Source organism: Lactuca serriola, chromosome 3, assembly GCF_051521515.1.
Source record: "Lactuca serriola cultivar US96UC23 chromosome 3, Lser_US96UC23_V15, whole genome shotgun sequence".
Taxonomy (NCBI): Eukaryota; Viridiplantae; Streptophyta; class Magnoliopsida; order Asterales; family Asteraceae; genus Lactuca; species Lactuca serriola.
The window spans coordinates 140,535,264-140,607,352 of record NC_136410.1 but is presented as its reverse complement, the minus strand read 5'-3'; the positions used below and the strand labels follow the sequence as shown (position 1 = coordinate 140,607,352).

Here is a 72,089-nt window from a genome sequence, read left to right as displayed (position 1 = left end):
ATATGAAGGATATCAACTCAGGAAAGGACAGAAACCCCTGAAGGCTGAATTAGAAGCTAAAACCAAGGACTTTAGGAAACTTCAGGAAGACTACAGTAACAAATGTGAAAACTATGATTATGTAGTCAAACAAAATGCTGAGCTAGTGGCTGAAGTTGAATCTTTGAAAAGAAAGTTTGAAACTGCCAAACTTGATGTTAGAAAATATGATTTCTCAAGTGAGGTGGTTGCAAATATGATAGACCAAAGCATACAGTTTAAAAGGAATCAACACAAGGGTCTAGGGTATGATAGTGTACCTCCTCCTTACAATCATAACTACACATCCATCCCTATGAAACAAGAAGAAATTGACAGGGAGGCACATCTTAAATACGGGAAACCAGCTGGATTTGTGTCAGGAGGGGTTATTAATGTTGAAAATATTGATGTTTCTGTTACATGTGCAGGTAAAGTAGCAGAGGATGAGAACAAGGAGAGTTCTTCTGAACAAACCAATAACTCCTTGAACTCTAAATCTGTTGCTTCGAACTCGGCTGCTTCTAACAAACATGCCGTTGAGAAATATAGGCCTCCAATTCCAGCGCAACAAAGTGCCTGTTGTAAGTGTACATATGGGAACAACAAGAGACAAGGCAAGGATACGCCACCAGGGGCAGGAAGAGATAACTTCACAGTGAAGAAAAAAGACTTGCTTTCACTGTGGAACACCTGGTCACATTGCCCGAAATTGTCCAAATCGCGCGTATGTTCCCTACTACGCACAAGGCTGGCAGAACACGTCAAGAGGGAGACACTCCAAAAAATACCCCTCGAGATCACGATCAGACATTGACGACTGGAATGCCAAGAAGGCCAAGAATTCAACTCCCAAGGCCAAGCATCCAACCTACAAGGCAAAGAATTTGAATCCCAAGGGCAAGAAGGGAATGCCGGCCAAGAAGCCCAGTTCAAGAGATGATCTTGTGAAGCCAAGACCGGTTAGGTCAAAGTCATCTAGGCAGACGGCTTCAAGTGCCAAATCAAGTGCCGAGGCACCCATCGGATCGAAAAAGAAATGGGTTAAACCCAACTACAAATGGGTTCCGAAGGCTCAAACTCCCAAATCTCCTAATGCTTCTAACGTTTCTACATCTTCTGTTTGTGATAAGCAGGACATGTCATGGGAGAGAGTATCGTGCAAGGATGACAAAGGTCGACCCAGTTTCAAAATAGACTGGGTTCCAAAGACCAACTGATCCCGCTTTGTGTCGGAGCAGCTATGGAGGCATATCATCAGACTTCAGTTTGTTGGTAATGGCTGCTCCTGGCATATGATTTGGGACATCTCTCAACTGTACAACATTCAGACCTTTGTTTGAGAGTATGTGTCCTTTTGCGGGAAAGGAAGAAAAGAAGGGATCACATGGGGTTAGTGCTTATCGACATGAAGAATTTTCGGATCTGTTCTGAGATTACGTGTGCTGTTCTCAGACCTTTTGGATGCAAATTCAATCGCTGACTTACGGTTTGCGTTTTCTTCTCTATACTCCTGAGTTTTTCTGAAGCTGATTCACTTTAAAGACTAATTTTTGTTTTAGGATAGTTTAAATTTGCGCATTTACTTTCGTTTCTCTCCTATGCACAAATTTAGGGGGAGAAATAAAAACAAAACAAAAATTAGAAAATTTAAAAAAAAAATCCAAAAAATCCAAAAACATTAGAAAATCAGAAAAAGAAAATGTTGGTTATGAAATCTGGTTGAGGGAGATGTTCTGGGAAGTGATATTATCAAGTGATAACAGGCAACCTGAGTCTGCGTAACGTACCCGAAGTTGAAGGGTCTATGCTCTGACTTGATGCGTCGATAGGCACGAAAAATTTTGAATGGACATGACTAGGCAGAGTTGAACTTAGGAAATTTATAGACTTGACAAATCTTGACCTAGTTAGATACGTTCAGCCTGACAATACGACGCTCGGATAGGTTGAGCAGGGAGATATATATGGGAATCTACTCGTCACATTAAATGAACCCGTACTTGGAACCGTGGTTTAACTTTTCCTTGATGTGCGGATTCTGTCCTTAATTCCGGTTGGATGGGGCGACTGGTAAATTCCGATAAATTAGGTCTGTAGAAAATTGTTTTCTTTCTTTCTGTCTGTTAGTCATATGTTGTCTCCTTTGCGTGACTTCCAATCCGACCTGGTACACAACATATGCAACTCCATTTCTCTGTAGGAAATATATATGTGCTTGAAATATATGTGTGAAATGTATGTGTGAAAAACTTCTCATCTGTTAGCCATATGCTGTCTCCTTTGCGTGACTTCTAATCCGACCTGGTACACAGCATATGCAACCTTCTTCTTCTCAACCCCTCTGAAGTAGGTAGAAATAGAATTCTGTATCCCTTCTCTCTCTGAATGGTTGTCTGCTCACCCGGTGTAAGGAGTACTCTGGAAGTTCTTGATGGCTGGGGCATATCAGGAAGCGGGAAACACGTTCCAGTACACCTAAAAATTGAACTCATACAGATTGTCTATAGATCTCGCTGCTCAATTTAGGTGGACAACAATATCCCTGGTCATCGTCAGATGAATGGACCTTAAGATATAGTATCTAAGAAATTAGGATCAGATATAATTTTTAGGGACTTAAGTTCACCTTGTCTTGTAACAAATAGTATGTCCTAAATCTGTCACAAATTTTTCGTGTTTAAGTGGACAACAATACCGACGATCGACCAGACAAAGATGTGAATATGGAAGGTACCGACAAGTGGATAAAGGCTGTCTAAAAACTTTGATCCCAAATCTCTCTTAAAGTTAGATATCATTTTTATTTTTGTTAAATTTGTCATAGTTTCTTCTAATTTAAATATTAGGGGAGAATTAAAAAATTAAAAATAATGAAAATTAAAAAAAAATTCAAAAAAATTCAAAAATCAAAGAAAAATCAGAAAAATTAAAAATCCAAAAATAGTGTTATTTCTGTTTTATTTCTTGTTCAGAAAAATAAAAAAAAATTACAAAAATATTTTTGTTTCTGTTTTAATTTGTGTGCTAAGTTTTCTTTTAGTTTTGTTTTTGTCTTGAAAAGTGATTTCAGGTATAGATAAGACTCGTGGAGTTTGTGTTGAAGATTTCTGAGCCAAAGCCTCGTCCGTGAGCATCGAAGAATTCGCATTCGAAGGAGCAAGAAATGAAGATCATTCTTTCAAATTCAATCTTTCAACCCCAGAAGCAAGGTGAAGCTGCAATTGAAGAATATGTGACGGATTGCATTGAAGCCTCCTCAATCAGTCTGCTGCTATCTATGAACCTGCTGAAGTGATCTAGAAGATTTGTTCTCTTTGATGTTCTCTCTGAAGATTCTCAAGCTGAAAGCGTTATCTTTCAAGAATCAGTACGTCAAGCCTCCTCACCCAATGTGCGTTCAATGCCAAATTCTGAAGAACACCCAACCGCTCAAGATGAAGTCAATTATTGAAGATTCATATGTTCATCTTGATGCTGTGAAGAAATCGAAGGTTAAAGCTGAAGCCAAGCTCTCATTGAAGATTGATAAGAAGAGCCAGCTACATTTTAGGGGGAGCTTGTTGGGTCAATTAAGAAAAGAAAGTTATAAACCAAGGGGGAGATTGTTGGGTCAAAATATGGTTTATACTTTACTTTTCTGGGCATTGTATTTTTGTGTAATAATTGTTGAGTTTTCGGTCTAGTTTACGGCTGAGTTTACGGCCGTAAACACCTTACGGCCGTAAACTCATTTACGGCCCATATGTTTCTGGCCCATATCCAACATGTATAAATAGAGGTGTTAGGGTGAGGAGTAAAGATTGATGATTGATGAACACTAGAGAGCTTAAGGCCAAAATTATTTGTGTGTGAATCTTGTGTAAGGAATTTCATTCATATCATTAATACAATCAAGATTCATCATATTCTTCTTCTTCTTCTCTTCTATTTTATTTTGAATCATCCATTTGATTGGGATTCCACACCATCAAACGGATTTGACTGATACACGGGCAGTTTAGGGACTTACAGAAAGCTTGATTTGGGAAGATCATTGTTGTCTAAACCAGACATCAATAATGGGAGAAATTCAAGTAAAGTTGATTTAAGTCCTTAATATAACACCAAATATGAAATATTATGGCTAGGACCCAACAAACTATTTTATAACTTGGAAGAGGGATGTCGTAATCCAAGCTGTAAAATATTTGAAGGTAGGTGAATGACAATTCTCGATTGTGGCCTTCAAGTTTTGTGACTGGGATGCCGAGGATCACAAAACAAGGTGTGAAGTAACCATGCAAATATACTTGGCACCCTTAATATTTACCCCTCAATCGATGTGCCGGTTAACCACACACGCTCCACCGATACTATGATAAATATTAAGTTACCCTTTACCTACCTTGTTAAATCCAGGTTAGTGTGCCGGTTAACCACACACGCTCCACTAACAGCTTAAGCAAAGTGCAAAGTGTAATTTCATGCATTAGCACCTTATTCACATTTTCCTAAGTAACTAAGATTGAGAATTTATAAGTGTCCAGTTACTCAGTATTTATCATTATACTTATAATGAAGGGAGAATTATAGTCCTTGTCGTACCCATTCGGCTAACGACCCTCCACCGGTCAAGGAAGCGGTGAGTGAGAGTGGACACCTATTAAACTGCCATTTTATAGGCAGTAACCTTATACCCCGCCTTCTAGACTGGCTTCGTGAATGAGGCCTACTAATGGTAGGACGAGTTTTGTTCTTATACATATATAAATATTATTAAACTTATAATATTATAAAGTATAAGGGTTGAATTTTAACTTTTAAAATTATAGGGATTGGAACTAAAGTTTTAATTATGAATTTTACATGTTCCAAAACTTGAGGCAAGTTTTGTAAACTTTCAAAACTTTTCATTTCTCAAAACTTATGAGTTAATGGCTTATTAAAATGAGTGACTTTTCATTTTATGTAACTATTGTGTTCTTTTAATGGATTTAATGACTTGTGACTTTTGGTTATCCATAACTTGAGGACAAGTTATGGACTCCATTAAAACGCATAATGATCTAGAATTAAACTACCAAGAAGGTTACAAATAATTCCTATGATCATCTAAGTTAATAAGTTCAAGAACATGCAAATCAACAATTTCAAGAATCATAAAATTAACCATATTAAACATGAAATTTTTGATAACAACTCTGAAATTGGTTTACCATAATCATTATCATATCAAAAAATAGTTTTTATAAGTCCAAAGCAGTTTAAGATAATGATTCTAGACCAATTCCATCACCAAAACTCGAAGATATGCTGTCAGGGGGTACAACTCGCCGAGTGCATGAACCAACTCGACGAATTGGTTGCATTTTGCCTTGGAATCATCGAGTCCACGAGTGAACTCGGCGAGTCCACTGTCCAAACAACAAGATAACTTCTATTTTTAAACAATTGCATCAAGTATATAAGAAAACAAGCCTAGTCTCTGATACCACTGTTGGGTTTTGAGCATTCTAACACTCCTATGGTGCACATGCAACCCTATAAACCTTGGATCTATGTTTTCTCTGTTATACATGCAAATATTAAATATTCCAAGGTTTCATCCTAACTAGCATATTATGAAGCACCCATACTACGAAGTTCTAGTTAGATGACATACCTTTTGATGTAGCTTGATGTCTTCAAACTTTAAGAGCTTAGCCCCAATAGTGTGGAAGCCTCAAGTGGAATAAAAAATCACCAAAACACCTTGGAAGAACTTGAGAGAATATGTATGCACACTAAAATTGGCCCACTCTTATGTCCTCACACACTAGTGTCATTTCTTATGCCAAAGGCCTCTTTATATAGTATGGAGGATTAGGGTTACATCCATGTAAACCCCAATACCCATGACCTTTCATTTCATAGGATTCATGGGTTAAAACTCCATGGACTATCCATGATACCTTAGCCCAACCTAAATGAACTTGGCACATTCCATATATATATATATATATATATATATATATATATATATATATATATATATATATATATATATATAAGAGTCCATATTTAATTAGTTGCTTTTGATCACTTAATTGATTCTAAATTAATTCTTGATCAATACTAATTAAATAATATGATTCTATATTAATATATTAGAACTTATAATATATTAATATAAATCATAAATATACTATTCTCAAAAGACTCCATATAAATTGTGCCGGTGAAATGAAACCCAAATGGACCATGCCGGGTTGGGTTAAGTACATACCAAATATAGTTATGGACTTAGACATTAATCCAACAGTCGGGCTTTGACTTATAGTTGACTTTTGGGCCATTGGATTGGGTATTGGGCTTGAATGAAGCTAAGATAGGGGTAAATTAGCCTTTTACCCCAAGTATCGACTTATGTATATATGTTGGAAGCCGATTATTAATTTGGTGTTATTTTGATGTTGACAGTTCGGGAATCAGTCATCTAACAGCCAGGGTTTCGTCTGCGGGACTTCAGAAGTGTGAGGTGTGTTACCTTCCAGTAGAGGTGGGTCTAAGGTACCAATGTCGGCCTACCAGTAGGTGATTATGTATGAGATGATTGTCTTTGTGATAATAGTCTAGTTTGTGTCTATCTGATATGCTCTATGCGCTAGGATGATCTGATATATATATATATATATATATATATATATATATATATATATATATATATATATATATATGTTAGTAGTAGTAGTAGGGGTGAAATAGCCCCCATATACCGGTTGAAAGATATCGAAGGGGTAGTCAATACCCATGCATGCCTAGCAGTATGTTCATCATATGATGTTATGTGATAGTGGTACATTGTAGGGGGAATAGTCCCCATATCCGGTCGATAGGGCCAAGCGGTAGGTCGGACACCCCGGTATGTCTGACAGTATGATTATGTTATGTTTCTATGTGTTCGTAGCAGGCAGTGAAATAGTCCCCGTAACCGGTTGCGATAAACCGAAGGGGTAGGTCGGACCCCCCAATATGCCCGACAGGGGTTGGTTAGGCACCCCGGTATGCCTATCAGGAGTAGGTCGAGCACCCCGGTATGCTCAGCAGGGTAGGTCGGTGACCCAAATATGCCTGCATGGGGTAGGTCTGGCACCCCGGTATGCCTGACAATATGTGATTGTATGGTATGTGGTATGATGGGGGAACTCACTAAGTTTCGTGCTTATGGTTTTCAGTTACTTCGTTTTCAAAGGAAAGGAGTCGGCTCGATCGGAGTGCATCACACTATGTTTTCCACACATGAGATCTTTGGGATTGCACTCTGATATTGTTTTATGATAACATGTTTTGATTATTGGCACTATGGTTTTGACATGAGTTGTTGTAATGGATGTTTTAATACTTATCGTTTTATAATAACTTATTTAAAAATGAAATTTTTGGCCTTGAATTTTGGGATGTTACAAGTTGGTATCAAAGCCTTGGTTTGAGGGATTCGGGCACACTTTCGGTTGTGTCGGAACTCAAACTAAGTAATTGGTACAGAAATTTTCAAAAGGAAAATCAATTTTTGTAAAATGGATTTTGAGAAAAGAAAAGAGTTTTAGATAAAGAAAAAAGAAATTTTAAAAGAGAAAAGGGTGTGATGCATGCAATCAGCTGAGCTCAAGTATGTACTCCCAAATTACCCATACAAGTTTATGTTATGATACGTTTATCACCTTTATGAGAACTGCATGCTAGATTAGGACTAAGGATCTAGGAAGGATGCCTTATGTGCCTGTTATATGTGTATCAGATTTATGAATTGCGTGCTAGTACAGATTAGTCAGTGTGATGGACTGATTAGTATATGCTTGATTACGTGTGCTCAATGCTCGAATGCTGCTTGCTTTGTGTTTTTAGGAGTTGTAGTTATCTTTTACTAACTAGCAAATGAATATGTTAAGTTACATATTGCGAGCACTAAATAATTTCAGAAGGTTAGGTTTAGCCTTATTTCACAGCTCTCGTTTGAGTCTAATCGTTGTAGGGTAGCACTTCTCATTCAAAGAATTATTTAGTCTTAGTGATATGTAATGGTATTTGTGAGCTAGTTAGCGGGATAGCAGGGACTTCTTATGCAGTTGATGGCAGAGAATGGGATGGTGATTACCCTAGGGCAAGCCAAGGATGAGAGTAATGCTGGGAGCAGTAGTAGTAGTAAGGGCCTTGGTGGACTCGAGGAAATCCTTGAGGAAAGTACGGATAGATGTGGAAGGTAGTATGGGCCCGTAGTAATGAAAGTAGAGGAATCGTACTCGAGTCAAGGTGGGCTGCAATAAATTCGGGGGACTTGTAGTGCGTATGTGATCCCTCGATAGTGATGAGTATTCTGATGGTTGTTATGTTATGATATAGTATGGTGACCCCACGAGGTAGACCGGTGTGCAATTAAGGTGTTGATGAGGGATCAGGCTCGAGCTCTGGAGTCGGGTAGCTCGAAGAGTAGATGATGGAGTTCATTTCAGTTGGGATTACCTGTAGTATTTTGGAGTAGAAGCCTGTAATCCTTGGTTCAGTCAAGGAGGTGGGTTATGCATCTTGTCTTCAGGAGAGTCTAGCACATGATTGGATCACTATGAAGGTTTTGTGTGCCCTACGAAAGGAGTTACCTAACATCATTGGGCATGTCACTGATAGAGTGGTCGCCAGACTCTAGGGACGGACCTCAGTTATTCAGGCGGTTGACAGGATGGTTGAGGTAACTCAGGAGGAGAAGATTGGTTTGGATGGACACCTGGGGAAGAAGAAGTAGGAATATGGTCTGATTCGACAAACCGAGCAGTTGGGTGCGGCTACAGTAGGAGTCAAAAACTCGAGGGGTCGTGGCGGTTCCACGAATGACGAAGGGGTACAAAAGGATGTTCGTAGCAGGTCTAAGTGTGGAAGGTGCGGGTGGAAGGGTCACAATCACCAAGAATGCACATTGGAGATAGATTTGTGCCATCGTTTTCATCAGCCTGGTCACATCAGGGAAAATTGCCCATGCATAGTGGTTGGGACTTCATAGGATTCATCGCAGTTACTTCTACAAGAAGTCAAGATCGAGCTGCAATAGATCGCCGATATGTAATTTAAATTCCCCTATTTGTAATGAAACTATGGTGTAATTACTCTTAAGAAGTTGTATCGTTTTAGAATCTCACTGATTTTTGAGTAAGTGGACCTAGGGGTTTATTTTCTTGTTTATGTTTGAATTATATTTTCAAGAGATGTCATATGCCAATTGCATACCGAGAATTGATAGCAGATAGAGAAGGATCATTTCCCTAATCGCAGGATTAGGATTTTACAACATCATCTTGGTTTACTCCAAGACCAAGGAGCACCTGAGGGAGGTGCTAGAGACTCTGAGGTGGGAGGGACGTTTTGCAAAGTTCTCCAAATTCGATTTGTTGTTTCGCGAGGTGCAATTTCTAGGACATCTTGTCAACCATAAGGGTATATTGGTCGATCCGGCCAAGATAGAGGTTGTGATGCAGTGGGAGATTCTGAGGTCTCCAACTAAAATTTAGAGTTTCCTGGGTCTAGCGGGTTAGTACCGGAGATTTATTCGAGACTTATCCAAGATTGCAGTCCCTTGGACCCAACTGACCAAGAAGTCGGTGGCCTTTCTTTTGTGGGCCTGAGCAGCAGGCAACCTTTGATACTCTCAGACAATGGTTATACGATGCATCGATTCTTACTTATCTAGAGGGTGTAGATGATTTCGTCATTTCGTGGTTTACTGTGACGCTTCGATCACGGACATGGTTGCGGTACTAATTAAGCAGGGCCACATGCACTACTAGAAAAACAGCCTTTTACGACGCTCATTGCGAGTCGTAAAAGGCTCAGACAACGCGCAAATGCGCGTCAAGGAAGTCCCTGTCATAAAGAGAGACGACACGCTTTTGCGTGTCGTCTATAGACGACGCGCATTTACGACGCTCATTTATGACGCGCAATTACGACGCACGTTTACGACACGCAATGCGTATCAAGGAAGGACCTATCATAAAGGAAGACGACACGCATTCGTGTGTCGTAACCTTACGACGCGCGTGTTAATGACACGCAATGTGTATCAAGAAAGCCCTTGTCAAGAAAGGTCATGTCATAAATAAAGATGACACACATTTTTGCGTATCATAATTTTAAATGTTTTAAAAAAAATATTATTTATAGATTTACTAATTTTCAAATTAAATAATACATTAAAAATCTCATAATACAAAATAAAATACCACAAATAACAAAGATAATTCATTTCACTAATATGTCAAATACAAATAATTATTCAAAAATTAAGTAAATGTTATGAAAAAATGAACTCATTTATATACAATTGCATCATCTAGCTTACTATGTGCCAACAACTCTCTGTGTATTTACTTTTGCTTGAGTCTCGTTTCCTCCAAAGCTTCTAGCCATGCCAAAATATGTTATCTTGAGTCTCGTTTCGAGAACCAAAATCACCTTCAATCACCCAATTAAACTCTAATGTTGGTAGACTGAGAGTTCCAGAATCAAGTTTACATCCATCACCTTCAATCACCCAATTAAACTCTAGATCTTCTGTTGTTTGAAAGAAATTGGTGTTTGTAATCTATGAACAAAAATGCAAAGAACAATGTTAACATTTGCTATATAGAAAGCACAACTGGACATATGAATATATAATACGCAACATAAACATTTTCATGAAAATGATATAGACAAATAAGTAAGAGTGATGATATTGATACCTTAATTACGCCATTGGTGAACGAAATTTTAATTGGTTGATAGCAATACTTGACCTCTGAAAACAAATAAACAAAGGATCGCATCATAATTAGCTCAATGAAGTAATTCTTATACATTGTCTCTGCCAAAAGATTCATCATGGAAACATTTTTGTTGGAAATAACTAAACGAAAACCTAAATACTAAGCAAAAAAATTATAGTTATCACCATTTAGAGTAGGATGAGGAGTCCGATCAGGCCATATGAGACCATTTAAGCAGAAATTTATGTCATTTGGTGTATCTCCAGAAGAGACTATTAACCAACATCCATTTATTTATTTAAAAAATATTAATAACTTACTTCTTTATATGCTCCAGAAGAGACTATTAACCGACATCCATCAATCTCCATTGTTATCTGGCATAGCATTGGAAGCAAGAAGCAAACTGAAGAAAAGGAGCTATAAACGAAAATTATGACATTTATTTTCTAAACTTAGTAATAAATGAGAAATAAAAAGAGACAAACCTTTGTTCATCTTCACCTTCAACTAAAACCATATAACCTAACCTAGTAATAAAGGAGAAATAAAATGGATGAATATGAAATTTTTTTGTTGGAATGTAAGGTAATATGATCATTTAGTTTCATTTTGAAGGTTTATTCAGTCCAGCAAAAAAAGGACTTTATATATGCAGCACTTTATCCAGATATGCAACATTAAGTCACTGTACACATACAGAACTTACTGGGGAAAAACTAAACAACCCTTAAGTGATTTTAATTTTTACCAAGCGGTAATTGCTCTTTCAATGTTTACATTGTGTTCTCTAAATCTAGCAACAAAAAGATGAATCTCTGGTTTCTTTTGTAAATAAATAAATAAATAAAATCAACTTTTACTAAAAGAAGTTTACTGAACACATGCCAATAGAAATTGAGATTGCATATAACTTACTTTAACAAACACATGGGTAGCACGAGCAAGGGCATTTTCGGCAACATCCATATTGTTAGGTCCAGCTTAGTGTTGCGTCTATTAGGCTCGTTAGCTAGTCCGTGTTTTGTCTCCGGTATGGGCATGTCCATCCGTGAGTTTTATGTAGGGTTTATTATAGATAGATGCTTGCATGCATCCTAGAACAAGAGGATTAGATAAGTATTTTCAAGCGTATTCATCGTTCTTGTTTTTGTAACCCTAGAATCCTCTATAGTGGAAGTTCTTAATCGAGCTCTGCTGAGGATTGAGTTAATCTAATCATTCGACTCATTCAGATCCATACTTTTGTTTTATTTCACTGTTTTTTTTACTTTCTTTATCTACCTGTTACAAAGATCTAATCGATCAAAGAGTTTTTATAACTTATCAATTGGTATCAGAGCAGGAGGCTGTGTAATCCATACACATCTTTTCTGTGAAAGAGTTTACGATTAGAGTTATTCCGCATTAACTAATATTTTTTGACCCGTCATTCCATAATTGATGTAACTCAGCATTTATTTGTTTTTCCCTAATATTACATATTACAAGTCTGATCTTTCAAACAGGTTAAACGATCAAGCATGGACGAGTCTCAATCTAATCCTATTAACATATCAAACAACATTGGATCAACGACAAAGATTCCTATTCTTTACACCCAAGATTATGAAGTATGGGCGCATCATTTTGAAGATTATGTCATCGGATCTGAAGATAATGGATATCTTATTTGGGAAGCAATCGTGTCTGGACCATTCGCTCACTCAGGAACATCAAAGATCATCAAAACTCAGAAAGAATACAATGATCTGTTAAAAGATGTAAAAGACGTTGCTCAAGATGAAAAGGAAAAGTTTCAGTGCAATATCAAAGCATTGAGACTGATCCGATTCGCTCTTCAATCTGATACATTCAGGTTGGTGAGTTCCTGCAGTACCGCTAAAGAAATTTGGGATAGGTTGCGAGAGCTTTATTCCACAGATGAAGATTTGGAGCATTCCATTCAGACGTTGCTGTTGTTTGAGTTTGGTGAATTTAAGCAGAATTCTGATGAAACTGTCACTCAGACATTCGATCGCTTCAATCATCTTCTTAGCAAGATGATCAAACATGATATAGAAAGGAAGTTGATTGAATAGAAGGTCACCTTTTTGAATGGCCTAAGACCCGAATGAAGAGCTGTTGTATCTACAGTCAAAGCTCATGAGCAGTTCAAGTCTTATTCGCTGGCAAAGCTGGTGAGAATTTTGAAATCCCAAGAAAAGATTGTCATGCAAGAGAAGAATGTGGTCTCAAGTTTGGGATCCTTGGCCCTCCTATCTAAAAGCAAAAATAGGGTAGAAGATGAAGATCTAAACCTAGAAGACTATGATCTTACCTTTGAAGATTATGCAATGATGGTGTCTAATCCAAAAAGGTTTATCAAGAAAAGGTTCCCTACCAATAAGAACCGAAATTGACAGGGAAGCTATAGTTCTGAAAAGGTTAGGGAGGAGCCAAAGACTGAGGAACCAAAGAAAGAGGCGAAGGTTGATGGAGATTCTGGTGTGAACTGCTACTACTGTGGAGGAAAGAACCATTATGCCAAAGACTGTGTTCTGAAGAAAATGGCAGAGAATGATGAGGAGAAAGACGAAGAGGCTGTATTGATGAAAAAGCTGGAAGAGTAAGAGAAAGAAGGTTGTTACTAACCCTTCTATGAATGTTCTTATTGTACAGGGTTCGGCAGAGGATGACGAGTTCGGTGGCGTGCAGGTATGGTCAACCGACTCAGAGGATGGTGAAGTGAAAAAGCCTTCACATGAAAAGGCATATGTTGCAAGAGGTGAAGAAAGCGGCGGGAAGTGTTTGATGGTGACTGATGTATCTCACATGAGGGGATACAATACTGATGGCGGAAAAGATGACACCAAGGAGCGAGAGGACCTATGCTTCACAGCAAAACCTCTTAGTGTGCAGATCAATGAGCTTGATGAATTGATCAAGAAGGTACAATCTCTTTTTGTTTCATTCAAAGTCCCACAGAAATCATATGAAAAAGAATTAAATAGCTTAAATTCAAGAATCTCAAATCTGGATAGTTGTTTAACTCAAACAAGGGTCACCAATTCTAACCTAACTGACCAAATAAGCAAGGTGTCATCCAAGAGTGAGGAGCGGAGGATGTGGATAGAGCAGAAGGAGTCAGAGCTGATTAAGTCTAAGGACGAAAACATTTATTTACAAAGAGACAATTTAAAAATTTTAAAACAGAGAAATTTTTTTTGTTTAATTGCTAAACGTCTTTATGCTAACATCACTCAACTGCATCTGAACTGTGAAATAGGGCAGAAAATTCATCGCATGATTTTGCCCTTCCTTGAGTTTAAGGAGGATGAAATCAATGCTGAGTCCTATAACTGCGAAAGTGTTGTTTCGTCTGATGATGTAAATCCCACTTACATGTATGGTCTGGACAAAATAGAATCTTTCATAAAGTCCAAAGACCATAAGGACATGCTGAAAAACCTTTTGGATGAAAATGATAAGCTGAAACTAAGAACCGAAACTATACAAAAATTTGACTCATTGAATGCCAATTTAAGTTCAGAAATTAAAATTGATGTTGAAAACGCGTCTGAACTTAATGAGGACGATGATATGAGTGTAATTTCTGTAGAGGATGAAGTCGACTGTTTTGAGTTTGTCAAGAGCGAACCCGAAAACCACAAAAATCTTATTTCTGAAAATTCTGTGGAGTTTGAATGTTTGTCCCAAAATAAGTCCCCGATTCTAGAAGAAAAGGTTGTTGTGTACCAAAAGGTGAGAACAACACCAAATCAGGTATATAAGGTCATAAGAGTAACCGAACATCAAACAGCCGAACTCACTGCCATAGTGAATGAAGATAATGCAGATGGTTGTGATGAGTTTTTCTGGTCTGCTCCTATAGATAATGCCGATGAAACTGTTGGTCTGTCAGAGCGGACGTCTTGGAAAACCAAAGGCAGATATGTACCCGAGCCACTGAACAAGCCTGACAACTTCGACGTGCCAAGCACTAGTGGTACAAAAGAAGTCCCTGTAGAAGAAGTCACTTCCACAAGCGAAACGTCATCTGTGAAAAGTGAACCGGCTGATAAGAAGCATAAGCAAAAGGCTAACATCCACAAACAGCCAAAACAAGTGAAAGATCAAAAGCAAAAGAGGAATCTGAGATACAAAAAGAACCTCTCAGAGCGAAAGCAGTTTTGGCGCTCTCAAAACAATCATTTCTCTTATCACGATAAGAATTCAAAGCAAGAGAAAAAGGATTTCAAGTCACATGAGGAACGGAACCAAAAGGACATATTCAGTTCAAACAGCAACCAAAAGGACAGGTTCGGTCTCGAAAGCAATGGCTACCGAACGTCCAGGTTCGGTCCCTCCAATGACCAAAAACAAAAGGGTCATATTGAACCGCAAGTCAGAAGAAATTCCCATTCTAATTCTTCTCATTCTCAATTCTCTTCTAAACCTAATTATGTTCCTGCTCAAAGTTCAAAATCAAAAGAGGATTTGAAAGGAAAAGCGAAGATTTCCTCTGTCAAGGATGACCGAAAGCAGTCTAAGGCCCAAACGCCAAAACCTGAAACCAAAACGACTGTAACTATTCCTAACAAAATCAAAGTATACACCATTAAGAAGAAAGATGAAACAACATTAATAAAAAGAACATATCTTGTTGATGTTTCTCTTACTATTCCTGTTCCTGTGAAAGGCTCACGTGGACCCAAGAAACTTTGGGTTCCTAAATCTGCTTAATTTTTGCAGGTTATTAGTGACGAGCAGTTCGACGAAGAATGGTACATTGACAGTGGCTGCTCACGTCACATGACAGGGAGGAAGGAGGAGCTAAGGGAGTTTCGATCTCTTCAGAATGGTGGGAATGTCAAGTTCGGGAACAACTCATATGGAACGATAAAGGGTTATGGTATGATAACCAATGGTGACTTCACCATAAGAAAGGTGGCGTACGTTGAAGGGCTACAGCATAATCTCATCAGTGTATCTCAACTGGTAGGAGGTACCGGTCTCAAAGTTTCATTTGACGATGAGGGTTCAGAAATCGTAGAAAAGTGAACAAAAAGAGTGATTCTCAAATCAGAACGCAAAGGCGAAATGTTTCCTCTCAATCTCAAACCTATCAAAGGAAACCCAACTATATGTCTTTTATCCAAAGCACATTCTGATGAAAGTTGGTTGTGGCACCGAAGGCTCTCACACCTTAACTTCAAAGACATCAACAAGCTTGTCACAAGAGGTCATGTTAGGGGTCTCCCATTGCTCAAGTTTGATCAAGAACATTTGTGTGCTGCGTGTGAAACGGGGAAGCAGAGACGTCAAAGTCACCCATCCATTATAAACACTAAAGTTGTTGAACCACTTGAGTTACTTCACATTGACTTATGTGGTCCATCATCTATCGAAAGCATTAGCGGTAGCAAGTATATTCTTGTTATTGTTGATGACTTTTCAAGTTTTACATGGGCGTTCTTTCTGAAGCACAAATTTGAGGCCACTCTCAAGCTAAAGATGTTTATTAAGCAGGTTGAAGTGCAACTGAGAAAAGTTGTTCGCAACATCAGGAGCGACAATGGACTGGAGTTCAAAAACAAAGAATTTGAAGACTTTTTGGCAAAAAAAGGAACCAGTCACAACTTCTCAGCCCCCTACACCCCTCAACAGAACGGTATTTTCGAACGACAAAACCGCTCCTTGTGTGAGGCGGCCCGAACAATGCTAAGTGTCGCTTCTCTACCTTTATATTTCTGGGCTGATGCTATTGTTGCAGCATGTTTTACGCAGAACAGGTCCTATCTCAACAAGTGTTTTTCTCTTACTCCTTATGAGATCATCAACAACAGGAAGCCGAACGTAAAATTCTTCCATGTATTTGGCTCACGATGCTTCAATTTCAACTCCAAAGAACATCGTAACAAGTTTGACATTAAAGCTGATGAAGGAATTTTTCTGGGATACTCACTCAGTTCAAAAGCGTACCGGGTCTTAAATAAGCGTTCGAGGAAGATTGAAGAGACGTATTATGTGACTTTCGATGACAGCTACGTCAAGAAGCTAAAGGCCACTGAAGAAGCAATTGGAGAGATTTTCACTCAAACAGGTCAAGTCACGGCCTCAATTGCTAATTTGTTTGAGCAGTTTGTAGAACTATTCGATGAACCGGAGAAAGCTACTCTCTCGGAAGCCAAGGCAGCAGACAACAGAGTCGACCATCTAAAGCAAATTGTCGAAGATGCCGCCAAACGAATGGGTAAAGGAGAACATGTTCCAAATGAACCTCCAAAGCATGGTGCTTCAGTTGAGGGGGAGAATCCACCTTCTTTAAAACAACCGAGCTCACAAATTGAGGGGGAGAATTCCATTCCACTTCCACCCGAAAGCTCAGTTCCACCCGAAAGCTCAACTGCACCCGAAAGCTCAACACCACCCGAAAGTCTTGTAGCACCAAAAAGTCCAGCTACACTGGAAAGCTCATAACTTGAGGGGGAGAATGCCGACATGTTTTACGACGATGATAGTCAATCCGAAATAGAAGAAATGGTAAATGCCGAATTGGATCCATCCTATGATCGAAATTACCCTCCTCTTGTTAAGTGGACCAGAGATCATCCTGTATCTCAGGTAGTGGGTAATGTCTTTGAAAAGGTTCTGACTCGATCTCAACTGAAGGCAAAGCAAACTTCTCTATTCTCCAAAGTAGTGTTCTGTATGTACAATTCTTTCGTCTCAAAAGTTGAACCAAAGACAGTTAATACTGCTCTTGATCACTTTGACTGGGTTCAAGCTATGCAAGACGAACTCAACGAGTTTGAAAGAAATAAGGTTTGGCGCCTCATTCCAACTCCTAAAGACGCCTCAGTTGTTGGTTTCAAATGGGTATTCAAAAATAAAATGGACAAGGAAGGAAATGTGATTCAAAACAAAGCTCGTCTCGTGGTGAAAGGATATTGCCAGGAGGAAGGAATTGACTATGAGGAAACTTTTGCTCCGGTAGCGAGGCTGGAATCTGTTCGAATATTTCTGGCCTATGCTGCACACAAGAACTTCGAGGTCTACCAAATGGACGTGAAATGTGCCTTTCTTAATGGAGAACTTGAAGAAACAGTTTACGTGGAGCAACCTCCTGGATTTGTTAATGAAAAGTTCCCCAATCACTGTTATATTCTGGACAAGGCGGTTTACTGTCTGAAACAAGCACCTAGGGCATGGTATGAAACGCTAACTAAGTTTTTAAAGATGTCAAAATTCAAACAAGGTTTGGTTGACCCAACCTTCTTTCGTAAGAAGGAAGGTAACCACCTTATGACTATTCAAATCTATGTCGATGATATCATCTTTGGCTCAACGAATCCTAGCTTAACAGTTGAATTCAGAAAGCTGATGGAGACTAAATTTGAAATGAGCTCAATGGGTCCGATTAACTTTTTCCTTGGTTTAAATATTAGATAGGGACCCGAAGGCATCTTTATCAACCATGAAGCTTACACCAAGACTCTTCTTGCTAAATTTGGCATGATGGGAGACTCAAAGGTTAAAGTTCCAATGGCATTCGACACCAAGCTCACGCCATCCTTGGAAAAACCAGCAGTCGATATTACGTTATATCACCAGATGATTGGTTCTCTAATGTACCTTACTGCAAGCAGGCCTGATATAATGTTTTATGTTTGTTACTGTGCTAGATTTCAGGCGAATCCTCGTGAACCCCATATGCTTGCTGTGAAAAACATACTCCGGTATCTGAAACGAACCACCTCTCTCGGTTTATGGTATCCATCAAACTCAGGTTTCTTCGTTCAAGCCTACTCAGATGCAGACCTTGGAGGTTGTGGTTTAGACAGGAAAAGCACAACTGGAGGCTGTCAATTCCTAGACGGGAAGTTGGTTAGCTGGCAATCAAAGAAACAAACCTGTGTATCACTGTCTACAGCCGAAGCATAATACATCGCAGCTGCCTCCTGTACATCTCAAGTGATTTGGATCCAAAGCCATCTCCGGGACTATAGACTCAATATGAAAAAGATCCCACTATATTGGGACTCAGAAAGTGCAATTAGGATCTGTCATAACCCAGTGCAACATTCCAAGACCAAGCATATAGCATTGAGGTATCACTTCATTAAAGATCATGTGGAAGATGGGAACGTCGAAATTCACTTTGTTCGAACCACTGATCAACTGGCTGACATCTTCACCAAAGCTCTTCCTGAAAACATCTTGCAACAAAATTCTACAAGGGCTAGGAATGATGGAATCGGAGTCAGTACCAAAGACTACTTCTCAAAATTAAAAGTTGGAAGCGAAATACACCGAACCCTCGGGTTCGGATCTTGTTTTGGTATACCGAAATGAACCAAACGCTCGGGTTCGGTCGTATCATCTGATCGTCGCTTATCACTCAAAGGTAGTTTCTTTGGTTGTAAACCTTTTGAATTACTCTCTTAACTTCATTTCTCTTATTTTCAAACTTTTGTTCTTTTTCAAACTTATTTTTTTATCAACCGAAAAAGCCCGAACGCTCGGGTTCGGTTCCAAAATTTTTTTTTTTAAACCAAAATAGACCGAACGCTCGGGTTCGGTTCCAAATTTTTTTTAGCTGAAATAGACCGAACGCTCGGGTTCGGTTCCAAATATGTTTGTGTTTATTTTTTTATTTTACTTATTTGTTTTTTTTATATCAAAAATTCCAAAAATATTTTTCTTGTTTTGTTTTCGTTACTTCAAAAAACTACAAAAATATTTTTTATTATTTTTTTTATATTTTTTATGTCTTATCTTTTTGTGTGTCTATTTGTGGGGAAATCATTTCACTAGTTAAGTGTCCCTAGAAGCATGCTGCTATATGTGTCCAAAGTCTCACCTGATTCTAAATAATAGCCTTACTGACTTGGTACAAACAAACCTTGTCTTCACAATTAGGCTTTCATATTTATTCTAATCATAAGCTACCTAACTCTCTTCTCATATGAGATAAGAGTTTTCTGCTTAGTCCCTATTTTAACAGCAGAGGTACTTTGATTTCTTTACACCATCTACACTACTTCTCCATCTCATTCGCTTCATAAACGTAACACTTGAGACTCTCAGAAATTACCACTGAGGTTCATGGTTACCCAATTTATGTGTTTATGATCTTAGCTTCGTGCCACTACGTGCTAAGTGAAACCCACAATTCCATACCTACTATGCATTGACGGTGAACAATAAATTTGCTCTAGCTTTCACTAATGAATTGACGGACTTATCCATGGGGATACAAAGTAAAATCTCTAATTTCCTTTTGAGTGATTTCTATGAAATTGTTAAAACCAATAACATTTCTTCCCTTGGAATCCAGTTTTTTTTTTTTTTTTTTTTTTGAGATTTTACATAAACTACTTTATCTAGCCACTTAAATTGTTTCAAGCCTACTTGTTCAATAGACTACATAGGTCTCACAAGTACTTCATTCGTTTTCTGTCTTATATCAAGATTAGGAATTCTGAATTGAAGCTAAAGCCACCCAAATTAGCCTAATTAAAAGAAGCCTTTCAACACTTCTCAATAAGTGTCTGATCGTTATTTAACAGGAAACCACACAAACACTTTAAAGTCTCTCTTGACTTTGAAGGAAGAGATTCGTGCCCGGGATCCTTTGTTTCGTGTCTTTAATGACATCACAAAATCCCTCATATGTGTTGCTTTATTTCCTTTACTTTTACACACTCAGCACAAAAATCATTTTGATTTTTCAAAATTCTGGTTTCATCAGTTACAAGGTTTTTTTTTGGAGATGTGAAATTATAAAAAAGGGTTGTGGTTAATATTGATCCACACGGGCATCTTTGCTTTACGACGACGTTAAATGGATAAGATGATAATTCGCTGACTCAGGCGGGAGTCCAATCGATTTGATTTTCAAACGACGCTTGATAGCCAGGCGTGTGAAGAGGAACCGTTTCATTTCTAAACGGCGCCTGATGAGAAGGCGTGTTAATCGGGACTGACACTCTCTCTCATGCGTGATCATCGGTGCTCATCACTGTCACACATCCATCACTTCCGAAAAACCCTTCGCATTTCCCTCGAAGATTTGGGACAAATTCTTCTCTCTCCTCTACTTACAGTATAAAAGATAACGTAAACCATTGTTTACCCCTTTACTGCCCCCATGTTTCAGAGAGCAAGAAACCCTCAAGCATTCTACTGTTCATCATCTCTCCCATCTTCTTCACAACAATGGCGGATTCTTCATCAGTTCATGCAACCTCTCACATCTTGCCGATTCGTCCCCAGCAGAGTTTGATCATCGATCTTACTCCTCAGGTGTACGACGCTTTCATGTTCCCGATAATCGAGTGTCTCAAGTACTCGCCGATTGCTGCTGCTCTTATCAAGGTTGAAACAGTTCCTATGGAGTTCTTATCTCAGATCTTCGCCACTGCTCATTACGACAAGGCAGTCGACAAGATCTTCTTTGACGTGCTCGATCACAAGGCGTCAATTTCCAAGCAGAGGTTTTGCTCAATTCTAGGGTTTGAACCTGATTCAACTAGGGTTAACCCAGAATCGATTTCGGTGGGTCACCTGTTTTCAATGTTCTACAACATGGGGTACACTGAGGTGCTGACTACGATCATGAAATTCAAGAAATCGTGCCTGCCTCCTCAGTGGAATGGGTTGTTCACAGTACTATTCAAAGGTCTGTCTGAACGAAGTGTTGGATCACACGGAGCAAGCCGTCTGTTCATCTCGATACTCTACGGGATCTACAATGGTATCAACTTGGACTACGGGTCGGTCCTATGGCAACAACTCATTCAGAGTCTGTCTTCTACTTCTCGGCATTCCGAGATTTCCTATGCTCGATTTTGGACTCTCATTACAAAATGGGTGATGGACAAGTATCAAGTCGCCATTGTTGCTGGTGCTCCAATGTCTTCGATTGGTACTTTCCATACCACGAAGATCATTGTCTCTAATGCCTCAAAATTTCAATTTATTGGCTCAATCCCAGAGACGATGTATGGAGATGTTCCTGCCGACAGCAGGATTATTCTCACTTACAAGGAGTTTCGACGCTCTGGTCCGAGAGAGCTTACTCCTGAAATGCTCAAGTCCATCCATGACGCTGACAAGCCTGCGCCAAGGGGAAATAAAACTGACAAAGGCAAAGACAAGCAAGTTGGTAAGGGAGCAAAAGGCCCTTCTCCCAAGAAGCGTAAAACTACACAGACTGTTCAGTCTCCTCCGCCGAAGAAGAGAAAAACTCAACCAAGGTGAAAGCTGATAATCGCCTCCTCCTAAAGCGAATCTGAGGGAGAGAGTTCGGATTCTGATGGATCTCCTCGTGGTAACACTCCACCACGATCGCCTACTCCAGAAGCTCACTTTTCAACTTCTCCAATCTCTTCTCCACCAGTTACAATTCCTATTTCCATCCCCCCCATCACATCCACCACTCAAATACCATCCACCTCCATCCCAGTACCCCCACCCATCTTTACCGAAGCAACCACCACCACTGCAGACGTAAGAACCAACGTATCGGATATGGGGGCTCATACTGACGCACCCAAAGCCACTTCAGCCCCCAAACCCTCACCGACTACAAAACATAACACTCAACCCGAACCTACTACAAATACTGAGCCTCCACCCTCACCATCACCATCATCTCCTGCTCAGGTAGCAGAGGACGAAGAACCATTCCTCGGCGGGGAGGATATGACTTTTGATTCGGTCTATTACAGTCCGTTTCAAGTACAAAGTGACGACGATGATGATGCTCCTGTTACCAAGAGGCATCTCAAGGAGCTTCACGACAAGATCGATTCGCTCATCGCCTCCTCTTCTTCATCCCAGTCTACCATCTCTGAAGCTGCCATTCAGAAGATTGTTGATGCTTTTTCCAAAGCTCATCAACTCTCTCTTGACTCCGCTACTGCATCCATTGATGCCTCAACCAAAGCCTGTGAGGCAGTGCCCGAAAAAGTCGATAAACTATTCACTGATGCGTCTTCTTTATTACAATCATTACAGGAAAATGCTGAAGCCACCAAGACAAAGCTGGAACCCATTGTCAATCAGCTGGCTTCATCATTTGCATCAGAGCTGAAGTCGTTTGCTTCTCTTCGTCAAACTCTCTCAAACGACAACTCAGCTTTCAAGACAACCATTGAGGAGCGCCTCGCCAAGCTTCAAGACGATCTAGCTGCTAAGAACTCCCTCATGGATGCTCTTGCTTGGAAGACCACCGCTCTTAAGGTCAAGAGTATTCACCTCTCCAACTCACAAAAGGAGATTGAGTCTCTTCGATCTGAAAGAGAGATAATTTCTTCGTGTGTTTTGGATGTCCACTCAGCCATATCCAACATCCTGGAAGCACATGACCTGATACTCAACTATTCTGTCAGGCGAACTCTTGCAGAAAAGCTTGCTCGTGCCCTCTCTCTACTGAGCAGGATTGAAGGGCTCCTTGATTTCGTGTCCATTCCGAAACAAGGGGGAGAAAAAGAGAATGTATCTCAACCGTCTCCTTCTTCAACAGCAACACAAACAACCGAACCTCCACCTACAGGCCAAGCCTCAGGTTCTGGTGTTAAAGACAAGGGCAAGAAAATTGCTGAGGAGAGCAATGATGAAGATAAGGAGACCATTGCCGACCTTCTAAAGAAGCATGGTCGAGATAAAGATGTTGATCTCAGTGCTCGTGTAGCTAGAGAGGCTGAAGAAGCCAAAAGAAGACAAATTGAAGCACACGACCTTCTCGAGAGCAGGAAAACTCTTTTTCCTCCTTGGACTCTTGAGAAGCTGCTGAAAGAAGCCATCGAAACACCCAGCATCTTGTGGCTAGAACCGGTGATCTCTTTAGATCGTTCTAATACTATCGATTCTCAGTTCGATATGCCACTGACCCGAAAGGTGTTCGTATTTCATGCCTTTGACAACGTTGCTGAGTTCCCTCATCCTCATCCAAAGGTTGACAGGGACTTAGTCGATTTCTATCTGAGGGCCGCTCAACCACAGTACCAAACATGGAGCGCTCAGAAGATTATCAATGTTCGTGTTCTAAAGCCGTACAAGGAAGGAAACTTCACTAACGTTCGGTTTAAGGTGCTGAGAGGATCTGCCAAGACCGAACATGCCATCTCGCTTTCTGATCTTCCCAACTTGAATCCACACGACTAGATCATCTTGCACAACATCCTTCTTACTAATGAAGCAGAATATGGTCCGATCATAGACCACATCAAGAGGATGCTTGTTTGTTACATTATGGAAGTCGCTAAGATGGATCAAGAGATAACGACTGTATTCAAGAAAAAGCCTACCATATCTCCTGTTGGCTCAGCAAGTGACCTAAACATGATGCAGATGGGGAAGATAGATCCAAAGAGAAACTCCGTTATGTTTACCAGAAACGAAGGCTAGAAATGTTTTTTCGCTTTGGCAGACAAACATCTCTATACCACTGCATGTTTGGAACATGTCTTAGGGATCATCCATCTGTGCAAGCAAAATTCAGCGGATGACAAGAAGTACTTTGATGATATGATTCAATGGTACATTCGCTTCAGACAGACTATTCTCGCCCTGATCTCGCGTCTGTTTGATACAACCAAGAAAGTTCCAGCAGCTGGTCCAAGCAAGAAGAAATAATTGTCTCGCTCCAAATTGATGCAAAGGGGGAGATTGTTAGGTCCAGCTTAGTGTTGTGTCTATTGGGCTCGTTAACTAGTCCGTGTTTTGTCTCCGGTATGGGCCTGTCCATCCGTGAGTTTTATGTAGGGTTTATTATAAATAGATGCTTGCATGCATCCTAGAACAAGAGGATTAGATAAGTATTTTCAAGCATATTCATCGTTCTTGTTTTTGTAACCCTAGAATCCTCTACAGTGGAAGTTGTTAATCGAGCTCTGCTGAGGATTGAGTTAATCTAATCATTCGACTCATTCAGATCCATACTTGTGTTTTATTTCACTGTTTTTTTACGTTCTTTATTTACCTGTTACAAAGATCTAATCGATCAAAGAGTTTTTATAACTTATCACATATTTTTTCTACCTTCCGTGCACAAAACATAACATATCTAATACTCGTGATAATTTGCACAAGTAATTAGACATCTTTCATATAGTTTGATTACTTTGTTCAAGTCATCACATCCTTCAATGAAATCAAGGTAGTTATGCTAGTTTTCAAGCTCTGTAACATTAAGTGGCCTAAAATGATAATAATGTCTCCTGATGACTGTTTCAAAATCTATGATTTTAGAATCGAAATCCTTAGTTTTTTTATAAAGTTCTTCTCTAAGGGAAATATAGGTCTCCAACTCTTTAGCTTCTGCTAATCCATCATTCGGATGGATCTCACCCTCACTTTCTTGATTCTTGAATTCCCCTTTTGCCCTTGCTGCAGCTTCAAGTTCTTCAGCTGTTCTCAGTTCTGGTAAAGGGCGACTAGCAGCTAATTCCCTAAAGCTATCAAACGTAAAAAAAAAGTAGAATGAAAAGATGTGGCTTAAGTAATTAAAGAAAGATTGTGTTGAAAAAACATATATCAATCATCACCTGTTGAAATACCGATCCAACTGCTGATTAGGAATCTCCAATATACGTGTGTAAATCATGGCAAGATTCGACCATTTCTGTAGTTGATACTCATATTCAATGTATTTATCCCACAAAGAAAATGAAAAATAATCAGTTCCAACATAGGCTAGACCCCGTTCAAGTAGCCTTAAAAAAACATCATAAATAAAATATTTAGTAATATTAACCATAGATTATGGACTGCAATAATAGCTATAATGTCCCTGTATGCAAAATAGCTCCATTAAATGAGCATGACATTTTCCAAATGTACACACAAAACATTGAATTTACCTTCCCCCTAATAAAAATCATATAATGTCTGAGAAAGGTACTAAAAACAGTCTAAAAATAATCATTTGTTCCAACAAAACAATACTTAAAAAAAACATGAAAATAAGAGTGTAATAATAATATACATCTTCTTCATAAAAAAAATCCAAGTTGTTGTGTAAGCATGGTATTTGAGGTATATAGTTTACCATTTTTACCTTTTACCTTTTCCATATTTCATATTTCATCAAAATATTAAATTCAATGTAGTGATTTAAGATGGAAAATTTGACACGTTGACTGGTATGCCTTCTTGGCTGCAGCCAATTCGAATTTTTTAGTAGCAACTTCATTTTCTTCTAATTTGTTTGAACAAAAAACCGAATCCACCACGAAGAGCTTCACAATTTTGCCTATTATAAATATATATAAATTCATTTTTTATTATTCAATGTTTCTTTAAATTTTAAATTTGAAGTAATTGGGATCAAGTAATATAAGAGAGGACTTACAGGGCGACCAAATTTGGACATTTCAGCCACTTTGACTTTACGTTGACCAGGATACCCTTTATCAAAATAAAATCAACATTATTTTTATAAAATATAAGTGAATAATTGCTAAAAAAAAAGAAAAAAAACTCACCAGAGAGAATAACAAATCCATCTGAAGATACTCTTGATAATTATGGAAGAGTTTTGTTGAGGTACCTTGGTGACAAATAGTCAAGAGCATCTGAAACAATAACAAGAGAAAATGATTATGATTTATAAGGAAGAGGATACTTAATATCAGTAACACAAACAATCCATTTTCTTGTAAGGCTTTTGCAGTTTGCATCACTTTCATCTAAATCATAAGGTTCAAGACCCCATGCTTCTGTATCTTCATCTTTCAATAATTTGGACATCACTGAACATGAATCGGGACCCATGTGTAGAACTTTATGCATGCTTTCACCATATGCTTTTTTTAGATATGGTAATGCTTGATTAATCTCTGCTGAACATGAAACACCACCTGCATATTCAACATATCAGAAAATTTATAATCATTCAGTAGATAACTGATTGTTAGTATTATCTTAAATGGTTTACCTTCAAGCCTACTTAGAGCCACTTTATCAATATTTCTTCCACCTGTTGTTACAAAGATAACTTTGATATAAGTTGAGATAGGAGAATATAGAATTTTTTTAGCCAAAAGAAATTCATATGTACTAACCTGAACCACTATAAACATAGCCAATTATGAGAAAAGCTCCCTGAAAGTTTTGAGAGAAGGGAAAGTCTCACTCAGAATTTTTTTAAGAAGAGAAAAAGAGTATCAAAGGTATAAATTGTAACGCCTGTGTTTCCGGGCTTTCCATATTTAGCAATATAATAGTCTAGGTTAACCTTTGTAACCCGTTTTGAAATAATAAGAATGTATTATTTGAGTATTATGTGTTTTGTGCTTAATTGCTTAATTATGTGGTCTGATTAATTAAGAATAAAAATAAGCGTCAAAATTTAAGTGTAAAATAAACTTAATATCTTTGGTTAATGTTGTAGTAGTCGAAACGAGGTTTCCGAATATATATAGAACGCCCAAATCTGACTTCGTATGAGGAAGTTATGATTTATCGAAGTTCCGGCTTAGCGGTATACAACCTGAAATACTCGAATTGAGATCGATCGGTTGTTAGCCGAAGCAATCTAAATGAGAATCGAAGATCTCATTGTTGGTATCGAAGCGATAAAAAGTTAGGCGAGAACGGACGTCAAACGAAGAAGTTATGAATTTATAACGAAAGTTTCTGTCGCGGCCTATTAAAAATAATTAATAAAAATAAAGTCAAAATTAGCCGACGGAGTCTAAACGAAAGTCGTAGAGCGTGGATATAAAGAACGTCGAAAACGGAGTTCGTATGAAGAAGTTATGGATTTCCGAAGTTATTAATCATTTTATATTTTTATTTAATTCAAAATCGGAGGCATTATCCGAAGCCGTGTCACCGGTGTAATCCGGAGTACGCCCCGCGTACGAGGTTACGCTATCGCGTAACTCCGATAGTGTCGACACTTCGGATGACGCATGCAATGACGATTTCGGACGCGTACGCGCTGCGTACGCCTGTACGCCCCGCGTACTCCGAGGTTCCAGCCTCTATATAAAGGATCCGAAGACAGCCTCATTTCTTGTTCATTTTCTTCTCTTCTCTCTAGTCTTTTGCATCGTTTTTCGTGCCGAAGCTACCCCGAAGCCCCGGTATCATACTCTAGCCCCGAGGCAAGTCCCGAGACCCCGAAGATCCCGAGAAGCGCAGTTCCCGAGTCGAAGCTCTGCCTGCGAGAAGTTCGATTTTCGAGGAGATCTTCCAGATCTGCTGTGGATTAGTACTTCTATAAGCCGTAGTGCTGTCGGATCGTCTTCTGATCAAGTGAGTGTGTAGTTATTTCTTCCAAATACAATAATACGAAGTATTATATATAAAATACGTGCTATGTGTATATAATTGGTTGTGTTATGTGTGAATGAGTATTCACTCTCTTCTATCTTATAGATCTGCTTATTTCTTTATGAGACATGTGTTATGTGTGTGTGTGCCTCGTCTGTTATGTGATATATGTGTTGATTCAAGCATGCTATACAGGTTTTCTTTAAACTATGTATACAAATGTATATTTTTATCTACTAATATGTTGGGTAGAACATGGGTAGATAGTTGGTGTGTAATAAACAGATGAGAGGCCTCGATGTTGTTGTTGTTGTTGATCTAGTTATTTAGCGGAGTATGGATAACGACCACGGACTCTTTCTAGACAGTCCAGTGGAACGCTAGCAGGTTCATAACCTGTAGGTGTTGTGAACGATGTGTTCACCGGTGTACTCTATCCCCCTCATGGTTGCCTTTAGGATATCTATTGTTGAGGAAACCCCTTCGCAGTAATGTCCGTCCCGATGAAAATCCTAGATTAGGTCCCTTGAGATAGTTCTTTTAGGGACGTAAAGTGAGGATAACGGGAATGGGTAATCGGGATAGTGATTGGTTGGTGAAATTAAATATAACTTATTTACTGTGGGTTGAAAACCCTATATGCTCACCAGGCTCCCAAGCCTGACCCACTCAGTTTTATTTGTATTACAGGAAGTGGCACAAGGGCGTAAGATGGATGGATCATCTTGTTGTGTTGTTTACAAGTCTGTATATGTATATATTTGTTGAATGACTTGTAATGTTTATCGTTTATGCTTTATGGTCTGTATCGGAACATGACATCCCGAGTTTTGATTATATAATGAAATGCATCTCTTGATGAAATGCTTTGATAAATATCATTTTATCATGTTTTGTTTTGGGAACAAATTCCGCAACTCTTTCAAATCAAAAGGATTTACTCTGAAATTATTTAAAAGCATAAATGAAAATCGGTCTTTTCTGGCCGAGAATTTGGGGATGTCACATAAATCATGAGTAACAGATGTTACAGTAGATGCAAAAGCTTTAAGAGGTGTGATTACCACAAGAACAAGGTCAATGGATAAGAAAGGGGAAGGGCGTGATTTTGGATTCAAGGATCCCCTAAAGGGAATGCCAGTTCCATCACCCAAACGCCTTGATAAACTAGCTGGCCTCCTTGACATCTCTATATGTTGTGATTCACCTGCAGAAAAATGTTTAACTCGTTTTATTATGAATTGAATTGAGTTATCTGAACTGAAACAATGGTAACTTTAAAAGATCAATGGATCCAATATCAGTGACAAATGGGGTGTTCCGCAATTTTAATTCAATAGCTGAGATTTTAGTATCCTAAATGGCTAAATCAATCCGTTAATTTTAATTGTTCTGAAGCTGATGAACATTTCACTAATTTAAACTAACACAGTCATTTCCAAAACATGTTGATGGATAATTTTAATCGGGATAATTATCGAGTTAAAATAAGCGAGACTCAAAATCCTCTTTGAAAAAAATGAGAGAACGTAAGTGTCCCAAACTAATACATTAAGCGACTTGACCACTTGGTATGAATGTATGACGAAAACCTAACACGGAATTCTTCAAATCATTTTTAGCCCAGCAAAACAAGCAATCAACCAATTTTCGTTACCACTCAATACACATAACAAAAAATTCACTAGAATCGATCAATTCAAAAGCATTAATCAACTGTTTTTTTGACATAATTCATTGTTCATGCTGCTATATTCCTCGAATTTAACAAGCAAATAATCAACAATTGATTAAACAGTTTATCGTAATACGAGAAACAAAAAAAACCACAGTGCGCGAGTGATGATTAGATAGAGAAAGAGAAAGTGTGTGTGTGTAACCTTTTTGCTGAGAAGTTGATGGTTTTTGGTGTATCTATGAGGTGCGACGATCTCCATCCGGTGGTGGCTTCACAGGGAGGCGATGGCTAATGGCGGTGAGCATGGAGGACTCGTTACTTGAGGAACTAAAGATTGAGAGAAGTAGATGGAGGGTTTATGAACCGAAACCCTAGTTCCAACAATAGTCGTGGTTCCAAGAACTGTACCCATTTGATTTCAATTTCATGGCCCGGTGACCAAAAAACCTTCGATTTCACTAAGAACCAGAACCCTAGTTCCAACAATAGTCGGTTTTGTGGCCCTATATAGAATTTTAGGCATGAGACTCCTTGATTTCTGCCGACTGGGATGGGAGAAAGGAGAAGCACATCGTGGTTCGTTTTTTGGATATTTGACTGAGCAAATTAGAGCGGGGGAAGAGAATAGGTGGAGACATTGGTTGGAGATCAGAGATTTGGTGATGTTGTGATGATGTTGTGGGAGAAAAGAGCAGTGACGGTGAGAGAGACATCGTGGCTCTCCGATTGAAGTTTTTTTGGTATTTGATTGAGAGAGAGAGAAGAACGATTGAAAGAAGGTAGAGGAGAACATGGCGGCTTTTCAAACTTTTGGAATTTCATTTCCCCCGCGAGCTTCTAAAACGCGTGTTTATGAAAAAAAATATATAAAGCGACGTGCGCACACGACACACATTTTATCATATGCGCCCACCATGTGTTTTTTGGACACTAATTTTAGGGTATGCACAAATGCGTGCCCTCTATTCTTCAAATTTTATAAGAGATGACATTATTTTTTGGACGCCCACTTTTGTGTATCGTAAATCACTGCGTGTCATTGTTTGCGCGTCATTAAAGGCTGTTTTTCTAGTAGTGATGATAGCAGGCCTTAGGGAATCAGGTTGGGAATTCCAGTCAGGACATGAATTCAGTTTGGGATGATAGGTCGTGTGTATGTTGGATGTTGGATGTGTTCGGCTTAGTAATCAGCGACCGAGATAGTGCGAGAAAGTGTTGTAATTCTGAAGATGTAGTCGTAGTATTCACTAGTAGCTAGATAGTGTTAGAGTGTTGTAAGTCTACGAGTGTAGCTGTAGCATTCACTAGCAGCTAGATAGTGTTAGAGTGTTGTAATTCTGTGGGTGTAGCCGTAGCATTCACTAGCAGTCAGATAGTGTAAAAAGTATTGTAAGTCCGCGGGTGCAGCCGTAGCATTCACTAGCAGCCAGATAGTGTGAGAAGGTGTTGTAAGTCTGCGAGGGTAGTCGTAGCATTCAATAGCAGCAAGATAGTGTTAGAAGTGATGTAAGTCTGCGGGTGTAGCCATAGCAATCACAAGGTTGGAAGATAGTGCTAGAGTGTAGTAAGTTTGTGGGTGTAGTCGTAGCATTCACTAGGTTTGTAGATAGCATGAGCGTGTTGTTAGAACGTGAAAGGAACAGTGGTACCCACCAGTTCGGGTGCAGCCGTGAGGGCGTGACAAATCCACAGGTTGGTTTATGGTTTTCCTAGATGAATTAGACCTGTTTGAGCTAGTGATAAGACCGTAGGAACATCATTGTAGTCAAGGGATCAAGGAAGCGATGGACCGTTTAAGGTCGTTTGTGGTATAAGGCTACCCTTGGTCATGTAGCACTCACTTTTAGCAATGGGTTTGGGTGATGTCAGGATCTGACGTATGGACCCGATTAGTTAGATCATAAAATTGTTAGAGCCGCAGTGGCAAGATAACTAGTGGTAATTATTAAGAAAAAAGGATTGTATTTGAAAGTCGCATGGGGACGAATGTGTGGTAGTTCTCGTAGCTCATCAGTCGGGCCATAATCCGGTATTTCAGATGACTGCAAAATGGATTGAGACCAGGAAGGTCTCGGTAGATTTTGGAAAGCAGCCATGTAGCAGCATGTTGTTTCAGGCAGTTCAGTGTTTCGGGTAGATTGGTGCTTCAGACAGTTTTGAGTCTCAAGCAGTAATGGTATTTTAGGATTTCATGTATGGTAAGCTTAACATATAGTTGAGTAATGCTAAGTCACCCACAATAGGATCTAGCTATAATGATTATATATGGGCGGTTTGTCAGGGAGTCAGACCATATCGAGACTTTGAATTTCAGATTGAGTGGTGTGATCCTGTTGCAAGGAATTCGTTCATCTTTGGGTTTTAGGACCCTGCGAGGGATAGTTTTGGTTGCCTTGGGAAGGTTGGGGTTATGTTCGATGTTGTGGCCGAGTTGATCAAGTTGTATGGCGTATCAAGAATAGTAAGGAAGGATTTCAAGTACGAAATCTAACTTAAGTGGGGGAGAGTTGTAACACCCTGTTTATTAAATAAATAAACAATATTAAATAAACTAAATAAATAAATGAACCTCGGGATGAGAAATATATTTTTATATTATTTTGTACGAGCCCTAAATCCATAATAATTAAGGGATGTTAGCTGTGGGAGTTAATTGTCATAATTTTTGGAATTGTGGCGGTTAGCCACTTTGTAAAGATTTCCGAGGGCAAGGGCTAAAGTGTAAGTTTCAGAGTTAAATTGAAAACAAAATTGTGAGGAGGGGCGGAAGTTGGATATTTGGATCGAAGTTTGGAGGAACACAGGATATACCCGGTAATCTCTTTACCCTATTGTTACATTGCCAAACCCTAGCACATCCTTTCCTAGCCGCCACCATCTTCTTCTCCACCCTCCCATCCGCCATCTCCTCACCACCACCGAAGAATCACCGGAGCAGCCATTAACTTGGTTTTGTCGCCGGCGAAGAGGAAGACTCACAAAGTGATCGTAAATCACAGTTCGTGGGTGTTGTTGTTGTTCGCGGTTGGGTTGCACACATCCTCTTCTCATTTCTTTTGTTGCTCCGCTTCATCCGAAGTCCGCCACCGTCACGCTGTTGTTGCCTCCGACCATCTCCTGTCGCCGAGAAGGTGGTTGCGGTTGGGTTTTCTTTATTTTTGTGTGAGCTATTGTTTCAGAATTGTTCATGTCGTGGGTTGTGGGTGTCATTCTGTGTGTATTGTACGTGTGTCCGGTTAGGGTGACGAGTGAGTATGCGTTCATCCATTTGATGCATGAGGATGGCCGGAAATCAAGAAAAGACCACCATGGCTACCAACCATGGTGGTTGCCACCAATATTTATTTTCCGCCACCAACAACCACCATCGGTGGGCGGCTGTGTGTGAGTATTAGGGTGTCATTGAGTGCATTTTGGGTCGTGATGTTGTTGAGATGTAATCTTGGCCAAAAAACTAAGAAGATAACCACCATGGTCGCCAGCCATGGTGGCTACCACCATCTACCACCGTCGGCCACCATAAGGGTGGTTGTTTATGTGTTTATCTATTAGTGTGTGTGTGTGTGTTTATTTTTGTGTTAAAGCATTGTAAATTGTAATTAGAGATTAGAATAATGAAAAGAAACTCATGACCACCAGCGTAAGGTGGTGGCTGCCGCCACCAGTCGTCGTGTTGGGTGGCGGTGTGCTTGTTTGTGTTTGGATTTCATTTGGGATGCTTGGACAAATGGACTAGAACCATAACCACCACTGTGGGGTGGCCGCCGCCGCCGTGAGCTACTGTTGACCACCACTACCCGAGGTGGTAGTGGGTGGTACCCGACTTAGGAGAACCCTAATTTTCCTAATGAAACCCTAATTGGTATAAGGACTTAGCTTTTGGGCCTAATTGGGTTGTTATTGGGTTGGAAACCCTAATTAGGGTTTAAAAAACCCTAATTTTGGTATTATTGGCTTGGACTTATCAAGAACCATATTTGGACAATGGGAACGGAATTGTAAATTACACCCAATCACACCATACGATTTATCTAGTAGAGTGATGTACTTAATGGATTAAGTCCTTAATGGGTTAAGTAAGAAACACTTAACCCTAATCGTCATTTTATGTGAAAATCCTGATTTCACTTGGGCCTTGAGTTGGGCCTTTCCATTGGGCTTTGGTGATTGGGTTATTAATGGGCCATCCAAAATCAAGCATATAGACTAGAACAATTTAATGGACTTTAAGGTAAGGCCCATGTAAGGGGTTTGGGCCCAATTTGGAAAATTGGGCCATACATGGGCCATAATTGGGCCTTTATGATTATGAGATATTGGGCCATTTGAAATGCCAAATGTCGTACTGGACTAAATGGTTGGGCGTTAGAATAAGACCATGTAAAGGTTTGAGCCCAATTTGGAAAGTTAGGCCATATGTTGGGCTTTGACTCATAGTTGACTTTTGGGCCTTTGGATTGGGCCTTGGGCTTGAATCAAGCTAAGATAGGGGTAAAGTAGCGTTTTAACCCAAGTACATACTTATGGTTATGTGTTGGAAGCCGATTATTAATTGGGTGTTATTTTGATGTTGACAGTTTAGGAATCCGTCATCCAGCAGCTAGGGTTTCGTCTGCAGGACTTCAGCAGTGTGAGGTGAGTTACCTTCTAGTAGAGGTGGGTCTAAGGCACCAATGTCAGCCCACCAGTAGGTGTTATGTATGTGATTATTGTCTTTGTGATAACTGTCTGGTTTGTGCCTATCTGATATGCTCTATGTGCTAGGATGCTCTTGCATATATGTGCTAGTAGTAGTTGGGGTGAAATAGTCCTTAGATACCGCTTGAAAGATACTCATGGGGTAGTCAGTACCCATGCATGCCTAGCAGTATTTTCATGATATGATGTTATGTGATAGTGGTAGTAGGAGGAATAGTCCCCACATCCGGTCAATAGGGCCAAAGGGTAGGTCGGACACCCCGATATGTCTGACAGTATGATTATGTTATGTTTCTATATGGTGGTAGTAGGGGTGAAATAGTCCCCGTAACCGGTTGAGATAAACCGGAGTGGTAGGTCGGACACCCCGACATGTCTGACAGGGTAGGTTAGGCATCCCGGTATGCGTAGCAAGGGTAGGTTGAGCACCCCCGTATGCTCAGCAGGGTAGGTCGGGCAACCCAATATTCCTGACAGTATGTGGTTGTATGGTATGTCGTATGATGGGGGAAATCACTAAGGTTCATGCTTACGGTTTTCAGCTTTGGTTTCAGGTACTTCGTTTTCAAAGGAAAGGAGTCGGCTCGATCGCAGCGCATCACACTATGTTTTCTACACATGAGATCTTTGGGAATGCTCTCTGATATTGTTTTATGATAACATGTTTTGATTATTGACACTTTGGTTTTGACATGAGATGTTATTATGGATGTTTTTATACTTATGGTTTTATAATAACTTATTTAAAAATGAAATTTTTGGCCTTGAATTTTGGGATGTTACAAAATTGCTCCATCATCATTCTCAAAACTGTAAAGATAACCATTTCTAAATAAAGCGTGAAAATAACTGATGTTTCTAGTCATTTCTAACAAATAACAACAATTGGTTAAATAAACCATATCACTATCATCAAACATAAGCTCATAAACTCCAATCCCGGTAATAGCTAACTTTCGCCTATTCCCCATGGTCAGGTTGAGCTTCCCATGCTCGACCTCTTTGCTTTTCCTTAATCCCTGCATGTCAAAACAAATGTGGAAACCACATCTAATATAGAGGATCCAAGTGTTTCATATATATATATATATATATATATATATATATATATATATATGTGTGTGTGTGTGTGTGTGTGTGTGTCTATATATATATATATATATATATATATATATATAAGTCTTATTGATTTCGATAGAGTGCATACTAGATGTAGAGAAATACAACTTTCCCTTTGCTTCTCTCACTTCTTGTAAGTACTTAGCGCTGCTTCCCTTCCAATGTCCCTTTTGGCCATAATGAAAGCACATGGCTTCCTTTGGACCACCGAAAGGAAGAGCATCAAAGTTGACTTTTTCCTTTGACCCACTAGACTCTCTAATGTGGACTTTCATTTTCCACATGGGTTTTTAATAGTTCTTTCTCTTCTTCCCCTTGTCATGTCGAATAGCCATGAATGGAGCACTTGCAAAACTATTTGAGTGAGACTTCTTCACTCTAGCTTTAGTAATTTGCAATAGATTATGAATCTCGATCAATGGGGTTTTAGTATTTTTCAAATGACAAGTTAGGATAATGTGATCATAACTACATGGCAAGGATTTGAGCATGATGTCAAGGGAAAGCTCCATGTCAAAATTGAAATTGAGCTTCTCCAACCTCTATACGTGTCTCTACATTTTTGGCACATGAGCACACATAGAAACCTTAGTGACGTCATGAATGTGTTTTGTTGTAATCAGCAAATTCCTCAGTAGTGGCAGTTGCTTTATCATTTTCAGGAACAATATTCCTAAAAACATACTCTTTATTATCATATCGAAATGTCAACTTCGAATTTCGCATCCAGTCCATATAGTATGGACCAATAAGCTTCTATTTTAACAAATTGACGATGGAGTGAAGTTGTGAGTTGGTGGACGAGGATGAGGATGAAGATTACAATTTTCAAACATCTAAAATAAGAGATAAGATTTTAGTCAGTTGCTTCAATGCTTGATATTTTAACCCAAATTAATATATATATATATATATATATATATATATATATATATATATATATATATATATATATATATATATAAGGCTAGGATCCATAAATACAATTCGAAATTAAGAAGAGGGGTGTTGTAATCTAATTGTGAATTTATTTTAAGTAGGTAAAGCACTTTACCAAATTCAAACTAATATGAAAATTCCCAGATCTTGTGAGGTTCATTGAACTTTTCAATGGTATGTTTAATCTCAGATTATGTTCTTCGATTTGTCACTAGCATGTTAAGAATCAAAACCAATATGTGAATAACCATGACAATGTATGTGACGTCCTCAAGGTTATTTATGATCTCACATTAAGGTGTCGGTTAACCACATACGCTCCATTAACAACCATAAACTTTAGAGTTTGTACTACCATTTCATCTTTGTAGTCACACATTAGTATGTTGGTTAACCATGAAGGATCCACTTATACATTATACTTTTAGTGTGATTAGTCTCCTATCAAATTCATTTGACTAACAACCCTCCACCACACAATGAAGGGTGGGTGACAAATACATCAATTCAACGATTATTTATAGGTTGTTTCCTTATACCTCTTATATAATGTGACTTCATGAATGAGGGCTACTCTTGATTAGACTGAATTTATATTATACATATAGTATTTTATATATATATATATATATATATATATATATATATATGGTGTAATTTAAAACCTTTTAAAAATACAAGGTATAAATTTAAGATTACCCTTGTATCATTTGTGGTAATTCCCAAATTGTTCATAACTCTCAACATAATGCTCAAGTTGAGGGGGAGTATTAACTAGAACAACCTACATACCCAACCTTCAACAACAAATTGTTACATCCCTAAAGACGCTTAGTGGTTTATCTAATATTTGTTTTAGAATTTGGGAGGAGTTAAAACTAATTTTGATAAAATTTAGATTGATATCACTGCTATGAAGAATTCCTTAATTCTTTCAGTGTCTATCCACGATCCTTCTCTGCCACCTCTTTAGCCTTCCAACAATGAAGGTCCTTCCATGCCTCCTTTATCACATGATGATCACCACTCATCATGAACTGCTCTTGCTGCTACTTCTACTCCCATTGATCCCTCCTATTCTACTACTCCTCTGGTGGATGATGATGTAAAAAAGGAGAAGAATTCACCTATTAATTTGCTTGATGAAGAATAGAATTTAGATGAATTTTATGAACAAGAGGAAGCTAAAGGTTTCTTGGAGCTTGATTTTCTGGGTCACTCTATTCAGGCTCATGATCTCAGACAGAGCAACATGTCAATATGACATTGAATCCAATGATCACCAGCCCCTATCAGAGAAACGAAAATCATCCGTATCTGGATTTGTCCTTGTTTCTCTAAAGAATAAGAATGTTCCCATAGTAAGAAAGATATTTTATGTTATCGTTGAATACATACATTCTGTTGGAGAAGCCAAAGCCTTTGTTATAGAGAATAATGCAACCACTCTCAGCAACATCAACTTCAGGAGAGATTTTTCTAAAATTATTCCAAAAATGACATTTGTTTAAGGTAACATGATTGAACATAGAGCTACTATTAAACATTTTAATGTTGAGATTGACAAGAAAAAGAAAGTTGATGAAATACTTAAAAAGAACAATCGACTCAATTATATTGATGTTTTCAAAGAAGATTTTCCCCTTATCAATTTGTGAAAGTTAGGTGCACCAAACCTAAAGGAGAGGATATTCTTACTATACACTTAACTAGAAAATATTATAAAGGTTAATATCCTGAGAAGATTCACGTATTTGATCATATCAAATACGGATATAGTAAGTGGTTAGAAATTTAAGGTATTATTAAAAACCACAAGGGTGATCATGCTTAGGAGGTAAAGCTTGCAATTATTCTGATTATTAACAAACCAAGAAATCTCAATCTATTTCCACATCTATGAGATGCTCATTTATCATTTTCTCCAGAATATTCAAGAGTTAGAAGAAAGTCCAAGCATGATAAGTTCCTTCTACCTTATGGAACTGTTTATATCAAAAACACTCTACCTATGGTAGTTGTTTTTCTTCAACATATTTTCATCCGAGAACTTGAGCATGGAATTTTCCATGTTGATAATAATGATCATAAGTTCTTTGAACGGTCTATTCATCTCCATAAAGCTCCCACTAAAAACTTATTTCAACTAAGGCTAGAGTGCAAAGGAAAACCAAAGATGACAGTTATCATTGTATAATTTCTTATGAGTTGGATAAAAGAAGAGATGAACTTGACTGTGATGACTATCAATGGGTCAATCTAGAGATTATTACTGAAGTTGATAAAGTTTGTATTGAAGACCTACAACTTGAATAGGTTTTAACATCATCATATTTGGGGAGATTGCAAGGTCAAACCTTATACTCTGATGACTCAAACCTATATCAAACTAGATCATCTAAAACCTGAGGAATTCTCATTGACAATTCTTTCTTGATGGTTTTTGGAAAATCCATCAACTACCAAATTATGACGTCATAATATACAATCCATGTATAATAATCAAGTATAGGTTTTATTAATCTTCTTCCCTGTAGCAAGACTAAGATGAGTAAGTGATTCCTTCAGAAAAATACAAACATGGAGAACTGTAAAAGGATTTGCTCATAATCATCTCATTAACTATTACAAAATGGTTTCTCAAGTAGATATGATTAGATGATAAAGGATATTATGTACCATAAACACATATGGTGATTATGAGATATGGAAAATAAATTTAAATAAAAATGCTTTCCTTAATAGAAACCTACTTGAAGATGTTTATATAATTTAGCCTGGAGGTTTTCTTAATCCAATATTGTAACATCCTGTTTCGAGAATTTTCTTATTCTGGGATTTTGGACAATAAATGGATTAAGTAAAGGTCTTGGGCTTCAAGGGAATATGATTTAAACTTTATTGGATGATGACAATGTTGGATAAGTGATTAAAGCCTTAGTTTGTGCTTGGAGTCAAAGGGTAAAATCTTTTAAAAAAGAAAATGATTTCCTAAAAAGGTTTTCTAAGAAAAAAGGGTGCGATGTGTGCAATTAGCCGAGCTTAAGTATGTTTTCCCAAAATACTCATACATGTGATATATTTTTTGTTTTGGTATGAGTATGTAAGAATTGCATGCTATATTATGGCTAAGGATTTGATCAGGATTTGCATGATGGAATGCTAGGAGATTCCTTTATATGCATGTAGATTGAACTTTTGGAATTACATGCTAGTATGTATTTTAGATTGTTTGATAGAATGGCCTGATTTAAGTGAGGCACTGATTTAGATTACTTAATGCTCGAATGATGCTTTCCTTGTGCTTTTAGGGACCTCCAATAATGTCAGCTAACTATTAAGCTAATACGTTTGGTTACATGTTGTGAGGATTAGATAATTTTAGAAGGTTAGGTTTAACTTTATTGCACAACTCTTGTTTTAATCCAACTGTTGTAGTATGAGAGCTTGTAGTCGAAGAATTGTCTAGTTACTTTGGAATTTAGATGTATTCATATGGTAGTTAGAAGGTATTAGAGGGAGTCTCTTCTAAAGTTGATGGTTGAGAGTGGTGTGAAAGGAACCCTAAGAAAGCCTAGGAATAGTGTTAGAATGTAGTTGTGTGAGTATTTTTGAAAGAGAGATTCTATAAGTAGAATCTAGGAAGATTAGCAATGTTGGTAGAAGTTCCTAGCAATATTGAAGCAAGTGAGTTGGAGGATACCTTTTTATGTTTTGTGGCCTATAGAATGTTACTGCCCGAATATTAATCGCTTTGTACTTTGTGGGACCTATATTGATTTGGGCTAACTATTAAATGAATATGTTAAGCTACATGCGGTAATGGTTAAATAATTCTAGAATAATTGATTTTGTCCTATTGCGCAACTCTCGTTTGAGTCTAGCCTATGCAAGGTTGGATATTTTATTTGAAAGATTAATTAAGTTTTGTTTCATGTAATTGTATTCATGAAGTAGTCAAATGATATTAGTAGGGGTTCTTCAATAGCTGATGACAGAGTGAGGTGGGAATCCTAAGAGAGCCTAGGAAGAACCTTAGAGGAATTGGTGTGTTGTTTAGCGGTGTATATTCGTTTAAGATCGAGTATATGTGATTGGATCAGACGATATTGGACATGAGTAGTTACTTAGAGGATGCGGAATGATTCATCATGAAAGTACGGATTGGTGTGGAAGGTAGTTTTGGGCCCATACTACTGAAATCATAGGATCCGAATTTGAGTCGAGGAAACTTTTGCGGATTCTAAGGAGCTTATTTTGGGTAGATTGTTTGGTTTCCCACCATGATTCATTGCAATGTGTTTCCATATTTTTCAATTTATCAGTTATGATTGTTCATGTTGAGGATGGGTTTTGTGATTATTTGGGCCTTGGTGTCAATATCAGTTTAGTACTGAATGGTGCAAACCCAGGTGAGTTAGTCGATTTGAGGTCTCAAAGGCCTTACTCGAGGTAGTTTTATTTGATTTGTGGGACTTAAGAACGATGTGAATATGATGAACGGTTCGAGGATTGCAGCTAGAGGCTGAGTGATTGCCAGATAGATTGGGATGTCACTATCTTTTATAGGGATTATGTCCTTGCAGCTTTTTGTGTTTGGGGGGAAGAGAGAGAGAGCAGACATGAGATTCTCAAAGTTGGGATGTAGGCTCAACATGGAGCTAGATAGTTGCGATTTTTTTGCGGCAAGTATGGAAGTGTGGGAATACACGAGAAGATTCTTGTGGTATGATTTCCTTGAGATGAGTTCAAGGGTTTGTTTCCTTTGAGTTTAGTTAAGTTAGGTGCAAGTTGATTATTTTAGGTGATCAAAGGAGGTGAATTGGCAAGGACGACTTTTATTGTCCATGAGAATGATGCCTCTTGTAATTATAAATGATTCTCGCCGTGAGATGTTTGCTGGAGATTTATAGACGAGGTGTGTGGTAGACCATTTTTTGTAGATAAAGAATCGGTGTTATGAATAGACCGACAGAATTACTGCTTGTGCATCTTCAATGGATTATTGGTGTTAGGGGAGGTTATGCTTGGGGACTTTTCGGGGTCTCCATCAGAGATTCGGAATTTCTTTGAGGTTCATTGGTCCTTATCTAGAGGATCATATTACATTGTGATTTACATGTCGAGAATCAGGAATGGTATGCATCTGGTTAAGCTGGTTTGAGTTTTGGCATGTGTGCAATGTCAATTAGTGGTAGTTTCACCCCTCAGTGGAGGAGAACTAGATATTCTTCTTGGAGGATCATTGATATGTTAGAGTTTACGTTTTCAAAAGAATGGGTCACATGTATATGTTGGTCGGGGATGCAAGACTTTCGTTCAAGATTTGGTGAAAATAGGGTGCAGGCAAGTTGCCATCGGATATATATTCTCAAGAATGTAAGATTTGTCTTCTCTACATGAAGCTATTGAAAAGGGAACGCTTTGTAGCTAGTGGTTCCTTCAAAGAATTTCGATGAATAGAGAAAAAGGAATTTGGGTTGCTCTTGTTGAGAAACGTTTGTTAAGGGATTTGTCAACTTGTTGTATAGATTGTTATCTATAGTCTAGACTGGGCAATTGTTGATCAGAATATCAGCTTCAAAGTTTGGCATGTTTAGTTCCACATGAGATTTTTTCAATAGTATATTGGATCATTGGATTAGTTTTCAATGCATTCTTGATCGTTGATCATTTTTTTCATCGTTAATAGCTGATGTTCTTCGGAAGTTTCAAGTTGCATCATTGGAAGTCTATGGATTTGTCAAACTGTCGTCAAAATTTATACATTATACCTTTTGATTTCTGGTTATGGGTACCCTCAAATGTTGGTTTTGTAAGTATTATTCATAGCAAACTCGGGTTTGGAAGTTGTCCTTGGTTATAGGGAGTTCAGATGACGTGGTTGTGTCATTAGTTTTTTAGGTGTAACTGTAGATCAACGTTTAATCCAACTTTGGGGCATGTCAGGGTTGATATTTGGATTGAACGTACCTGGGTTTTGACAAACAATCTGGATAATTATGGAAGTTTTATCGAGCTAGATGTGTATTAGTGGGACCTGTTAATTTTCAATCGAGGTGTGGGATATGGTATCGGTCATTCTTAAGGATGTTTCTGCTAACGATTGAGGTGCATCATTTCGTTAGATCTGTTGGTACCCCACCCTTTGGGTAAGTTTGTGAAGAATAAGGAATGCAGTAGATCGAAGGTTTGTTATGTGTCTCCCCTTAGGGGGTGTACATTGTGGTAGTGCCTTGATTATGGTCACGAGCTTGTGTATATGGACTAAGTGTGATGACATGAGAGCACTTGATTCAGATTATTGAAATGGTTCTTATTTGGTTTATAGCTTTTGAATTAGAATAAGAGTGAGATCACCTATCTTATTCTCTGGTTGTGTGTGACCATGTCTTCGTCTGATTTTGCATTGGTAACAACATTTTTCTTCGTCTGACTTAGTGACCATCCGGTTTGGATCTTGTGGACAGTAAAAGTTTATTGGGAGTATTAATTGTGTATAATAAGTCTCTTGATGAATGTTTACATTATGAACCCCTATTTGCTGAGAAACTAATTATTAGGAGTTTGGTTACGAATGTTGGATACCAGATCGGAAATCTCGAGTCATGTAGTTCGTTGTAAATGTCTTGGGTGATTTCTCAGGTGGATGTACACCTGAATTGATGAGCGATATGGATGCAACATGAAAATCTTAGATGAATGATCATTATGCTCACGGGAGGAATGGATTGGTGATGACTTTCCAGGAAGTTAAGTGTATATTTAAGATCTTTCTGGATTTGAGGATTTGTTGGAAATTCACGATCGGTGACTTTTAAGTATTTTTTCTACATGATTTGGTGGTTTTGCTAGTCAGAGAGGACGGGTAGGTATGACGTATGGATGATCTTCAGTCTTAGGGTATGTTTTTGAAGTTTATACTGATGGGTTCCCAGTTTCGGGAAGTGTGTTGATGGAATTGGTTTGTGGTATTGATTTTGAGAGTTTCTGGTTTGAGTGGTTCTCAGTGGAACTTGGGTCTTTAGTTAGGGAGAGAAATATAGTTGTTGCGGTTGAGTATTTTCAATATTTTTGAGTTGTTTGTTTGCAGTTATGGGTTTCCGAGTGGTCTCTCGAGTTTTATTTATAAGATACATTGACTTCGAAGTGGTTAGAGAAAGCTTATGGAGTGTGTTACCGTTGTTTCTAGATATCCTAACCAAAATGAATTTCAGTGACGAAATCCAGTTTAAGTGGAAGGGAGTTGTAACATCCTGTTTCGAAAAGTTTCTTATTCTGGGATTGTGGACAATAAATGGATTAAGTAAAGGTCTTGGGCTACAAGGGAATGTGGTTTAGCCCTTTTTGGATGATGGCAATGTTGGATAAGTGATTAAAGCCTTGGTTTGTGTCTTGGAGTCAAAGGGTAAAATAGCAAAAGTGATGTTTTAGAAGTTTTTTGTGAAATATGGTTTTTAGTTCGACATGTGTTAAGCCAAAATTAACTAGATAGAAGTATGGGGCTTGTCAATACCGTTCCATGGATATAAATATCGCCGAAAACAAAGTTGGAACGAATAAGTTATGATTGTTTGAAGTTGGAGTGAAATTGAGAGAAAACCTGTTCTCACGAGGTGAGAAGTAATTCTTACGACATGAAAAGTACTCATGAGGTGAGAAATTATCTCACGACATGAGAACTGTGCAGACCAAAAGCCCACAAAATTTTTAGGGTTTTCAAGGTATTTAAAGGTAAGGATTCATCTTTTAGGGTATTTTCTTGAGACTTGGCAATTGAAGATCTCAACTTTCATCTACCTTCTAGACCTTTGTAATTTATAAAGTAGCTTTATTGCATTCCATCTTTGGATCTTACTATACTTTGTATGCATTAGATCTGGACTCCAACACCTTTTGATCAAGTTTAGAATGTTTTCTTGCATCTCATTGACTAATAAAGTTTTGATCTTTTGTCTTCCCTTTCAGCCATGCAAGTTATTTTGGTCATTTAGGCCATTTTGGTGTATTAAACTTTAGATCTTGGAAGCTTGAGACATTAGTATGGATAAAGTTGGAAACTTTATCCATCTAAACATTCTGTTGATTCAGATCTGAAGGTTGGAGACTTGGACTTAATGGATTTAGCTGAGAAAGATGCAATTATTGGTCCCTTTGAGACATAAAGACTAGATCTTGGTTGTTTGGTCCATCCTAATTGATAAAATTGGAAACTTTATCCATTGTGAAGCTATATATGAACTAGATTTGAGGGTATTGATCTTGGGCTGAAGAGATTAAGCACTTAATGAAGATTTTGGTCTTCTGACCAGAAGTTATGACGTGACATAGGATGTGTCACAAGGTAATGGTGTCAAGAATTGTGATTGTTTGTCATTGCGTTCTCACGATGTGATGTTGACTTTGACTAATCAGACCGTTAACCTTGTTGACTTTGACCGTTGACTTTTTGAACAGTTTGACTTTTGGTCAAACTTGGGTAGAACGGAGTATTTGACTAAGGATTGGTCTCGATTTGGTTTTAGGAAGTTTGGGTTGGCTGTTTGGATGTTGAGGTAGCTGTTGGGCTTCTGTTGAGTAGTTCAGGTGAGTCTCTTCACTATACTCGTGGATCGAAGGCACCAATGTCGGCCCACTAAATTACGATAGTTTTCGTTGTGATACTTGTTGATATACATGTATGTGCTTGTTGTCTTTGTGACACTTGCTGATATGCATGTATGTCCTTGTTGTCTGGTGACTTCTGCTAATATTACTACATGTTTAGTTTTAGGGGTGAAATAGACCTAGTACCGGTTGAAAGATACCGAAAGGGGCGAAATAGACCCAGTACCGGTTGAAAGATACTGAGGGGGTGAAGCAGACTCGGTTTAGTTTTAATTTGTTATGTATGTTTACTATGGGGTATTTTGGGGAACTCGGTTTTAAGTTGTTATGTATGTTTAGTATGGGGTATTTTGGGTGAAATAGACCTGGCTGAAAGATACTTCTATTTTTAAGCGAAGGGCCCGTCTTGATCACACTATGTCCCCTGGAGATTTATTCCTCATTGACTACTTAGGATCTTACATTGATGTTTTGAGAATACTTTTATTCTCACCGAAATTTGGGATAATGAATGAATGGTTTCGACTTATTAAAATTTAAAATTTTTACATGGTATTTTTTAGGCCGCTACAGATATATCCAAACTTAATGTGTAAGCTTTTGAGATCTATTTATGGATGCGAAGAAAACATCTCAAGGTTGAAATCATCATTTTAATAAGTAAAACATACAATATGTTTTAATATCAACATGATGATAACATTTATGTTAACTAAAAACTAGTGGGAGCATAGTGATATTTCTAATCTTGTATGAATGAGACATACTTAATCATGGGATATTACATTCCAACTCTACAACGCTTTTTCACCTTGACTCGGAAAGTATTTCTAAAGTGAAAGCCTTAGTAAAGACAAAATATATTATTGGAATGTAAAATATATGGGCATAGATAAAGATGAATGTTAAACTTTTAAATCTTTATCTATATGTTGACAAATCTTGAAGAAGATCAAGATGCATGACTCATATGAAGGATTCATGTTGGTGTCACATGGCACCATTTTGAGATTTCCTCAAAAGGACTTACCACAAAGGTTTGAGCTATATATAATGATTTATGTTCCGATTAATTTGACAAATGAACCCATCCTTGATACCTAAGATACATATTGGGACTTGAGTTTTGGAAATACTATACTTCGATGTAGTTAAATGTTGTTCTTTGACCAGGCACTTGTAGAGGCCACTATAATGTTTCTTATGAACTATACAAAAATGATATGTAGTCAAGATTCAATTTATTCCTCTTATGTGTTGAGATTTAGGTATTTGACGAACATTAGAATAAAGTTTAATGACATTGATTCTGATCTAAATCTCATGTTCAATAAGATGTCTGTAGAAAAGAGATAACTGATAAACATACCTAATATATCAATTGAAGCTTCGAGTTGTAACATTCATAAAATTCTCAAAAAATTTAAACATTTTAAACAACCCAAGAACCAAAAATGTTTACATATGGTTTTCAAAATACGTTTCATATTAGAGAAATCTGAAGATATTAAAATCAAAACAATTAGGAGGTGCACGATCACACCTTCGCCTTCCCGCGATCCACTGACGTACCTGAAACACAATCCAAAATTGTAAGCCCAAAGCTTAGTTAGTTTCCCCCAAAATATCAATACTTAACAAATACCTCAAAATATAAAAACCACATGCAATGGATCCATAGCTTTACAGACTGGATTACCCCTGAGCCCACATCATAAGTCAGGCTTGCCTCACAGGCCAACAACTTATGTCTGGCTTACTCCCCGGCTGGTCAATCAATAGACTGAGTACCACGAAGCCCTAGGTATGAGCCTGGCATGCTCTGCCAGTACCTCATCTCGTATCTGTAATGCTCATGATTCCTCAGTATGACTCTGGCATGCCGTCCTAGGCCCTCAGCTAATATCTTGCTTACTCCAGGGTTTGTTGGCTACAACACAAAGCAGTACAACGTCAACCTAACCCACACAATATGTCGACATACAACAGATAATATCATAAACAAATAAGATGCAATTCATAGGTAGTCCTACAGATCTACCAGACTAACATCACAAGACTAGCAGGCATAACTACATCATACTCAACATATTGGCAATATCAAGTGATCAAACCAATGGGTCGGCCTTGGTGCCTTTGACCCGAAAGTATAATGAGGAAAACTCACCTCACAAGCAGCTAAACCGATAAGGTCTAACTCTGAATCTCAGCTCCCGACTCAAGCCTACAACGATCATGACCAACCCATCAAAACCTCAAAATACCCAAAGTACCCTCAAAAGTCCAACTTGGTCAACCATGGTCAAATTCAAAGTCAACGGTCAAGGTCAACAGTCCATGTTGACCCAACTCGTCGAGTGCACTTACCGACTCGTCGAGCTCCTATAGAATTCAAAAATTCGGGAAAAACCCTAGCCAACTTGCCGAGTTGGCTAGAAAACTCGTCGAGCTTTACCCTCCTACACATTCAGTCCTTTTTCATCAAGCCCGACGTTACAAGATGTAGATCTACCACCCAAGAGCTGGAAAGTCACGTAAAGTTCCCAACTTTACGTTCATGCATCCCCCAAAAAGGTTCTAACTCTCAAGGAAAGCTTAATAAGGGATTCTAAGCATGAAAGAGGCCTACAACTCAATAAAGTTTGCAACTTTAAGCTAAAAGAGGCCATCAAACGTCCAGATCTAAAGTAATTACTCCATGAAATGCTCAACCCCGTGAACAATCCGAAAATGAGTAAAAAAATGACAATAAACTACCAACGAAGAGATCTAGAAAATATATGAGCAATTTTTTGACTTTTTACCTCAAAAGAGTAGCTAAACTCAAGGAGATTCCGGATCTATAGCTTTCCCTTCAAGCTTTACACCACCAAATTCAAGCTCTTTCAAAATGATACCAAAAGAAGCAACTTATACTCTCACACACTCAATCTCAGGACAAGATGCACGAATTCTAGGGTTTCTAGAGAGAGGAAGCGGTTAAGGAGGCAATTAATGGGACTTAAGGCCTTTAAATAGGATGCAACACCCAAAAAATTAGAGTTTCATATTCAGCCACTAACTCGTCGAGTTCGTTCAAAAATATCTGTGGCCCAAAAACTTTCAACACATCTAGTTGAGGCCATCAACTCGACGAGTTCCAAGGAAAATTTGTCTTTTTAACTAAAAATTGTCATACATGGGAATCGGGATGTTACAACTCTCCCCTGGTTTAACTAGGCTTCGTCCTCGAAGCCTGCTGCGGTGAACAAATCTGGATAATGCTCTCGCATCTCGGCCTCTGGCTCCCAAGTCCACTCCAATCCACTACAATGTTACCACTAGACCTTTACCAAAGGTACCTCCTTGTTACGTAGAACCTTTACCTTCCTTTCTAGAACAACCACCGGCCTCTCAACATAGTTCAGGCGCTCATCAACCTGAATGTCATCCAATGATACCACTGCATCCTCGTCCAGAACACACTTTCGCAACTGCGAATCGTGGAAAGTGGTATGAATCTGACTGAGGTCCTCCGGAAGATCCAATCTATACGCAACATTGCTAACCATGGCAACAATCCGGAACGGTCTAATATATCGAGGGCCCAACTTTCCCCTCTTCCTGAAGCGAATCACACCCTTTCTGGGTGAGACCTTCAGCAACACCATGTCACCGACCTGAAACTCCAACTCAGATCGGCATAACTCTTCTAATGATTCTGAGCAATCTGCAATCCCTACCTGATCTGCTGAATCATCTTTGTAATCTGTAGAACCACCTCATTCTGACCCATAACCCTGTGACCAACCTCCCCCCAATAGTTTGGAGTATGACATCTCCGCCCATACAAAAGCTCAAAAGGTTGAGCACCAATACTGGAGTGGAAACTGTTGTTGTAGGATAAATCTACAAGAGGTAGGTAAGAGTCTCAGCTTCCACCAAAATCAATGATGCAGGATCGCATCATATCCTCGAGATTCTAAATGGTCCGCTCACTCTGGTCGTCGGACTGCGGATGATAAGTTGTGCTGAAATGCAGCCTCGTGCCCAATTCCTCATAGAAGTTCTTCCAGAAACAAGAGGTGAACCAAACATCACGGTCTGAAACAATAGAGACCAGAACCCCATGGAGAGCAATGATCTCACGAATATACACATCGGCCTACCTCTTAGCCGATAAGCTCTCCAGAATTGCCATGGGCACTCTTGGTTAATCGATCAACAATGATCCAAATAACATCAACAACCCTTTCCCTCTTCGGAAACTTGGTGATAAAGTCCATCGAAATCTATTCCCATTTCCACATGGGAACCTCCAGAAGTTACAGCTTGTCATGCGGCCTCTGATGCTCGGCATTGACCATCCTACAGGTCAAGTACCTCTCGACAAACCAGACAATCTCCCTCTTCATGCACGTCTACCAATAACTCAACCTAAGATTCTGATACATCTTGGTGGCCCCTGGATGGATAGAGAAGAGAGACTTATAAGCCTCCTCCAGCACAATCTATCTGACCCCACCAGACATAGGAACCACAACGGGTCAATAAACCACGACTGTTCGGAACAAATCTTGTAATCTCACCTCTGATCCTCTCAATCTTCCAATTCTCTTCTCAAATACCCTTAGTATGCGCCTCCCTAATCAAACCCACAAGTGAAGAATCCATAGATATCCTCATACATATCATCGGAACAGAAGATCTAGTCGACTTGCAGCTCGGGGCATCCTCCACCACATTCTCTTTACCAAGATGGTAAAGGATCTCGAAGTCATAACCCTTGAGTACGTCGAGCCATATGCGCTACCTCATGTTCAGGTTCGGCTGATCCATAATATGCCTCAATCTCTTGTGATCCGTGTAGATGGTAAAACGGACCCCATAAAGGTAATGCCTCCAAATCTTGAGAGCGAAAACCACTACCCCCAACTCAAGATCATGTGTGGGATACCTCGTCTCATACGGCTTCAGCGGCTGTGAAGCGTAAGCTATCACTCGTCCTCTCTGCATGAGGACTGCTCCTAACCCAGTGATACATGCATCACAAAAAACCACAAAATCCTCGACTCCCTCAGAGAGGCTCAAAACTTGGGCCTCACAAAGTCGCTGCCAAAGGGTCTCAAATGAGTACTGCTGCTCAGGGCCCCACCGGAAATCAGCCCCCTTCATCGTCAGACGAATGAGGGGTACCACAATCTTGGAGAAATCCTGAATAAATATCTGGTAGTACCCTACCAAACCCAAAAAAACTCTTCATATCTGAGGGAGAATTTGGAACCTCCCACTGCATCACCACTTTGATCTTGGTCGGATCGACCAAAATCCCATGCTGGTTAACGAGGTGTCCAAGGAAATGAACCTCTCGTAACCAAAACTCGCACTTCGAGAACTTAGCATAAAGTTGTTCTCACCTCAAAGCCCCCAGAAGCTCGCGAAGATGCTCCTCATGCTACTCTCAGGTTTTGGAATACACCAAGATATCATCAATAAACACGATAACCGAACAATCAAGCATCGACCTGCATTCCCAATTCATCAAATCCATAAATATTACAGGTGCATTGGTGAGCCCGAGTGGCATCACAACGAAGTCATAATGCCCATAACGAGTCTGAAACGTAGTCTTCTCCATGTCCTCCTCCCTCACCCTGACCTGATGGTACCCCAACCTCAAATAAATCTTGGAGAACCAAGATGCTCCCTGCAACTGATCAAAGAGATCATCAATCCGCAGAAGGGGATAACGGTTCTTCACCGTTAACTTGTTCAGCTCCCTATAATCGATGCACATCTGGTATGAACAGTCCTTCTTCCTGAAAAATAGAATCGGCGATCCCCACGGAGAACTTCTCGGATGGATGAAATGCTTGCCTAGCAGCTCTTGCAGCTAAGATGATAGCTCCTGCATCTCAGGCGGTGCCAATCGGCACAGTGCCTTGGCAAAAGGGGCTGCACTTGGCATATGGTCGATCCTGAACTCAACCTGCGTCTTAGGAGGCACATCGGGTAACTCCTTCGGGAATACATCAGCGAACTCTCTGACAAATAGAACATCATAAACCGATACCTGATCCCCAACCCGTGTATCCACTACATATGCCAAATAAGCCGTGCATCCATGCTGAATATACTGTCGAGCCTTGGCTGCCGAATAAAAACCTCAACCCAACCCGGTGCCCTCCCCATAAATAACCAGTTCTCCCCCACTTTGGGTTCGAACTACCACACGCTGACCCTTGCAATTGATCATGGCACCGAAACGCCTCAACCAGTCCATACTCACTATCACACATACATCCCCTATGCGAATAGGAATCAAATCATTCGAAAGGATACCCCGAAAGTCTCAAGAACGCAACCTTGATAAACCGAAGAAGCAGAAATCCCGTTTTATTGGCGATATAAACTCGCAACGGACACTCCAACTCTCCTATGGGTAAAGAAAACTCCCTAGAAAAAGATGGAGACACAAAGGACCGACTCACACCCGAGTCAAACAATACAATAGTAGGAAAGGAGTTCACCAAGAACGTACCTATCACAGGCACAAACATATGAGAATAAAACAAACATAATCAATAAGATAAGGGATACAATCATACCAGTCACAACATCTGGTGTTGCCCTGGCCTCCCCGGCAGTAAGTTGGAAAGTGAGACCTCGAGCCCTTAGGGGCTTCGGCCTACCCTTACTCCTTTCAGTCATCCTCAATGTAGTTGGTGTTGGAGCCCGCGCCGGCCTGACAGCGAGCGATGGAAAGTTGGCCTTCACATGGCCAAGTTGTTTGCAATGATAGCAAATCCTGGAATTGAGTGTTGGAGCCTGCTAGCGGCAATCCCTCTCCATGTGACCCTGTCGGCCACAATTGTGGCATCCAGAAGATGACTGATAAGCACCCTCATGCGTCATGCCGTACTTGCCACAAGTGCGGCCCTTCCAGCCCCCAGATCTGACATCAACGGTCTTAAACCGCTTTAGCGCGGGCTGTGACTATGCCGCGCCCGGCCTCTGCTCTGTCGTCTGAAGATCGGTCTTAATCTCACACTACCAGGTGGCCTCCTGCATCTCCAACAATTAACTGTAGCGTTAAGTAGAAAAAATTGTTTGATCTCCGTCTTGAGCATGCTCAAGTAACGGGTCAGTTGAGCCTGCTCAGATGTAGCAAACTCAGGCCAGAACAGAGCCCTCTCTGTTAGCATCTTGGTGATCTCTGTCACTGTCTCAGAACCCTGTCTCTAATCTTGATACTCCTGCACTAACCTCTCCCGCTCCATCAGTGGAACATATCGTGAGCATAACCTCTCAAGAAACTTCTCCCATCTCACAGTAGCCCTCTACTCATAGAATAAGAACTAGTAGAGAGCCTCCACATCAGAGGTCCAGAGTCCTTCCACATCAGATAGCCACCTCATAGCTATAATCGGGTTCTAAACTCCATCTAAATCCAGGGGCTTCTTATTATCGAAGTCCCGATATTGAAAGACCCACCCTATCCTGACACCTATAGTTGCTACGGCTGTGGAGACTGCAACCACAGCCATCTCAGAAATGGCTGCATAGTGATCATCAAAGAACACCATCATCGCGGACTTGATAGACCCGAACATCTCCAAAATCTGAATCCAGACAATAGCAACCACCTCCCCATGAATGATCTCCCTGACGCGGTCCTTTGACAATATTAGCTCACCTTGTCTGCCAGGACCTGTTCCCGGCCCAGATCTGATCTCAACTCGCCTCGTAGTCACCATACTGAAAATACACCAGGAAGATATCAGATAATCAATATATCATAACAGGGAACCAACTCCCACGAAGACCTAGGGGATGTGACTTCTTTGCTACACATACGGGTCCTGTGATTTCAGTAGTACAGGCCCAAACTACTTTCCAAACCTACCCGTATTTGTATCAAGGATCATCACAACGCCCCAAAAATACTCATAGGCATAGACGAACACTCATCCCTCACTCCCTAGAAGAAAGGCTAAACATCTCACAATTGGTCGGCTGACCCCACACGACTCATCCATGAAACTTCCACCAACCCTACAGCACTCGTGTATGCTAGCCATACATAACACTAGACCCTAAAGACTTTCGAATATCTAATCCTACCCTATGCCCTTCATCAAACAAGAACATGAAATAAAGCCAAATCAAACATTCTCGGGCTATAAGATCTTAATTATATATAACCATGATGCATACACTAAGCAACTATAGTAATGATGATAATTCCATAAAATAAAAGGATCCTAGGCTATCAAACATCATATAATCAGGCAATTCTATCATGCAATTCCTGAAGATCCCTAGCCTATCACTAGCATGTTGTTCTAACATATCACAATATTAAATAACAGTTATGGTATTTTGGGTTCTACCTATTGGCTCCGACTAATCGTACACGTCGCATCCTTCTTAAGTATTTTAAAAAACCCTTTGAAAATCATTTTTGAAAATCTTTTCCGTAGTTTGAGACTGGATTCACACGACTGTTCCTCCAATTCACTCAATCCAATGATCTGAAACCAACTTGTAACATTCAAAAATTCTCAAAAACTTTAAACTTGTAAAACAACCCAAGATCCAAAAGTGTTTACAAATTGCTTTCAAAATACGTTTCATATCAAAGAAATCCCAATATAGTAAAATCAAAACATGAGGAGGCGCATGATCACACCTTCGCCTTCCTGCGATCTGCTGAGGTACCTGAAACACAATCCAAAAATTTAAGCCCAAAGCATAGTGAGTTTCCCCCAAAATACCAATACATAAAAAATAGCTCAAAATATAATAACACCATGCGATGGGTCCACAACTTTACAGACTGGATTACCCCTGAGCCCACAGCATAAGTTTGGCTTGCTTCAGAGGCCCACAACTTATGTCTGGCTTGCTCCTGGGGTGGTCAATCAACAGACTAAGTACCGCTAAGCCCTCAATATGAGTCTGGCATGCTCTGCCCAGCCCTCAGCTCATATCTGGAATGCTCATGAGTCCTCAATATGAGTCTTGCATGGCCTCCCTGGCCCTCAGCTAATATCTTGCATACTCCAGGGTTTGTTGGCTACAACATAAAGCAGTACAACGTCAACCTAACCCACACAATATGTCGACATATAACAGATAATATCATAAACATATAACATGAAATTCATAGGTAGTCCTACAGATCTACCAGACTAACATCACAAGACTAGCATGCATAACTACATCATACTCTGCATATCGACAATATAAAGTTATCAAACCAATGGGTCGGCCTTAGTGCCTTTGACCCGAAAGTAGTGAGGAAAACTCACCTCACTAGCAGCTGGGCCGATAAGGTCTAACTCCAAATCTCAGCTCCCGACTCAAAGCCTACAACCATCATGACCAACCCATCAAAACCTCAAAATACCCAAAATGCCCTCAAAAGTCCAACTTGGTCAACCATGGTCAAAGTCAAAGTCAACGGTCAAGGTCAACATTCCATGTTGACCCAACTCGTCGAGCTCCTATAGAATTCAAAAAGTCAGGAAAAACCACAACCAACTTGTCGAGTTAGCTGGAAAACACGCCGAGTTTTACCCTCTTACACATTCAGTCCTTTTTCATCAAGCCCAACATTCCAAGATATAGATCTAGCACCCAAGTGCTGGAAAGTCACGTAAAGTTCCTAACTTTACGTTTGTGCATGCCCCCAAAGAGATTTTAACTCTCGAGGAAAGCTTAATAAGGGATTCTAAGCATGAAAGAGGCATAGAAATCAATAAAGTTTGCAACTTTAAGCAAAAAGAGGCCATCAAATGTCCAGATCTGAAGTGATTACTCCATGAAATGCTCAACCCCATGAACAATCTGAAAATTTTTAAAAAATGACAATAAACTTCCAAGGAAGAGATCTAGAAACTAGATGAGCAAGTTTTTGACTTTTTACCTCAAAAGAGTAGCTAAACTCAAGGAGATTTTGGATCTATAGCTTCCCTTTCAAGCTTGGCACCATCAAATTCAAGTTCTTTCAAAATGAGACCAATAGAAGCAACTTATAAGCTCACACACTCAATCTTATCACAAGATGCACGAGTTCTAGGGTTTCTGGAGAGAGGAAGCGATTAGGGAGGCCATCAATGGAACTTAAGGCATTTAAATAGGGTGCAACACCCTAAAAATTAGGTTTTCATATTCAACCACCAACTCGTCCAGTTTTCCTCACCAACTCGTCAATTTGGTCCGAAAATATCTGCGGCGCAAAAGCTTTCAACATGTCGACTTGAGGCCATCAACTCGACGTATTCGAAGGAAAATTTTCCTTTTTAACTAAAAATTCTCATACCTAGGAATTTGTATGTTAAATGCGCTTTAGGATATTTGATGTTGATTGAATGTCACTAGGTCATATGTTATAGGGGTGAAATGTTACTTGACATTCGTCATTGTCTATAACAATCTTGAATGGGTCTTGTGCAAGTGGGAGATTAAACAATGTTTATCCTCAAGAATCATTTTAGAATGGTTATTGACAGTAGTATATGATCCTAAAGGGGGTCACACAAACAAAAACTTGATGAAAATATATTATTTATAAGAATTTTATTTTAGATATGTATTTATAGTTCTTGTAATTAGTTAGAAATTATTTGTTTTATTAAGATATTAATTTGAATATTAAGTATTGAAATATATCATAAGGTGTGATTTATTATTTCATGTGCATCCTTTTAGACCAAAAGGGTTTTTTTGTCTTGTATATATATATATATATATATATATATATATATATATATATATATATTTATATATGTGTGTGTGTGTATGTGTACTTATAAGTTAAAAAAAATTGGAAGATTTTTTCTATAAAGTTCCTATTTCTTCTTATACTTAAAACTATAGGTAAGGAAAGGGGATAAGAAAACTAAGAGAAAACATGACTACAGTTGTATAATCATAAGATTGTTCTTGTTACTAGCATCCATATCAAGTTGGCTAATTATTGTTGGATGTCTAAGGTTGATTTCTACTCTACATTCTTCATCAACATCCAATTTCCTAAGAGGAATATGTTGGAAATAGGTGTCTAATGTCATAGCTAAATTGGTATAACATTAGGAATAACAACAAAGTCTTTTTTGGGTTGCCCTAGAGAGCTAAAATGGCTAGAAAGAATTTAAGAGATTGAGGAATATAGTTTATTAATTTGTTACAAATTAATAAATTAATTAAAAACTACTTAAGATTAATTTAGAATTAATTTGGAGTTAATTAGAATTAATCATGAATTTATTTTCAGGTGAAAGGATTGAATGTTAATTGTTCAAATATTGATCAAGATGAGCATTATTGAAACACTAAACTGTGTGGACGGTTTTAAGGGGTATTGGAGGCTTCCAAGATCAATCCTAGTAACAGATATGGAAAGGATTTGAATATGCATTAAATCTAATTATTTAATTGATTCTAGTATGCATTGACTACAAGCTACCTCAGCTATAAATAGACTGTTAGTGTAAGAACCTAAAATTTAGAGAAAGTTGACATTTAGTCAAATACTACCTTTGTACCATATTTATTTTCCACTTTTGACAGTCTTTATTCGTCAACTTTGACCTTAAATATTCTTGTTTTTAATATATAATACTTGATTCAAAATATATGAATGGATTGTGTTTTAAAAATATTTTCATTTTTATAAGTTTCATCAAGTAATTTATAACACAGATAAAAAAAATTAAGGTCAGAGTTGAAGAATACAGACTTTAAAAGTCAAAAGTAGACAATAAATATGGGATGGAGTATTGAACAAAAGGGGAAACAGGGTGAATAGTGAGAATTAGATGAGATTATGAATTTGTGACTTCATGAAAATAGCCAAGATAAGTTTAAGCCACATAAAATAGGTTAGATAAGCAAGTTCAAGAGAAAGGATGCATTAGAAGATGCATTTTGGCCAAAAGGGTAAAATAGGAAATTTTATGTTTTTGGGGCAAGTTTTTTACTTAATAGATTCAGACCTATAGTAAGTTAGTGAGATATGACTTAACATATGAGTAGAATATGCTCCACCTTTGCATGCATATAAAGAGCATTGAAAAAGAAACTAAGAATTTGTGAATGTTAGAAGTTGGGACAAAAATGTCCCAAAACTAGATTGGAATAAGCCAAGGGGCTGCTGTCAAGAAGGCAACACAAGTGGTAGGTAGAGTACCACGGCGTGGAGGAAGTCAGTGGGTAGAGTACCTTGGTTGTTTTCAAGTAGGAATTACGGATTGTAGGTAGAGTCCCACAACGTGGAAGGAGTCAGTCATAAGAAGAAATAGTGATGAACTTTTCCACGGCACTGCAATATGTTCACCATGGTGTGGTGGCGCAAAGTAGGTTGCCATTGACCACCATTTAAGTGGTCACCGCAGCACGGTAACAAAACTAATATGGTGCAGTTATGCATAAGAATAAAGGTTTTTAATCCCTTCATTCTCTTCATTTAACACCCTCAAACCCTCTAGAGCTAAGCTCGGGCGATTTGGATAAAGAATAAAGAATAAAGTGGTTAATGGCTTGGATTGAAGGTAGAATGCTCCAGAGGTAATCATCTTCTCCATTTTTAAGATACTAGGGCTTGATTGGTGTTTTTGATGAATTGAGCTAATATAGTTACATTATTTTAAGAAAGCTTGTTATTAGTTCTCCATGAAAAGCATAACTTTCCTTGTCCCTCCCTTATCCTCTCTCTTACATGGTGTAGTGTAATATTGGGTGGTTGATGTGCTTCTCCATTAAGAATTATTTGGCAAGTTCTTAATGGATTAAGAAGTACATAATACAAGTGAATACTAGCATTTTAACGTGATTTACTCTTGTTTGGTGGATAGATGTAGAGAAGCTCTACTTTGACTTCATCAACTTTCGATCTCACTTGAGAATCAAAGACTTAAAAGTTTGAAATGTTTTCTTTTCTGTTATTTATTTAATCTTTCCATAATTTTAAAATGATAATTGGTGGGTATAAAATGTTTTTTTAGTTATTCATGTTTTATTACTTTCGTTGTCGTTAGTAGCATATTTTGGAAAATGATTTTGAATAAAACTCAACAATTGGTATAATTGTACCAACTTTTCTTATCTACATAAACAACTTAACAAACAATGATAAAAATATTGGACTTTCCCCTATTCTAGAGACTCAACGTCTTTTCTTATTGACCTCGTGCTTTATCGTCCATCATACAACTACAATGATGAAAAGGTTCTTGATGAACCAAAATGATTATAATGTTTTAATTGTTTAACCTTTATTTACCAATTCATCTTGTAGAAAGTTTCTATAAAATTGACAATGTTGTAAAGGAGAAAAATCTACTTCCATCAAATAAAGAAACACAAGGTTTTGAAAAAAGTGAGAAATATACAATTCCTCCAAAAGAAAGATGAGGATTTTAATGATCAATAATGATGGAAAATTATAGAACTCTTCCAAAATAAAGATAAGGATTTCGATGATGAATAATGATGAAAAATATATCCCTATGGTATGATGAACCAAAAATGAGAAATCATTCTTTAACGTGGGATAAAACAAAAAATACACTACTAGAAAACAGAGCCATAGCGATAGGATTTTAGTTACGGAAAAATCAGTCGGAAATAACGACGGTTTACCGATGTATTTCTAACAAATTGAGAAGGCTTTATACATGAATTTTAGTGACTATTTTCTAAAGGTTTCGCAACACAAAAAAATTAAGATATAAAAAAAATATTGACGGATTACCCACCAAAATTGATTTTTCTACATGTACCCAACTGTCACACCCCAAAACCACGAACGACGGAAACGTTCAGGGGTGGAGAACGTCATGTACAGTATCACAACAGTGTAATATAATAAACAAGCAACAACATCATCCATTGCGTTACAAGTAGAGTTTTAATATATGTGTGTTCTTTCATTGTAGTAAGACACCAAAAATATACAATCATAATAAAAGACGAGTCTTGTCTGCTCCGTCTTCTCAAAACCTGGCCATCGTACCTGTCTACTGTTGACCTGAGAATACAAGTTATTTTGAAAGAGAGTATCAAATTTAAAGCTGGTGAATTCATAAGTAATTAAGTGTCATTGTCTTGCTTATGAAAATCTATTATGAAGGCCATGTAAACCTTTAAATGAAAATGTTGATGTAAGTATGAAAAACCCTAGAAAATCCCTTATTTTCTATAAGTATGAAGTGTAGTCTTCTACCAAGACCCGGATGTTTTGTTATGACTATGTAGTCTTCTACCAAGACCTGAATGTTTTGTTATGACTATGTAGTCTTCTACCAAGACCCGAATGTTTTGTTATGACTATGTAGTCTTCTACCAAGACCCGAATGTTTTGTTATGACTATGTAGTCTTCTACCAAGACCCGAATGTTTTGTAAGTAATATGATAGCTTTTCCTTTCTATTGACTAGTACTAGAGTACTTAGTCTAACTCCTCGTATATGTGAAAGTATCACAAAATAAAGTAAACAGGAAAAATATAATCATGTAAGTGTTATTATCTTGGGTTACCAGGACAAACACGACATCGCCGAAGCGAAAGATAGACCCTATGGACATCCGAAGAGTGTCCCTTCATCCTCTGTAGCGGCAGCAGGGTGGAGGGAGGGTTAGTCTCGATATCGATCTCCTAATATCAATCGTTAACCTAATGATCCTCCGAAGATTCACATCTCATCCACTGTTGCAACAGTTGGAAAGAGGGATGGTTAGTCCCGTCACTGACTACTAAGTAAGTAACAACCTTAGACATCCGTAGACGTTCATCGACCACTGGTGCTAATCAGTGGGGTTCGGAATGGTAAGTCCCGCCGAATTATCCCATTGAACTGGGATAGGAAAGATAATTTACATAGTAAATACAAATAAATCATCCTCATAGTTCTAAGTACAAGTATCCAGGTAAGTAAATACAGGATAATGCACCTAAGTAGCAGTGTTCTTGTATGGTATTCATGTAAGTGTGTTCATGTAACAGGTAAGTATATGTAAACATATTCATGTATCATGTAATCCTAAGTACGTGTACTCATGTATCATGTAAGGTATTGGTATCGACTCATGAATGAACTGACTCTTGTGTGGTTCCTTGTAGTAGTAATAATGTTTGATATCTTCTAACTATCCCTATGATAGTTAACTGAAAGGTAATTGGTTGTTTATGTAGGTTTATGCACTCTTGCTACCCAAGAGTATTGGAAACTAAATGAAGGGTGAAAACTATAATCTCTAACATATAAATGAACATATGTGCATAAGTATAGTTTGATTCAAGAAGGTAAAATAATGGTTTTGCATGATATCTAGGAGTTTTGAACAATAATTAAGAATGACTTGATGTCATTTTAATAAACATTTCAAAACTAATACTTTTGTTATCAAGGTATTTTAAGATAGAAAACCATTTCATGTGACACCTTTTGAAATATGTGAAATCTACTGAGTAAAAACACAGTTATAAAATACATAAGATTGATTTAATAACATACTGTTTTCTACTTGTATCCCCCCCATTAAAATGTTTAAAATCATTTAAAACATTGATCAAGGGGTATGAACTCACCTGTAGTTAGTGGTTCGGATGAACTGGACGGTGTAGGATTGCTAGATGTCAAGTGAGGACTTGTACACACACTACGATCCTAATGAACATATAATCACACATATATGCACTCAATTAGTCTCAAATTACTAATTGATAAAGTTAAGACATCCTAGACATAATAAACACTTTATATAAGTGTTTTAAGTCCTAAGGATTGCATCTAAGCTATTGTGGGACAAGGCACTTGTGTTTAGGGTTCCAAAGGACCCCATATATGAGTTTACTCCTCATAAACCAACACACAGGGAGTTTACGGTTGTAAACTCTTGAGTTTATGGCCGTAAACTCCCAACCATGGGTGTATTGTGTGTTTTGAAGTTCCAAATGATTCCTAAAATTATTCCAACTTGGTGGTTAAATTCTTGGAAGGGTTTAAGGCCTAGAAACACTCCCTATAGGAGTTTACGGCCCCAAGGCCATTTCCTTTTGATTTTACGGCCGTAAACTCCCTTGGAATGGTGTTTTTGTTGTTTTCAAGTCTCTTGCATATGAAGGATAGGTTCTAAACATTTTTTTAAAGCTAATGAGGACCCTAGGCACACTTTGGTGCCCTTGTTTGGTGTTTACGGCCTAGGAGCATTATCAGGTCCGTAAACTCACTTCAAGAGGTGATTTTGATGTGTTTTTTTTTCCTTCAATTAAGTGGGAACAATTCCTAGTAAATGTCCAATGCTTTAGGTGCCTTAAAAGCACCATTTGGAGCTTGAATTTGGAGTTTACGGCCTAAGAAACTCTTGGGCCGTGATCTCCCAAACTTGGGTGGATTTTGCTTGATTTCATTTCCCTAACATACTTATAAATGAGTCTAAGGAAGTAGCATAACACAAGGGTCGGTCTCCGCTTTGTTTCGGGAGTTTACCGCCCAAGAACACCTTTGGGAGTAAACTCCTAAATCTAGTGATTTAGCCTTCTAAATCATGTTATAACTATATATAAAGCTTTCTAACACTAATAAAAAGAGTTACTCACGATTTGGTATAAAACCCCGAAGATCCGTGAGAGAGAAAATGGCTTTTCTCTAGTTGGAAATGCGAATAATGAATGAATTTGGTTCAAAATTCTATTTATAATCCTGAGATAATTTTGGCAGAAAATATTTTTATTCCCGAAATGATCTGTAATATAATAGAGTGTTGGAATAACAGTGTTGCACAAAACCCTAGTGCACCCACTCTCCTGATATTTCCTGAAGTGTAAACCCTGAATTACTCAAACTTACGCGAAAAGTCTAAAAGTTAACTGTGACTGCTATAACTTCTATTGAAGTGATATAGTTTGTACAGAATGGAAATTTCGGGTTGTCACATCATCCCCCTGTTAGAAGGAATTTCGTCCTAAAATTAGAATTTAAGCAATTAAGAAGTTACAAATAATTAAGCAAAAAGGTGAGGGTATTTTAGTTTCATCTGATCCTCACGTTCCCAAGTGAATTCTAGTCCACGCTTCGCGTTCCAGCGCACCTTCACTATCGGGATACGGCTCTGCTTTGTTTGCTTGACCTCTCGGTCCATGATCTCTACTGGTTCCTCCACAAAGTTGAGGCTGTCGTTGATCTCGATTTCGTCGAGTGGAATAACAAGAGTCTCATCGGATAGGCACTTTTTCAAGTTTGACACGTGGAAGGTGGGATGTACGTTACTGAGTTCTTGCGGTAGATTGAGCTTGTAAGCTATAGGGCCGATTCTCGCGAGAATCTCGAAAGGCCCTATGTATCTTGGATTGAGCTTCCCACGCTTCCCAAAGCGTATCAAGCCCTTCCAGGGTGAGACCTTCAGTAGGACTCGGTCGCCCACCTGGAACTCCATTGGTTTCCTACGCTTGTCAGCGTAGCTTTTCTGTCGGTCTCTAGAGGCTTTCAATCGTTCACGAATTTGAACGATTTTCTCTGTCGTTTCCCGAATGATCTCCGGACCCGTGAGAGTGCTTTTGGGAACTCGTCCCTTAGCTAACTGGGTATCACCCACTTCAGCCCAACACAGAGGGGATCAGCACTTTCGGCCATAGAGGGCCTCGAATGGAGCTGCCTTTATGCTCGTATGATAACTGCTGTTGTTGGAAAATTGAACAAGGGGTAAATGGGTATCCCAAGCTTTTCCAAAGTCAATCACACAGGCACGCAACATATCTTCTAAGGTTTGGATAGTCCTCTCACTTTTCCCGTCGGTCTGTGGATGGTAGGTTGTACTCATGTCCAGCCTAGTTCCCAGGGAACTTTGTAATGACTGCCAGAACCTCGAACTGAATCTACTATCTCAGTCTGAGATGATAGATAAAGGAACACCGTGCAGCCTTACAATCTCCCTAATGTAAGTTATGGTAAGTTTCTCCATCTTGTCTGTTTCTTTGATCGGTAGGAAGTGTCCAGACTTGGTCAGTCTATCGACGATGACCCATATGGAATCAAGTCCACCCATCGTCTTGGGCAACTTGGTTATGAAGTCCATAGTGATCCGCTCCCACTTCCATTCTGGTATCTCCAGTTGCTGCAGGAGGCCGGAGGGTTTCTGGTATTCGACCTTGACCTTTGCGCAAGTAAGGCATTTACTCACGAAGGTAGCAATATCTGCTTTCATGTTAGGCCACCAGTATAACTTTTTAAGATCCAGATACATCTTATCTGAACCTGGGTGGACGGAATAACGAGTGTTGTGAGCTTCAGTCATGACCAAGTCTCTGAAGCCACCGTGTTTCGGTGTCCAGATCCGATCCATGAGGTACAAGGCTCCGCCACCCTTGATTTCCAAGTTCTTATCCATCCCTCTAAGGGATTCACCAGCCATGTTTTCAGGTTTTAAAGCATCGAGCTGAGCCTCCTTTATTTGCGTGGACAAGAGTGAATGGATGGTTAGAGTCAAAGACTTGACCCTACGACCAGAATATTCTTTCCGACTTAGGGCGTCGGCTACTACATTGGCTTTACCCGGATGATAACGAATATCGCACTCGTAATCACTGAGTAGCTCGACCCACCGTCGTTGTCTCATGTTGAGCTCCTTCTGGTCGAAAATGTGTTGCAGACTCTTATGGTCTGTAAAGATCGTGCTTTTTGTACCGTACAGGTAATGTTGCCAGATCTTCAGAGCAAACACAACTACTCCTAGTTCAAGATCGTGGGTTGTGTAGTTAACCTCATGTGTCTTCAGCTATCTCGAGGCATAAGCGATGACTTTACCTCGCTGCATCAGAACACATCCGAGTCCTTGATTGGATGCATCGCAATAGACAATGAAGTCTTCTATCCCTTCGGGGAGGGATAGTATCAGGGCGGTGCACAAGGCTCGTTTGAGCGTTTGGAACGCTCTTTCCTGTTTCTCTTCCCAGTCAAAGGCCATGCCTTTCTGGGTCAGGGTTGTAAGAGGTTTTGCTATGCGGGAGAAGTTCTGAATGAACCTGTGGTAGTAGCCATCTAGACCTAGAAATTGACGAATTTCAGTAGGTGTCTTTGGTGCTGACCAGTTCTCGATGGCCTTAATTTTGGAAGGGTCCACGTGTATACCTTCTTCGCTAACAACATGGCCCAAAAATTCGACTCGCCGAATCCAAAATTCGCACTTGGAGAACTTCGCGTAGAGCTTCTCCGATCGCAATGTTTCTAAGATTTTTCGGAGATGTTGGCTATGTTCCTCCTTACTTCGAGAGTAGATGAGTATGTCATCAATGAAGACGATGACGAACTGATCCAAGTAAGGATGACACACCCTATTCATCAGATCCATGAATACTGCGGGCGCGTTAGTTAATCCGAACGGCATCACTACAAACTCGTAGTGCCCATAACGAGTTCGGAAGGCTGTCTTGGGAACATCCTCCTCTAACACTCGTAGTTGGTGATATCCGGATCGTAGATCTATTTTCGAGAAGTAGTTGTCTCCTTGAAGTTGATCAAATAAATCGTCAATGCGGGGTAAAGGATAACGATTTTTTAATGGTAAGTTTGTTGAGTTCTCTATAGTCGATGCACATGCGAAACGATCCATCCTTCTTCTTGACGAACAAGACCGGTGCTCCCCATGGTGAGAAGCTTGGTCGAATGAATCCCTTCTTGAGAAGTTCGTTAAGTTGACTGGAAAGTTCCTGCATTTCGGCTGGTGCCAGACGATAAGGAGATTTGGCGATTGGGGTAGCTCCTGGCACTAAGTCGATTCTGAACTCAAATTGGCGTTGCGGCGGTAAACCGGGAAGTTCTTCTGGGAATATGTCAGGGAAGTCGCGCACTTTGGGGATGTTCTGAATGTTTTTCGTTTCTTGACATGTATCAACGACGTGTGCAAGGAATGCATGGTACTCCTTTCGCAAGCACTTCTGAGCTTGAATGCACGAAATGATGCGAAGGATCGTACTAGGTTTGTCGCCATAGATAACTAAAGTTTCATTGTTAGGGAGGTTAAGACAAACTGCTTTTTCGAAGCACATAATGTCGGCACAAAGAAGACTCAACCAATCCATACCGATGATAACGTCGAAACATTTAATTGGGACTTGCATGCGATCTATCTTGAAAGTATGGCCATCTAAAGTTAAGGTACAACCTACGTATATGCAGTTAGTACTCTCTGTTTTCCCATTAGCCGTTTCTACCGTGAATGAACTATCTAATGCACATGGTTTTTGTTTAAGTAGGTGTGCAAATTTGTGACTTACAAAACTTTTCTCTGCTCCACTATCGAAAAGTATGCAAGCATATGAGTTATCGAGGAGGAACGTACCAGTAACTATCGTGGGATCAGCTATTGCTTCCTCGTGGCCTAGGGCCATAACTCTTCCTACTCCGCCAGCCATTCCTGCTTTAGGGCAATTCCTCTTGTAGTGGCCCACTTCTCCACAACCGTAGCAAGCTTGGCCCATACCGGCGTTAGGAACCTGGGCGGCTTGAGCTGTTGGAGTCTTGCAGAAACGGACTGTGTGTCCCTTCCTATTGCAGTTAGAGCACTGCATCTCCTTGCAAGGTCCGTGGTGGTGGAAGTTGCACTTGGTGCACTTCGAGAGAGTTCCAGCATATGCTTTTGCTGGTAAGGGGTTCGCAGGGACAATGGGAGTAACTGTGGCAGCATTGATCGCCACAAGTTGTTGTTTCTTGGAGGATCCTTGCGAAGCCCCTCTTTTCCTCTTATTCCACCCCTTCCTGTTGTGGTCGGGGTTGGACTTTTGCGGTACTGGTATAGGGATTGATGGGTTTTGAGGTTTCCTGTGGTCTATGAGAGATTGTGCTAGCTCTTTGGCACTATCGAAAGTAATAGGCCTGGAAGCTATCACACTTGACTGGATCTGGGGCGACAGTCCCCAGATATATCTCTCTATCTTTTTGCTCTGGAGAGCAACCATGTCAGGGCATAAGTTTGCCAGATCACAAAACCTATTTATGTAGGTCGTGATGTCGGATCCAACCATTTGTAGACCCCAGAATTCCTTCTCGAGTTTTTGTACTTCGCCTCGAGGACAGTACTCTTTCATCAGCATGTCCTTTAACTTTTCCCAGCTGATGGAATACGCCACCACCAAAGTCAGATAGTTAACATGGCTGTTCCACCACGTTAGTGCTCTGTCAGAGAAGGTACAAGCTGCAAACTTGACCTTGTTGCCCTCCTGGCAAGCACAGATTTCAAAGACGGATTCCATATTTTCAATCCATTGTCTCAACACCATAACACCCCCAGTTCCATTAAAGCTGCGGGGTTTGGCGTTCGTGAAGTCCTTGTAGGTGCATTCCCGAGGGTGTCCATGGCTTTCGCCATGGTTCGAGGGTGGTGCACCTGTTCCTGACCCACTAGGGGCGGGAGCGTTGATTGCTGACACAGCAGCTGCAACTGCTGCTGTGAAAGCTGCCTGGAACATGTTGGCATCAAAAGGATTTGGTGGTTGAAGAGGTTCAGGTGGTGGTGGAGGTGGTGGTATCGGTGTTTCGTTGTTTGGGTTACGCCTTGGATTCCTACATGGCAGCATCTTTAACTGAACATTTAAAAGATGACGACATGGATAAGAATAAATGATAAATGAATGTGTCTCATGGACTAACTCCCCATAGCCCAACAACAGAAGGAATAGTATGACTAAATGAAGATGGCAGCATTTAGATAATGATTTCCATAAGATTAGATATCTGTCAATAATACTGGGATTACAGATGTAACAAGTTCGGGAAAATGGCCTAGAAGTAGGCCTTACATCAACCAAGATGGAAATTTTTGACAGAACTAATATTAGATCAAGACCTAACAGGTCTACGACTTATAAAGACAGGAAATTAGACCAAAGTTTTACATAAACTAGGTTATATCCAAAAGATGAGTTGACGAGATTCTATCGGCGACGAGAACTACTTGCATGGGTTCTCGATCCCGACAGTAGACGTTCAATGTCCCTCATACGCCTGTCAGCTCTCACTTGCTGAGCTCGAAGTTCCCTAACTTCAGCTTGAGTTTCAGCAAGTTCCCTCTGCAGATTTGCATTGCGGACCAGAGTCCTTTCATGAGCAGACTCTAGTTGGCGAATGTGGATAGTGTTAACACCAGAGTTGGCGTCAACTTCCAAGACTTGATTGATAGTCGCCTGAGCCATTATCGTGTTCCGAGAAATCCTACACACCATGATTGGTAGGACTCTATCAGCAGAACCTCCTTTAGTGAGGTTGTAGAAACTTCGGTCTCCATTGTAGGGAATGGGCTGACCCTGTTCATGGCTCCATGTATTCAAGTTAGTGGCCCACGGGGGTGTGGGTCCTTGAAACACAGGGTGGGGGTTCAGGTTTGGGTTTTGAGCACCTGGGGGTAGGTTGTTGACTTCAGGCTCTAAGTCAGAACTATCGGAAAAACCCTCAGCATGGTGATCATCCAAAGGGATTGGGTGATCATCTTCTGGTTCTGCCTCTAGCCAACCAGCATTGCCTTGGTTTGGGAAGTACGGATCGCCGTGGTGAAATCCAACCATTTTAATCTACGCAAGAAAAGGGATATAAGAAATAGTTAAAATAGACGAACTGACTAAGGTAATTACAGTAAGACCAAATACCCCCATGGTATTTCTTTATGGTTGTGTTGGTAAGTTTTTAGACTTGTTGCCATATCACTACCATTCTTGGGCATATGCTAATCACTCCTCGGACCAGCATAGTTGATCAGGCTATGCCATTCCCAAGACTGACCATATATCCCCAGGCTTACTTGTGATATTCAACAATCGTAATACTTTTGTTCTTGTCATTGTGACACTGATTTTAGTATGAATGCAGGCACATATACTTTGTTAAATATTTTATTATTTAAAAGTATAACTCTTAGACAGAGTGTTTTAATCCCGATGTATTTATAGTAAGTATATCTTTTATGGGTTGATATACTTTATTCACTATAAACAATGCTCTGATACCAATCTGTCACACTCCAAAACCACGAACGGCGGAAACGTTTAGGGGTGGAGGACGTCATGTACAGTATCACAACAGTGTAATATAATAAACAAGCAACAACATCATCCATTGCATTAAAAGTAGAGTTTTAATACATGTGTGTTCTTTCATTGTAGTAAGACACCAAAAATATACAATCAAAATAAAAGACGAGTCTTGTCTGCTCCGTCTTTTCAAAACCTGGCCATCGTACCTGTCTACTGTTGACCTGAGAATACAAGTTATTTTGAAAAAGAGTATCAGCTTTAAAGCTGGTGAATTCATAAGTAATTAAGTGTCATTGTCTTGCTTATGAAAATCTATTATGAAGGCCATGTAAACCTTTAAATGAAAATGTTGATGTAAGTATGAAAAACCCTAGAAAATCCCTTATTTTCTATAAGTATGAAGTGTAGTCTTCTACCAAGACCCGAATGTTTTGTTATGACTATGTAGTCTTCTACCAAGACCCGAATGTTTTGTTATGACTATGTAGTCTTCTACCAAGACCCGAATGTTTTGTTATGACTAGGTAGTCTTCTACCAAGACCCGAATGTTTTGTATGTAATATGATAGCTTTTCCTTTCTATTGACTAGTACTAGAGTACTTAGTCTAACTCCTTGTTTATGTGAAAGTATCACAAAATAAAGTAAACAGGAAAAATATAATCATGTAAGTGTTATTATCTTGGGTTACCAGGACAAACACGACATCGCCGAAGCGAAAGATAGACCCTATGGACATCCGAAGAGTGTCCCCTCATCCTCTGTAGCGGCAGCAGGGTGGAGGGAAGGTTAGTCCCGACATCGATCTCCTAATATCGATCGTTAACCTAATGATCTTCTGAAGATTCACATCTCATCCACTGTTGCAACAGTTGGAAAGAGGGATGGTTAGTCCCGTCACTGACTACTAAGTAAGTAACAACCTTAGACATCCGTAGACGTTCATCGACCACTGGTGCTAATCAGTGGGGTTCGGAATGGTAAGTCCCGCCGAATTATCCCATTGAACTGGGATAGGAAAGATAATTTACATAGTAAATACAAATAAATCATCCTCATAGTTCTAAGTACAAGTATCCAGGTAAGTAAATACAGGATAATGCACCTAAGTAGCAGTGTTCTTGTATGGTATTCATGTAAGTGTGTTCATGTAACAGGTAAGTATATGTAAACATATTCATGTATCATGTAATCCTAAGTACGTGTACTCATGTATCATGTAAGGTATTGGTATCGACTCATGAATGAACTGACTCTTGTGTGGTTCCTTGTAGTAGTAATAATGTTTGATATCTTCTAACTATCCCTATGATAGTTAACTGAAAGGTAATTGGTTGTTTATGTAGGTTTATGCACTCTTGCTACCCAAGAGTATTGGAAACTAAATGAAGGGTGAAAACTATAATCTCTAACATATAAATGAACATATGTGCATAAGTATAGTTTGATTCAAGAAGGTAAAATAATGGTTTTGCATGATATCTAGGAGTTTTGAACAATAATTAAGAATGACTTGATGTCATTTTAATAAACATTTCAAAACTAATACTTTTGTTATCAAGGTATTTTAAGATAGAAAACCATTTCATGTGACACCTTTTGAAATATGTGAAATCTACTGAGTAAAAACACAGTTATAAAATACATAAGATTGATTTAATAACATACTGTTTTCTACTTGTATCCCCCCCATTAAAATGTTTAAAATCATTTAAAACATTGATCAAGGGGTATGAACTCACCTGTAGTTAGTGGTTCGGATGAACTGGACGGTGTAGGATTGCTAGATGTCAAGTGAGGACTTGTACACACACTACGATCCTAATGAACATATAATCACACATATATGCACTCAATTAGTCTCAAATTACTAATTGATAAAGTTAAGACATCCTAGACATAATAAACACTTTATATAAGTGTTTTAAGTCCTAAGGATTGCATCTAATCTATTGTGGGACAAGGCACTTGTGTTTAGGGTTCCAAAGGACCCCATATATGAGTTTACTCCTCATATACCAACACACATGGAGTTTACGGTTGTAAACTCTTGAGTTTACGGCTGTAAACTCTTGAGTTTACGGCTGGAAACTCCCAACCATGGGTGTATTGTGTGTTTTGAAGTTCCAAATGATTCCTAAAATTATTCCAACTTGGTGGTTAAATTCTTGGAAGGGTTTAAGGCCTAGAAACACTCCCTAGAGGAGTTTACGGCCCCAAGGCCATTTCCTTTGGATTTTACGGCCGTAAACTCCCTTGGAATGGTGTTTTTGTTGTTTTCAAGTCTCTTGCATATGAAGAATAGGTTCTAAACATTTGTTTAAAGCTAATGAGGACCCTAGGCACACTTTGGTGCCGTTGTTTGGTGTTTACGGCCTAGGAGCATTACCAGGGCCGTAAACTCACTTCAAGAGGTGATTTTGATGTGTTTTTTTCCTTCAATTAAGTGGGAACAATTCCTAGTAAATGTCCAATGCTTTAGGTGCCTTAAAAGCACCATTTCGAGCTTGAATTTGGATTTTACGGCCTAAGAAACTCTTGGGCCGTGAACTCCCAAACTTGGGTGGATTTTGCTTGATTTCATGTCCCTAACACACTTATAAATGAGTCTAAGGCAGTAGCATAACACAAGGGTCGGTCTCGGCTTTGTTTCGGGAGTTTACCGCCCAAGAACACCTTGGGGAGTAAACTCCTAAATCTAGTGATTTATCCTTCTAAATCATGTTATAACTACATATAAAGCTTTCTAACACTACTAGAAAGAGTTACTCACGTTTTGGTATAAAAACCAGAAGATCCGTGAGAGACAAAATGGCTTTTCTCTAGTTGGAAATGCGAATAATGAAGGAATTTGGTTCAGAATTCTATTTATAGTCCTGAGATATTTTTGGCAGAAAATATTTTTATTCCCGAAATGATCTCTAATATAATAGAGTGTTGGAATAACAGTGTTGCACAAAACCCTAGTGCACCCACTCTCCTGATATTTCCTGAAGTGTAAACCCTCAATTACTCAAACTTATGCGAAAAGTCTGAAAGTTAACTGTGACTGCTATAACTTCTATTGAAGTGATATAGTTTGTACAGAATGGAAATTTCGGGTTGTCACACCAACTTTTGACCACTTGACCACCAACCTCCTAAACGTAATCTAACCACTTTATATACATGGCCCATTCTATTTTTCATTCAATTGAAAATATTGAAACGTAATTTATCATTGGCAATCTAATATGCTTCGCCACCTCCGACCATTGCACACCACTCTGCAATACTACCATCATCGCTCGGATCCGCAACTAGCATCCAGTGTGACCTCCGCTATTCTCTCCTCTATTTTTTCGACCCTTGAGATTACGATTAAGGTATGCTTCTTCATCCGCTTCCCTAAATTGATTTCTTTTTATTTACTCCGCACTTTGTTTTGACCACGAACACACGAAATCCTACACACACTCGATTTTCTTACCTCTTTCAAATAAAGTGATGGGTTTTGAGCAAAAGAACGTCCTATGTGCACATGCAAAACCCTAAAGCTTTGGATCTAGGTTTATCTATTGTACATGAAGATTTATCCAAACCTTGTAAACCCTAATCTAGCATCCAAAAAAACTAATTGAATCCCAAATAAACAAGTTAGACAAATATATTGATTGTTGATTGTAGATCTTGAAGCTTTAAGAACCTTAGAACTCCAAATGTTGTGCCTCTAATGAATCACAAACACCACAAGCAATTGGATGAAGCAATATAGAGAGGGGAGAGGGAAAAATTGGCTCCAAGACTTCTAGGGTTAAGGTGTAGCCGAAATCTCATGCCCAAGGGGTCCTTATATAGGTGTGGGAATTAGAGTTTCAGTCATTATCCTATCTGGTTACTTAGCCACCAAGCAGCCCAGAGATAATTCTAGAAGCCCCTTGGACGAATTCTTAAGGCCTTATCCTTAGAATTCATCCACCCTATACTCTAGAGTTTCCTTACCCAACTTTGCAACTATCACA

General features: G+C 39.1%; 1 long non-coding RNA gene and 1 pseudogene across 2 annotated transcripts; both read right to left on the bottom strand.

Moving 5' to 3' along the window:
• Positions 1-10,499: 10,499 nt before the first annotated feature.
• On the bottom strand, positions 10,500-11,017 carry LOC145094683 (uncharacterized). The gene is made up of 3 exons (XR_013703485.1): positions 10,958-11,017; positions 10,749-10,804; positions 10,500-10,609 (listed from the first exon to the last, which is right to left on the bottom strand). It is a non-coding gene; the product is annotated as an uncharacterized LOC145094683 (long non-coding RNA).
• A 14,847-nt stretch (positions 11,018-25,864) lies between these two features.
• LOC145094682 (putative pectin methylesterase CGR3) lies at positions 25,865-29,244 on the bottom strand (annotated as a pseudogene). Its single transcript, XR_013703484.1, has 6 exons — positions 29,108-29,244; positions 26,828-26,867; positions 26,701-26,742; positions 26,249-26,623; positions 26,116-26,171; positions 25,865-26,016 (listed from the first exon to the last, which is right to left on the bottom strand). The product of XR_013703484.1 is annotated as a putative pectin methylesterase CGR3 (transcript).
• Between the last annotated feature and the right edge of the window lie 42,845 nt (positions 29,245-72,089).